Source organism: Pistacia vera, unplaced genomic scaffold, assembly GCF_008641045.1.
Source record: "Pistacia vera cultivar Batoury unplaced genomic scaffold, PisVer_v2 Contig566, whole genome shotgun sequence".
In the NCBI taxonomy this organism is placed as follows: Eukaryota; Viridiplantae; Streptophyta; class Magnoliopsida; order Sapindales; family Anacardiaceae; genus Pistacia; species Pistacia vera.
In genome coordinates, this window is record NW_022196408.1 from 1,043,181 (window position 1) to 1,104,658 (window position 61,478).

Consider the following 61,478-nt stretch of genomic DNA (forward strand, 5'->3'; position numbering starts at 1 on the left):
GTTGTGTCAAAGCGAAATTGAGCTCTCTTACAAGAGTAAAGAATGTATTTCTAAGAAGAGATTCATGACAAGTTTTTGAAATGTTAAATACACTTATACTTTGGTATTCCATCAAATATAAACCTAATTCATTCAGGCATGGGTTAAGTTAAATCCACCCAATTTTTAAAAAAAAAAAAAATATTTTTATGTTATATGAATTTACAATTTTAATCACACTTAAGTTCATATTGATCCTACAAATTTTTTTTATAATTTTATCAATTTAAATGTTTTAACACACACAAAAAATCCTGATTACATCCTTGAATCCATTGATTAATATATAAGATTTAAGTCAAACACGTGTTAGGATAACCCAATTCAACCTGTCTAAACACAAGATCACTCATCTTTGTTATCTATTACGACAAAGTCATTGGTAAACAAATTTCCACATACTAATAGAAACGTAATTACAGTTTGTTAAGCAAAACATAATAATCTGCTTTTGGATAGGCCAAAATTAACTCCCCCTCCCTCAGGCACTATCAAATTCATAACCTTATCTCTTCAATTTCTTTTATTTAATTTTTCTGTTCAAATCTCCCCAGCATCCAATCAAAGTTTGGATTTAGAGTTAAGTATTCCAGTTGACTCTTATAAAAAGGAAATTTTATGTATTAAAGAAATTGTTAATAAAAATATCAAAGGCGAGAGTTACGGAACGATGCTTGACAGCAATTATATCTTTGTACGCAACTGCAATATTTTTAACGGCCGGACGATTTCCACCAACCCAAAGTTTGACATAAAGACATATGATATCCAAAAGGTTTAAAAATAACAAATAGATACTTTTATCAATTTTGTTAGAGATTTCTCTTTGTTAAAAGACAATATAAGTAATTTCTTCTCACCCAACCCTATTTGCACAACCCCTTGCATCATCGCGATTTTTTGACTAAAATTAGCATTTTGCTGTGAAGTTCGATGATAAACAGTGGCACTAGCCCTTGCTGATGCGCGTTGGGAAGGAGATCGGGGGGTATTCAGTCTTTTCACTATTTTTGTCTTTAGTCGATGGAAATTCCTAACAGAACTGACAGAAAGTGAGTGTTTGTTATTTCCAAACCTTTTGAGTATACTTTGTCTTTAGCAAATTTGGGTATGTGAAGTAGGGATGGGCGTGGGCTGACCGTCCTCGCGGGCAGGGATTTTTCTCATGACCATCCCCAGCCCGTGGGGACAAAATCCCTCCCATCCCTGTCCCAGGCCGGCCCGATGAACGGGGCTTCACGGGGAATTTCTCCCCACAGGGATTTATCCGCTAAACGGGGATTTTTGCACCGTGTAAATCAAAACTTTCCATAACAATAAATTTTAATTATTTTAATTGTGAAAAATAGCACATGATAGATATTATATTTGACAATTTGACTGTTTAATTTCAGTATTTAATTCATTAAAAATGCATAATTAAGGTAGAAAATATAAAGTCTAACAATTTCTTGTAAATTTAAATTAAGATTAAAAAGCATACATAACTACTACCATAACTAAATTAATTGTTACTAAGTAGAAACACGTTTCTATGTAGTATAATAGAGAAATTCAGATTCTACATTCTGATGCTATGTTGCTGAGGCATGACGCATTGTAATGTTTCACTAAAATAGTCTCATCTCCTAAAATTCATAAAATAAATACTTGAAAGAAAATTTTGCTGAAAATTGATATGAATAATTGAATATAGTGAATAAACAATAATTTCTTGGAAAAATTGTAACATGTCATGGATTTCAAAGCAATAAAATATAAACATCCTTCAGGCTGCATTGTAATATATAAACATCATTCAGGTTGCATTTAAAATATTTTGGGTCATGTCCCAGTATCATTATTTTGTGAAATTCAAAAAGTAATAATACATATATTTAATTATTAGGCTCCCTCGTTTAAATATTTTTCTATAAATTTAATACAGACATTAGAAAATATATAAAAAATAATATCATAATTTAGATACATTACTTAAAACATGATTTAAACTTTAACTTTATATACAGTCTCGTAAAGGAAACAAAAAAATTCTAAAAAAGCGGGGCGAGTGGGGCTCCACAGGTCCCGGCCCGTCCCCAGATGCAGGGATCTTACCAGACCATCCTTGGCCCCCCCCCTTTTTTCAGGGATTCCCAAGCCCATTTAGGCCGAGTCGGGACGATCCCTGCAGGGCCAGGACAGACGCCCATCTCTATGTGTAAGTTCCCCCTATTTTAATCTTTCACCATATTATTGTCCAACCATCTTAAAAATAAATAAATAAACCTTAAATTTAATTACAACTAGTCCCGCGCATATAATAGGCGGTATAGGATTGGACAAAATTAATGGGATTGCACTGTTTTCTGTAATCCAATGTTTGGTGAATTTGCAGCGTAAAGAATAGGAGTTAATACATTCTTGATGGTCCATTGTTTAAACATAGCATCAAAATAAAATTCAATAATAATGAAAAATAAAAAATACTTAATAATTACAATTTAAAAGTAATTTTATCACTGTTACATGGGTTTCCAACCCAGGGTTGGACAATCAATCCAGTCCTTATAGTTTGTTTGCTTCTATTATATTTAATTTATGATCAATTTGGAACCAACACCTCTTGTTATTATTTTTGCGTTGAAAATTATAAGTCTTGGTAATTAGGAGTTCGGTAAACTCACGTTATATATGCCTGACCCAGGTTTGTTAATTAGATCAATGCCATAGTATGCTAAGTTTGTTATATCAATATTAAATTTTTTTAAGTGCCAATTTAGCAGTTATGAAAATAATCAAAATATGATTGTAAATAATACTTTATTATAAATTTTTATACAAACTGTCCACACATTAATATATCAACTTATAAGAAATAATACTTGAATAATTTGTAATTATAAATTATTAATATAATGATTTTTTCAATCCCCTCGCATTTAAATTTATTGGCAATAGTAAAAGAAAAGCATGTAACGGAAAAACAAAAATATTTGTATTATTACAATTCAGATCACTCAGGTTAATGTTGATGGTAAAGCTTATTTGAGAGATTCAATGTAGTATATTTGTATGGTGAACAAACAAGACTAAAGGGTGTAGTTGGTTCGGGAACGTTGGATTACTGATAATGTTAATTATGGAAAGTTAGATTACCTTGAAGATTACTGGAAATCTTTAGGAAAATATGTTTGATTAATTGGAACAATTAGTCGGTATGTATTATATAATAGTTTGTTGGGGGAAATAAATTGGTAAATATGGTATTTAATTACTAAATTGTCCTATTTTAAATATTAATAATATTTTTTTTAATATTTCTTTAACCCTCACAAATTTCAGATTTATCTAAAACACCATAACTTATATAAAACTTTAGTTTATAACAAAATCACCCACCAACCCCAAGCCACCGTCGACCACCGCCATTCGCCGTCAGAAGTCGTCGAAAGTGGCTAAAATGGTCGAGAGTCCTCGGAGACTCCGATATGGTCGTTTTTGGCCATATTGATGGTCAAAAATGACCATATCGAAGTAGATCTAACCGAAATGGCTAGATCTATATATGGTAAAAAATAGTCAGATCTAGATATGGTCGAAAATAGTCAGAATAAATCTGGCCATTTTCTGACCATATCTACTCCGATATGGCCATTTTCGACCATTAATATGGCCAGAAAAGACCATATCGGAGCCTCCCAATGACTCCCAATGACTTTCCGTGATGGTGGCTGGGGTGACGGGGGTCTGCAATTTGTTTTAAATATAAGGGCATTGTTGTCCAAAAACTTAATTAAACAAGGGTAAAATTGTAATAGTAGATTAATGTAAATTGATTTACAACAAGGGCATTATAGTTTTAGAAATGCCAACACTTGCTAGTTTGGAAAATGCCACCTAACCTTCGTATGTTTGTATTTTTTATAGAGAGTAACTACTAGTTTTAGAAATGCAATCCTAACTCCTATTTTTTACAAACCATTAGATTATCTGTTTAAGTTTAAAAGAAATGACGTTTTTTATAAAAAATTATCAACAATGTTGAGAGGTTAATCAAGGGTGATCACTAAAAAAGGGTCAAACATTTAGAGCCAGGGTTGCAATTCCAAAACCTATGAGAGCTAGGGGGTGTTTGTCTAAGCTTATGAAAATTAGCTTATAAGCTAAAATTAACTTATAAGCATTTGAAATTTTAAGCAATTACGTGTTTGGTGAAAGTACTTTAAGTGACTGATAAGTAATTGACGTGTTTGGTAAAATGTGGCTTATAAGTACATTTATTATAAAATTACTAAAAAAGGTACTACATTAAACAATGGCATACTATGTAATTTTAAATTAAATAAGGTAATATGGTAATATACTTGGTCAAACTAGCTTATAAGCAAAGTGCTTATAAGCCAACAAAAAAGTACCTCCCCCCAACTTATTTTTTTTAGCTTATAAGCTCAACTTAAAGCTCAAAAAAATTATAAACAAACAGGTCAGCTTAATTTTAGAGCTTATAAGCAAGTTTGACAGTTTATAAGCTTAGACCAACACCCCTCTAGAGTCTCATTTCTAAAGCCAACTTATGCTCACCATAAAAAGGATAGAGCAATACTAGTTTTACAAAGACACATACAAATGGGCATAAAAAGAAAATCCACTCTTGATTTTCATGATTCTCTTCTCTCTCTTTCTCTTTTTCCGTTTTTTTTGTTTTTTTCTTCTGGATGATGTCACTTTGTAACCTTCTTATATGGGTCTTTGTAAGAATATCATTTTTTAAAGGATAAACGGTTGGTTTACTAAAAAAAAAAAAAAACCAATTAAAAATTGTTTAGAATCTACTAAAATATAGGGAAAATTATGGGAAACCAAGCAAAAAGTAAAAACCGATGAAGATGATTCCATTCTTGAGAGAGAGGTGACGGCGTACGATAGGATCTAAAACGACATTTGATATATTTAATGAAGTTATTGTTAAGAAAAACAAATTAAATTTTCTGAACGGGGTTTGATTCCACTCGTTAATTAAACTTTAATTAAGATTAATAATAACATGATGATGAGAGTGATGACAGTACACCTACGCAATAGTGAAAATGAATGCAACCCCACACCACAGCCACACACACCACCAGCAAATAGCTAAAATTATGGCCGAACGACATGCACCTACCCATAGTTTTTCATAACGATATTGATACCCAAAAGGTTTAAAAATGACAATTACCCACTTTCTGTCTATCTTTGTTAATAAAATCTGTTTAAGTAAGGGCAATTAGTAATTTATACCCATAACTCTTAAATTAATCAAAAATCCCTAGTTTTTTATTTCATTTTTCTCTTCTTTCTATCTTCTTTTTCATCTCTCCCTTCTCTTTCTTTCTTTTCCTCCGTCTTTCTCCTCCCCTCTCTTTTTTTTACTTTTCTTCTCCGTCTTTTCCCTTCTCTTTCTTCCCTTTCTTCTCCAGTCTCCCTCTTTTCCCTCCCTTCTCTTTTTTCCTTTTTCTTCTCCTCTTTTCCCTTCTCTTTTCTCCTTTCTTCTCCATCTTTCCCTCCTCTCGTTCTTTTTTTCCTTGTCTTCTTGTCTTTCCCTCTTCCCTTCTCTGTTTAACTTTTCTTCTCCTCTTTTCCTTTGGTCGCTAGGCAAGAACCCGTCTTTTCCTCAGTTTTAAAATTTTATAATTTTTTATAGTTGGGTTGGAAGTGTCTGAAACTTGTGGTGGTTTGTGGCGGTGGGTGATGGTTGTATTTGGTGGTCTTTTCCTCTTCAGTTTTTAATTTTTAATTTTTTTTCAAATTTTTATAACTTTTTACGGTTTGGGCTGGAAGTGTTGAAATTTGTGGTGGTTTGTGGTGGTGGTGATGGTTTTATTTGGTGGTCTGGTGGCGAGTTTGGAGCTGGTGGAGGTCCTGACCGAGAGAAAGGAAGAAAATAGAAGGGAGGAGGGAAAAGACGGAGAAGAAAGGAAAGAAAGAGAAGGGAAAAGAGGGAGAGAAAAGGAACAAAGAGAAGGGGGGAGGAAAAGACGAAGAACTGGAGAAGGAAGGAAGAGAGAAGGGAAAAGAGGGATAAGAAAAAGTAAAAGAGAAGGGAGGAGGAAAAGAGTCAAAAGCAGAGAAAAAGAAAGAAAGAGAAGGGGAGATGAAGAAGAGATAAGAGAGAGAAGAGAAAAATGAAAAAAAAATATGATAAAAAAAGTTCAGGGATTATTGATGAATTTAAAATTAATAGATATAAAATCACTATATTACCTTCTTTAAACAGATTTTATTAACAGAGTTGAACAGAAGGTGATAATTGTCATTTTTAAACCTTTGGGTATCAACTTATCGTTATCGCAAACTATGGGTAGCTACATGTCGTTCGGCCAAAATTATATGATAGGCATCATAATGTTTTTTCTTTCAAGAATTATACAAGTACTCATTGTATTATGTCTTATTTCCATCACACACATCCCACTACCTATTTCATTAATGTGTTATTAAAACGTTCTATGTACAATTTGGTGAAAATGACTGGATCAGAGGTTTTGGGATTATAATGGATTATTTTAATTTAAGTGAAATCATATTAGCCATACATCAAGTTTTCTTCATCTTTGTGTTTGCTTGTGTTACAATAAAGGTACAGAGAAATTGAAGATATATTTTTAATATAATTTAATAACTTTGGCCGATTACATAACCACAAGAAACTAATGTAAGTTTTTACTTTGGTCACTAAGATTTGAAGTATATTTATTTACTCTCCAATATTATGGGATATAAATATTATAGTCAATAATGTGAGATTTTTTAATAAAAAATCATAATACCATAATGTCTTATTTTCATGCATTAGCAAAATAAAATATACGTATATATGATACCAAAATTCATCAAAGCAAAAACTTGAGTGAACAACACAAAACTTTAAAACATCCAAATTTTTAATTTTTTTTATTATAATTTTATCGTGTATAACATGTGACTAGACAACAAGATTTCATTGAAAAAATCTTACCTAAGTGGATAAAAGTTATTTCCTATGATATTGAAGATAAATACAAAAATAGATCATAGCCGGATATTTATATATTTTTCAATGTCAATAAACAATGACACATATTTCTCCAAACTTAGAGATAAGAGTTAATTTCTCCGCAATACTAGACTAGTCAAACGAAAACTTCGGTCACTCTCAAACTCCAAACTTAGAGATAGAGTTAAAGTACATTGTTTGAACTGTACTATAAATAATACGGAGAGAATTAGGTAAATTATACAAGGTTTTCAAGGGAAGAGAACTGTTATGAAATTAAAGATGAATATTAAATATTTGAAACCTTATAATCCCAATATACAAGGAGATATAAGATGATATGATAAATAATGTATTAATAATAAGATATTTTAGAATATGATTAATTAGGAAAAATACTTCGTATTATACCATATTATAAAATTATGAGAAATATATCACGTCTCCTCTGAAACTATATTTATATTTAATGTAATAAAAGATGACGTAAAAAGAAGAAAAAAAAACACACTCAAAGTCAACTTGTTGATAGTATATGAATAGCAAGTTGGAAATAAAGAAATTACAACAGATATTGAGATAAGGGTTTTGAAATTAAATAAGACTTGGTCGTCTCTCTTTCAGTGCTTTTCTCGCACAGCTTCTGTTCTCTCTGTTGCCTTGTTTAGTATATTTATATATGAAACACTCTCTTCCCTAGCCAAGCACTAAACAGAAGAAGAAACTAATGGTGGAGGAGGATTTTCAGATGCGGGCACCCTTAAGAGGCTCATCTTTATGAGTACAAGACCACTCCTTATTTCGTAGTTGCTTGCATTGTTGCAGCCTCTGGAGGGTCTCCTTGGGTATGATCTTGGTGTTTCTGGTGAGTTTCCCGATCTGTCATTTCCTATATAATTATGTTCAAGATCTTTGGCAAATTAAATTTAGTGGGTGTGTTTTTGAAGGACCGATGATTATAAACCTGTATTATGTGTTTCTGATGTTGAGTTGTGAATATTTTTTTATAATATTGTTCACAATAATGAACTTTTTATATTGTTATCGTCTTCATCGTCAAATTGCCATTAGAGTTTTGTGGATAATTTCAATTCAATTATGCTTCTGAAAGTTGAAAGTCCAAAATGGACGGCGTGCAGTCTCAACCATTGACCATTCATTTAATTATTAAATTAATAAAATTTGTTTTGGTTTGAAAAGGGGGAGTGACTTCCATGGATGATTTCTTGAAGGTGTTCTTCCCAAAGTGTACCGACGAAAGCAAGAACATTTACAAGAGACAGATTATTGTAATACGATGACCAGATTCTGACACTGTTTACATCTTCATTATAACTTTGCGGGTCTATCTCAACGTTGGAGCGTCGCATGTGACCAGAAACAAAGGTAGGAAAGTAGCATTCTGGTTGGAGCAGTGAACTTCTTTTTAGGAGAATATTGAATGCATTGCAGTCAACATCTGGATGCTCATCGTGGACGAATTTACTCGGTGTAGGCATTGGATTTGGCAATCAAGTAAGACCATCAACCAATCATTAAACAAATTTTAAATTTCATCTTCTGAATTTAATTTAATGACCTCCTAACTCTTTAATTAATGTTAATGGTACAGGGAGTTCCGTTGTATCTTTCAGAAATTTCACCAGCAAAAATCCGAGGAACAGTTAACCAACTGTTTCAATTAACAACATGTTTAGGGATCTAGTAGCAAACTTAATAAATTATGGTACTAATAAAATTCATCCATGGGGTTGGAGATTATCCTTGGTTTAGCCACAGTACCAGCAGCGATAATTTTTTTGGCGGTCTTTGCCTCCCGAGACTCCTAACAGCCTCGTAGACAAGGCAAACTAGAAGAAGGGAAGAAGGTGTTGGAGAAAATCAGAGGTACCCCCAAATTGATGCTGAATTCGCTGATCTTATTGACGCCAGCAATGCAGCACAAGCAGTAAAGCACCCTCAGGAATCTCCTTCAACGTAAGAATCGCCCCAATTGAATAGGGGCCTTGGCAATTCAGCTTTCAACAGTTAACAGGCATGAATTCAATACTCTTCTATGCTCCGGTCATATTTCAGAGTCTGGGTTTTGGTTCAGGGGCATCTCTCTATTATCCATCATAACAGGTGTAGCTCTTGTTGTTGCTGCGCTTATTTCATGTTTTTGTGGATAAATTTGGCAGAGAGCTTTCTTATAGAAGCTGGAATTGAAATGATTTGCTACATGGTAATCCTCCTCAACAATATATATTAATATATCATGTTTGTTTACTATTGGTAACCCATATACTTACTTGAATGTGGATGTGTGAGCCAGATAATTGTGGCCATAGTTTTGGCTCTGGAGTTTGGAGAAGGAAAGGCCTCCCTAAAGCAGTAGGCGCATCCTGTAGTGGTCATCTGCTTATTTGTGTGGCCTATGGTAGGTCTTGGGTCCTCTGGGTTGGTTAGTTCCAAGTGAGATCTTTCCTTTGGAGACAAGATCAGCTGGTCAAAGTATGGTGGTCTGTGTAAATCTCTCTTCACAGCTAAATAGCACAATGTTTCCTCGCGTCACTCTGTCATCTCAGATATGGAATTTTCTTGCTGTTGGTGGCCTGGTTTCATCATGACCTGCTTCATTTACTTCCTATTGCCCTGAAACTAAGCAAGTTCAATAGAGGAAATTATCTTCTATGGCAAAGCCACTGGTACTGGAAGAACATAGTAGTAGAGATGGAATGGGCCCGACAGTTCCGGGTATCCGGTCGGCCCGGCCCAAAAGGGGTAGGCTTTACCGATGTTGGCGGGTTCGGGCTTGGGCCTGGGTATCTTAGTTTATATATAGGGGGCGTTTGGTTCAGGAATGTTAGATTACTGGGAATATTGGTTACTGGAAAGATAGATTACTTGGAAGATTACTGGAATCTTTAAGAAAATATGTTTGGTTAGTTGGTGGGTATATTATATTAATACGTTTGGTTATGTGAATAATTGGGGGGTATGTTATTTAAATTACTAAATTGCCCTCTTTATATAATATAAATATTGTTATTATTAATTTGAATAATTCTTTAACCCCCAATATTCAGATTTAGCTAAAATCCCCCGTTATAAAAAAACTTTAATTTATGACGAAATCACCCCCACCTCCTGCCGCCACGCGAACCACGCCGGAAAATCGCCGGAGCCCCTAAAAAAAGAATAAAATTGTGGAGGCTCTGGAAGGCTTCGTTAGGCCGTTTCTTTTTTTAAAGTAGGGGTATTATTGTCCAAAATTTTTATTAATAAGGGATAAAATTGTAACAAAAAAAGATAACCCTAGTAATCTCAGAATACCTAAGAAAATGGAGATAATCAGATTACCTCCAATATTACCAATAGTAATCACTATTGATATTTAAAGATTACCGGTATCTTATATTACTTGATAACCAAACATGGTAATCAAGTAATATAAGATGACATAACTCTAGTAATCCCACATAACCCCCAACCAAACACCCCTTAAGGGCTTGGTCTGACGGTAAGGAGGTTTATTCTTTTCTTAAAATTTTAGGTTCATTTATTATAATAATATTGTAATTTATTTGATCTTTTAAGTTTATAGGGTGTTTAATGGACTTTTAAGATTTGTTGAGGCACACCTAAACTGAACTATCCTGTTCAGTTACCCAAAAAAAAAAAAAAAAAAAAGATAGAAAAACGAGTTTTCTTAAGATTTGAATAAGTACGTTGAGAGTTTATCATGGGTTCTGAAATTCGTCAAAATTTTACAACAATTAAAATTTGTTGACAGTGAATCTTGTTCAGTCAATTTTAACCTTTTTCTTTACAGTTGGGAATACTAAAATAAACTCCAGGACACTTGGTAGGACCCATTTCTAAGAGAAACTCTTTTTCCCAATTTATAACCATTAAAGGAGACTCAATTACATGGCACGACGCTGATACTCTGATAGTGCCCATGGGTAAATGTTAACTAAATTATATTTTAATGTTTTTATAGATTTATTAGTTAATTAATATTGAGTTTATCTCAATAGTTTAAATATATTAGATTAGGATATTGATAAGTTTTATTTTAGTTTTATAAGTCATCCACGTATTTAGAATTTTTTATCTGGTGTTGAACTTTTTTTTTGGTTTGTTTAAGTTGTTATGTGTTTTACTATTCAATAGTAAAGTATGGTTGTAAGTTGTTATATATTTCCTAGATTACTATTGGAATGGGATCATGATTATTTGCATAAAGGTTCTATTGAAACTTTGAGGTTTCTAGCTCCCTCAAATGAGCAAGAATTGTTTTCTTTTTTTATTTAACTAGTGCAAAGTCTCGCGCGTTGTGCACGTTGCTTATGATATTGGTTTTGACACCACATTTATTTAAATAATTGGATGTTTCAATTGGTTGATATCTACTATTGAAGTACATACATTGTATAGGTCTATCAAATTGAAGATGTATATAGTTTTACATTATGATTTTATTGTGTGGGTCGCTTTTTAGTGTCAAAATGTCTTAACATTTTAAAATGATGTCATTTCATACATTGTTTTAAATAACTTGTCATTTCTTTCAAGTGTGGTTCAACCACAATTGAAAAGGTCTACAGTTATCCAAATTTATCATGTAATATATCAAATTAAAGTCATGTCTCTCAAGTTTTCAACGATTCAAACCACTCATCAATTAAATTTCTATTGAGCAAGTTATGACTCATTTATTACTAACTGTTCAATGAAAATTGAGAAACAAGGGAAAACTAAATTGTTTGTGATGATAAAATGAATAGTTCGACTGCGGGTCTACAATTATCCAAATTCAACATATAATATATCAAATTAAAGCTCTGTCTGTCTAGTTTTCAACTATTTAAACCTCTTATCAATTGGATTTTTATTGAGTAAGTTATGACCTATTTACCACTAACTATTCAGCGAGACCCGAGAAACAAAGAAAACCAAAATGTGTGTGATGATAAAATGAATGGTTTGACAGGGGGTCTACAATTATCCAAATTCATTGTATAATATATCAAATTAAAGCCCTATCTATTTAGTATTCAATTATTCAAACCGTTCCCCAACTGGATTTTTACTAAGCAAGTTGTAGTAGATTTACTTCTAACTGTTTAGTGAAAACTGAGAAACTGAGGAAACAAAATTGTGTATGATGATAAAATGAATGATTTGGAAATAGGTCTATAATCATCCGAATTCAGCGTATAATATATCAAATTAAAGTCCTATTTGTCTAGTTTCCAAAGATTCAAACTATTTGTCAATTGGATTTTTATTGAGTAAGTTATAGTCAATTTACTACTGATTGTTAAGTGGAAATCAAAATGTCAATAGTGATAAAATAAATGGTTCGGAAATGGGTCTGCACTTATACAAATTCAATGTATAATATATCAAATTAAATCCCTTCTGTCTAGTTTCCAAAGATTCAAAATGTTCTCAATTAGATTTTTATTGAGCAAGTTATGGTCAATTTACTACTGATTGTTCAGTGAAAACTGAAATGTCAGTAATGATAAAATGAATGGTTCGGAAATGGGTCTGCAGTTATCCAAATTCAGCGTATAATATATCAAATTAAAGTCCTGTCTATCTAGTTTTCAAATATTTAAACAGTTCATCAATTGAATCTTTATTGAGAAAGTTATAGCAAATTTACTACTGATTGTTTAATAGAAACCGAGAAACGGGGGAAACCAAAATATGTGTGATGATAAAATAAATGGTTCGATAGTGGGTCTACAGTTATCCAAATTTAGTGTATAATATATCAAATTAAAACGCTATATGTCTAGTTTTCAAATATTGAAATCATTCATCAATTGGATTTTTATTGAGCAAGTTACAGCAGATTTACTACTAATTGTTCAGTGGAAATCGAGAAACGGGAGAAACAAAAATGTGTGTGATGATACATGAATGGTTTGATAGTAGGTCTACAGTTATCCAAATTTAGTGTATGATATATCAAATTAAATCTCTGTCTGTCTAGTTTTTAAAAATTCAAACCGTTCTTCAGTTGGATCTTTATTGAGTAAGTTATAGCAAATTTACTACTGATTGTTTAGTGGAAACTGAGAAACGATCAAAGCAAAATGTGTGTGATGATAAAATGAATGGTTTGATAGTGGGTCTACAATTATCCAAATTCAGCGTATAATATATCAAATTAAAGCATTGTCTATCTAGTTTTAAAATATTCAAACCGTTTATCAATTGAATTTTTATTGAGCAAGTTATGGTCAATTTACTACTGACTGTTCAGTGGAAACTGAGAAACATGGGAAATCAAAATGTGTGTGATGATAAAATAAATTGTTTGCCAATGGGTCTATAGTCATCTAAATTTAACACAAATATATCAAATTAAAGTCCTGTCTGTCTAGTTTTCAACTATTTAAATCATTCATAATTGGTTTTTTATTGAGAAAGTTATGGCCAATTTACTACTGACTGCTTAATGGAAACCGAAATATGTGTGATGATAAAATGAATGGTTCGGCAGGGAGTCTAAAGTTATCTCAATTCAACGTATAATATATCAAATTAAAACGTTATCTGTCTAGTTTTCAAATATTTAAACCGTTCATCAACTGGATCTTTATTGAGCAAGTTATAACAAATTTACTATTGACTGTTCAATGGAAACTGAGAAATAGGGAAAACCAAAATGCGTGTGATGATAAAATAAATGGTTCAGGTGTGAGTCTATGGTTATCCAAATTCAGTGTAAAACATATCAAATTAAAGCTCTATCTATCTAATTTCTAAATATAGAAATCGTTCATCAATTGAATTTTTATTGAACAAGTTATGGTCAATTTACTACTGACTGTTCAGTAAAAATTGAGAAACAGAGAAAACTAAAATGTATGTGATGATAAAATTAATGGTTTGCCAATGGGTCTACAGTTATCTAAATTCACCGTATAATATAACAAAATAAAGCCTTGTCTGTCTAGTTTTCAAAGATTCAAACCGTTCATCAATTAGATTTTTATTGAGAAAGTTATGACCAATTTACTATTGACTGCTTAATAGAAACCGAGAAACAGGGGAAACCCACATGTGTGTGATGATAAAATGAATGGTTCGACAGGGATCCAAATTCAGCGTATAATATATCAAATTTAAACGTTGTCTGTCTAGTTTCCAAATATTCAAACCGTTCATTAATTGGATCTTTGTTGAGCAAGTTATAGCAAATTTACAACTAACTATTTAGTCAAAACAGAGAAACAGGGAAAACCGTAATATGTATGATGATAAAATGAATGGTTTAGCCATGGGTCTACAGTTATCCAAAATCAGCATATAATATATATCAAATTAAAGTTCTGGCTGTCTAGTTTCCAAATATTCAAACCGTTCATCAAGTGAATTTTTATTGAGCAAGCTATGGTCAATTTACTTCTAATTGTTCAGTAGAAACCGAGAAATAGGGGAAACCAAAATGTGTGTGATAATAAAATGAACGGTTTAGTAATGGGTCTACAGTTTCCAAAATTCAACGTTTACAGATTAAATTAAATCCTTATCTATCTAGTTTCCAAATATTCAAACCGTTTGTCAATTGGAGTTTTATTGAGAAAGTTATTACCAATTTACTACTGACTGTTCAGTAAAAACCGAAAAATGGAGGAAACTGAAATGTGTGTGATGATAAAATGAATGGTTCAACAATGTATCTACAATTATCAAAATTCAGTGTATAATATATCAAATTAAATTCTTGTCTATCTAGTTTTCAAATATTCAAACCGTTCGTCAGTTGAAGTTTTATTGAGCAAGTTATTATCATTTTACTATTGGCTATTCAGTAGAAACCGAGAAACGGGGGAAACCCAAATATGTGTAATAATAAAATGAATGGTTCGGCAGTGGGTCTACAATTATCCAAATTCAGCATATAATATATCAAATAAATCCTTGGCTATCTAGTTTTCAAATATTTATACCATTCATCAATGGATATTTATTAAGCAAGTTATAGAAGATTTACTATTGACTATTCAGTGGAAATCGAGAAACAGGGAAAACCGAAATGTGTGTGATGATAAAATGAATGGTTCGGCAATGGGTCTACAGTTATCCAAATTCAGCGTATAATATATCAAATTAAATTCCTATCTGTCTAGTTTCCAAATATTCAAACCATTTGTCAAATGGATTTTTATTAAGCAAGTTATCTCCAATTTACTATTGACTGTTACAATTCTATAGTTCAATGAATAATGGTTCAACATCTGGTCTCTTGTAATTCTATAGTAAAATCTTCCTTTGATATGTTTATTGATCATATTTTGTTCAGCAACTTGCTTGCAGCAATTAAGATGAACATCATGAAATAAACTTTTAATGTAGTATTAAGTAAAATGGACATTACAGTATTACAATTGTTAATGGATAATGTTCAACAAATGGTCTATTGTAATTGTATTGTACAATCTAAATAGCTTTGCATCTCGACTCTTACAATTAAACAGAATAGTTCGGCAAGTGACTACAATTATAGAGTACAATCATCAATAACATTATGATAAAAATGGTTTGGCACAGACATCAGCAAATAGCAACAAAACCACTGATCATAATTATTCGCCAACAAAACCATTGATCATAATTGCTCGGCACATAGATTTTTTCAGTACAACAGTTGACAAATAAATTGTTCAGAATGGTCCGCCTATGTCTTCTTATAACTTTTTATAATCGAAGAACAAAATTACTGGTTCGACAAATTGATCTGACGATTCTGTAGGAGGATGTACAATTCACCATTTGGACTAAAACAATGAAATAGTCAAAACCATACAATAACTTACATACCCTTTATTTAAAAAAAAAAAAAAACTATATGACAAACATGATAAGCAATTGAACTAGAATATAACAATACAGAATAAACTCCAAGCAATTAAAGAAGCGTAGTCAAATGAATACATTACCTTCAACAGCATGTAATTTTCAACTATGACAACAAATATTATATTCCAACCAAAAGTATATAACTACATGAAATCAAAATAAAAAATTTAACAATAAACTGGAAAAACCAAAAGAAAACAATCACAAATAAAAATTAAAAATTGATTACCTCTCTTTCTTCAAATAAATCATGTAACAAAATGTTAATATATATATAATTCAAAATAATGAATACAGTATACAAGGTATCTTTTCATATTCACGAAAATCAATAATATACTTTATCAATCCATTAATATTCACATTTATTCATGCATTTATATCATTTCACAAATAATATTAAAGCCCCCTTCACATTTCACATCTATTCATGCATTTATACCCTTTCACAAATAATATAGATGTGCTCCTTCACATTCAATTAGACAAAATCAATGAATCAAACTAAATTCATCAAAAACAATGAAACATAAAACAATAAATATGAATGTAAAGTGTTTATATTTATCCAATTAAACATTAAACAAACATATAACCATCAAAACATTTAATGTAAATGTGAAGTGTTTCTACAAAGCATTGAATGCTTGTAGTTATACCAAATAGCCTAGACTAATAACATGTTCACACGTACAGTAATTATAGTCTAAACCAATAACATGTTGACACTTATAGCAAAATCCTAAGTGATGTTCAAATAACAAGTGCTTCATAATTATGTAGATATATGGATTTCAAAATAGATGAGGAAAGAAAATTTCTTCAAGCATGTGTGTACCAGAAGCCCAATCTAAAGAATAATGTCATTGTGTATACAACATTGGACAAATCAATAACCACATCAGGACTCAGGAGAATTTGCATTTAGAAAGCGTGTGATTACCTATATTTCATATCCTTATGAATATGAGCTCAGTTTTAAATTATTTCAGATAATAAAATTACTACATTTTTATAATTTTTTTAAATGTGCCTTATTAAGATTGATTGTGGAATTGTTATAAATTTTTTTATTTCCTGCAATTGCTCATGATAATAATCCAAATTCGAGACCTCGACTCTGTAAATAAAGCATTACTCTATTATTGACATCCAATCCAATCCATGGCATGGCAGCTTGACTTGAAGGAAATAAAGAATTTTTGATGTACAGTATTCAAATAAATGACGTAAATGAAACTTAATTAATAAAGTAAAAAAACTTCCACAACACTATTTTGTAGCATGGTTACTCAATATTCCCATAATCTGCCACAAGATGAAATTGGCCTGCGTGATTCAAGTTTCACTCATTTATACCATAACAGAAATTGTGACATTTTCCCTTATTCTATGTGATGTTTCATGTAACACAGTTTCCTTTCAAAAATGCAACTGCTGTAGAACTGAAATGCTTGACATTACTATTACACAAAGAAATAGTGATAAAGATTATTACATAAACCCGCGGTATTGGCTCTTCTGGTTTGGATAAGTGATAAGACCCATAAACAGGCGTAGCAAGAAAAGGAAGGAAGAATCTCATTAGTTACAAAGCTATAGCCAATATTCTTTGTTCACATGTTAATTAATAGAGAAATGCTAGTCTTACAAAGATGCATACAAAAAGGGGCATACAAAGACAAATCCTACCCTTAATCTTCATGATTGTCTCTCTCTGGCGCTTTTTCCCTTCTTTCAAGAGTATGATTTATCTTTGTATGCCCCTCTTTGTATGCATCTTTGTAAGGCTAGTATTCCTCTAATTAATATCAGTCTCAACAAAGTACATTTCAGCTCTGAGCGGAGGCAGCAGGATTTGAACTTGAAAATGTCAACAATCCAGAACCACCCTCTGGATTACTATTCTCGTCATTGGCATGCCGAACAAACTCCTCAGGGGACATGTGGCAACCATGACAAGCACAAACAATCCTGATTTGGTTTGCACTGTACCTATAAGTAACACCAGAAATTGTCCTACCATTTGGGCCAGAACCCTTGGTTGATACCCATGGTAAATTTGGGTAAGAACCACATCCCCCAAATTTCAGCTCTGCTTCAATACCTGGCTTTATAGCTGATAAATCAAGAGTGAAACCATCTAATGTTGAACGGTCGGATGCATCTTTTGCCCTATTGTTCACGCCACTTACTTTACCATCTTCTTCTGCCTGAGTAGATGAACCTTCTTCTGTGCCATGCTGTTTCCCTTCACCTTTGGCCCATTCTATAGTCCTCCCATCAAATTGCATGGCAGCTACATCAACATAGCAGGATAAAGAACAGAAATTCTTTCAATAATAAATCTTGTAATTAAAATAGCAAGAGAAAACGCCATTCTTTCCAGGAGAAAAAAAACAACAAAAGCAGCACCAGCAAACAGTGGTAGAATTTTCAAATTTGTAATGACAAAAGGTGGGCATAGCCTCAAAAGAAAAATAGTTAAAACAATATTTTGCCCAGGTCCTTTGGAGTATTCTATTATCCTTTCACCAGTTAAAACATGACGAACATTAAAAGTAAATAATTAAGTACAATTCGGCTTCAAATGGTTTTGACAACATATTTGAATTCAGATAATCAATTTTCTTCCTAGGTAGGGCAACAATGTGTCAATAGGCAAAGAGTATATCAGCTAAGATCAATGTTCTGTCCAAATGCACTTTGATGTCAAGAATGGTAAGAGCCCTTTGAATAGTGTCACTGGAATGGAAAAGGGATGTTAGAGCATATTTTACCAGCATACCTCCTAGAGAATATCCTAACCATTTCTTCTCCATTCTTTAATAAAGAAGCATAAAGAAGTGAACTACCAGACCTTGAGATATCTTTAATCCATCGTTCTGCTTATCTGAGTTAGGCGGACCTCTGCCAGCATAGGAAGGGTGAAGCTGCTGAGATTGAGAAACCGACCCCCAGGAGTTATCTTTATCAAACATTGGCAGTTGGACAGGTGAGTACCCAAACATAACTGGGAAGTTTCCAGGATTCACAGACTGGGCTCCTTGACGATCATTATTTGTAGTAGGCATCTTCTGTATCATGCCAGGTAGTGGATGGCCAGATGAGCCAGGTACACCAGAAGAGTTAGAATCTTTCATAGATATTGTGTATGGAATATTCATGATGTTTAGTGATTGGACTGAGAATGGAGCGCCGTAGGTCATGTTTCCAAGCTTAAATTCATTTTCTGATGAACTGTTAAACCTCTTTTGTCCTTGTAGATTCACAATGTTTGAATTAGAAAACCCACGGACGTCCTTCGAAACCTCAGAAGCACCGGCAACTCCACTGTATTGTTTGGAACCATCATCATGGTGAGAAACCAGCCTTGATGTTGAGCCCTCAACTTCAGACTCGGCCACATCTTCATTTTCAGCAGTCGAGCCTTCCTCAGTTGTTATGGAAATATAGGATGTTTTTGTTTTGTCATGTAAATCAGCAGGGTGAGCTTCTCTCTCATGCTTTTTTTGATTGTTCATGTCATCAAACAACATTTTCCGTTTGTTACTTGCCTCTGGTCGTTTTGCTTCCTCAATTTCAGGTCTGCTGTTTGTAACCCAGAGCCCTCTGCCGTTCAAGTTCATAGAAGGATCGGCATCAGCACTGGCCTTGCAAAGATCATTAAAGAAATTTTCTTGAGGTTTCACAGAATCACTTCTCTGAGATCCAGTACCAGAGTCCAGTTTCTGGTTGCCGCCATTCAGGAAATTTTTAAAATCATCTATTTTGTTGCCTCTATCATCTTCTTCTGTTTTAGCATCCAAAGAGCCACCACTTTTACCTTTGGATTTAACAGCTGATCCACCAAAGGATAAACCCAAACTCAGCTCAAGACCATTATCATCTTCCATACTGTGGATAGATGTATATCAACGTGGGTTTAGCATAACCTTTTTCAATCCTGCATACTATACCTCATACCATTGATCCCATCATGATGAGATGATCATCATAAAAAGCCTGCATAAAAGTAATTTTATTAAGGGAAACAATAAAGAAAGTAAAATTTGATTCCACCAGCATTGCCATATGAAAAAAAAAAAAAAGAAGAAGATTGAAATAAAATTCACTGACATACAGATAAAGAGCTCCAATGACCAATCCAATTCAGTCTATTGATGTCTAAATAAATGCATTTCATCAAGAATACTAGATTACACATTTAACATTATCGCGAATTAATTTGCATCAAAGCAAGAATACTAGATGTCCAATTTAAAGTTTATCACTGAGTTATATAAAAGAATCTAATTGGTAGTATATGTAATTAATTTCCAAATCATACAAGATTTAGGAAATCCAAATAACCATATTAACATCACTAAGAAACTTTCTTAGACTTCAACCACAATTTACATAAAAGAGGATAAAAGATCAAAAAACCAAGCACAAAACGCTAGGAATATACACAGTATCCTGCGCATATATAGGAGCAGTTTCATTTAACCATCTGCATAAGATCAGAGATCCATCCAACGACTCTCTTTGTTTGCAAAGACACTAATCAAAACTGAAATTAAAGTACCACGCCTCAAATTTTCCATCATCCAAGACCACAGGATGTAAACCTCTCCATTCAAGCGAACCTAATACAACTACATAGCTCAGCTGAGATAAAATGTAAACCATTTTAACAAAGTCAAAGCAAAAAGAGGCCTTAATCCATCAGTTTTCCCTTTCTCATTTCTCAACAATCAAACTATAAACCCCAGATCTGCAAATCACCCAATCATGCATGCAAGCTAAAAAATCACAGAAATTAAGCAAACCCAAAACTTTAACGTCAAAAACGAGCAAACCCAGAAAAGCTTGTACACAGAAACAGTGAATATTAATAGAACTAGTAAAAATTAATAAATAAACGGGATCCAAAGAAGATCAAAACCTCCACATAAACAAGGTTTGTGAAAATTATACAAAGTTGAAGAAACAAAAACCACCAAATCCCAAGAAACAATTGTTGTAGAATAACAATTCAAAAGTGAAACAAAATGATAGAAAAAGAAAACCTGAATCGAGCGACAGAAGATGTAAAGGAAACCCTAGGGTCAAGGTTGTGTTTGCAAATAGAAGAGTGACAGAAAGATAGAGAGAGGGAGAGAGAGGACGAGGATTTTGGCCTTTAGGTACAACTTAGTGGGAGAAGCTTTTAAACACCACCTGTACTCTTTTTTTTTTTTTTTTAAATAAATAAGCATGTGTTTATCATGTCGATTCATCTGCCGTTTTACACATTTCATTTTTTAAATAAATGTAACTAGTTTTATTTATTTATTTAATAAATAAATTATTTAGTTGGCCTGCCGTTTACAGGCCATGTGCTATTTGACGAAGGCATGTAAAATTAAAAATTAGTTAACTATTTTTTCTCACCAAAATGCCATTTTTTCATTCACAACTTTTAAAAATATTATTTTATTATTAAATTTATATTTTGATAATAAATAAAGAGCAAATTCGGTATAGATTGTTAGGGTTTTTAAAAAAATAAAACTGATAAATCATTTGGTGGTAGAATATTAGATTTTGGTAGTTATGATTAATCAAAACTTAACTTGGGAGGGACAACTATACAAACCCTAACGCTTAATTGACGACAATTGGCAAGGTCGACAGAAATAGAGTTTGAGGATTTTTTGTGAGTGATGATCGAGGAAGAGAATGGTAATGGTGTAAGAACGCAATGATGTCAAAATTGAAAACGAAATATAAATTTTAGTAATAAAATTGTATTTTAAAAGTCTATAAACGAAAAAAAAATCATAAAACCATTATTTAGGTGAGAAAAAGTTTCAATTACTCTTACCATTACTATTCAAGTAAATTGTAGACGAGCTTTTATTCCCATCAAACTAAATTAATTATTAACTTTGGCAAACTCATTAGTGTAGATTCATGCTATGAAGAAGAAAACGTTTCGGCTTTTGTAGACAGATCCATATGAAAATAAATAAAGTTGGTTTCATTTAACGTGCTTATTTTGTTGCTAGGAGAAGTGTTTTTATTCTTTCATATATATATACATAAAGAGGGCCGGAGTTTAATTGTGCACTATTTATCACGTGTTCTATTAATAAATGGGCTACCCATTAGGCCCAATTCAAGAAACTCTTCCTCTTTGACGTTGAAGGTTGGCGCAAAATTTTATAGAGGAAAACTCATCAAAATATAACTCATTTTATTAAAACATTATTGGTTGTGTCAAAGCGAAATTGAGCTTCTCTTACAAGAGTAAAGCAATGTATTTCTAAGAAGAGATTCATGACAAGTTTTGAAATGTTAAATACACTTATACTTTGGTATTCCATCAAAATATAAACGTAATTCATTCAGGCACGGGTTCAATTGAATCCGCCCAATTTTAAAAAAAAAATAAAAAAAGTCTTTATATTTTATAGAATTTACAATTTTAACCACACTTAAATTCATGTTCATCTTACAAAATTTTATTATAATTTTATTAATTTAAATGTTTTAAACACACTCACTCACTAAAAATCTTGACTACGTCCGTGAATCTATTGGTTAATGTATAAGATTTAAGTCAAACACGTGTTTAGGATAACCCAAATTCAACCTGTCTAAACACAAGTTGATCACTCATCTTTGTTATCTAATTACGACAAAGTCATTGGTAAACAAATTTCCACATACAATAAGAGAAACGTAATTACAAGTTTGTTAAGCAAAACAATAATAATCTGCTTTTGGATAGGCCAAAATTAACTCCCCCTCCCTCAGGCACTACTTAAATTCATAACCTTATCTCTTCAATTTCTTTTATTTAATTTTTCTGTTCAAATCCTCCCAGACATCCAATCAAAAGTTTGGAATTTAGAGTTAAGTATTCCAGTTGACTCTTATAAAAAGGAAAATTTTATGTATTAAAGAAATTGTTAATAAAAATATCAAAGGCGAGAGTTACGGAACGATGCTTGACAGCAATTATATCTTTGTACGCAACTGCAATATTTTTAACGGCCGGACGATTTCCACCAACCCAAAGTTTGACATAAAGACATATTGATATCCAAAAGGTTTAAAAATAACAAATAGATACTTTCTATCATATTTTGTTAGAGATTTCTCTTTGTTAAAAGACAATATAAGTAATTTCATTCTCACCCCAACCCTATTTGCACAACCCTCTTGCATCATCGATCGATTTTTTGACTAAAATTAGCATTTTGCTGTGAAGTTCGATGATAAACAGTGGCACTAGCCCTTGCTGATGCGCGTTGGGAATGGAGATCGGTGGGTATTCAAGTCTTTTCACTATTTTTGTCTTTTAGTCGATGGAAATTCCTAACAGAACATGACAGAAAGTGAGTGTTTGTTATTTCCAAACCTTTTGAGTATCACTTTGTCTTTACAGCAAATTTTGGGTATGTGTAAGTAGGGATGGGCGTGGGCTGACCGTCCTCGCGGGCAGGGATTTTTCTCATGACCATCCCCAGCCCGTGGGGACAAAATCCCTCCCATCCCTGTCCCAGGCCGGCCCGATGAACGGGGCTTCACGGGGAATTTCTCCCCACAGGGATTTATCCGCTAAACGGGGATTTTTGCACCGTGTAAATCAAAACTTTCCATAACAATAATATTTAATTATTTTAATTGTGAAAAATAGCACATTGATAGATATTATATTTGACAATTTGACTGTTTAATTTCAGTATTTAATTCATTAAAAATGCATAATTTAAGGTAAGAAAATATAAAGTCTAACAATTTCTTGTAAAATTTAAATTAAGATTTAAAAAGCAATACATAACTACTACCATAAACTAAATTAATTGTTACTAAGTTAGCAACACGTTTCTATGTAGTATTAAATAGAGAAATTCAGATTCTACATTCTGATGCTTTATGTTGCTGAGGCATTGACGCATTGTAATGTTTCACTAAAATAGTCTCATCTCCTAAAATTCATAAAATAAATACTTGAAAGAAAATTTTGCTGAAAATTGATATGAATAATTGAATATAGTGAATAACAATAATTTCTTGGGAAAAATTGTAACATGCTCATGGATTTCAAAGCAATAAAATATAAACATCCTTCAGGCTGCATTGTAATAATATAAACATCATTCAGGTTGCATTTTAAATTTATTTTTGGGTCATGTCCCATGTATCATTATTTTGTGAAATTCACAAAGTAATAATACATATATTTAATTATTAGACTCCCTCGTTTAAATTATTTTTCTATAAATTTAATACAGACATTAGAAAATATTATAAAAATAAATATCATAAATTTAGATACATTACTTAAAATCATGATTTAAACTTTAACTTTATATACAGTCTCGTAAAGGAAACAAAAAATTCTTAAAAAAGCGGGGCGAGTGGGGCTCCACAGGTCCCCGGCCCGTCCCCAGATGCAGGGATCTTACCAAGGACCATCCTTGGCCCCCTATCCCCCTTTTTTCAGGGATTCCCAAGCCCATTTAGGCCGAGTCGGGACAGATCCCTGCAGGGCCAGGACAGACGCCCATCTCTATGTGTAAGTCTTCCCCCTATTTTCAACTCTTTCACCATAATTATTGTCCACAATCTTAAAAATAAATAAATAAACCTTAAATTTAATTACAAACTAGTCCCGCGCATATAATAGGCGGTATAGGATTGGACAAAATTAATGGGATTGCACTGTTTTCTGTAATCCAATGTTTGGCTGAATTTGCAGCGTAAAGAATAGGAGTTTTAATACATTCTTGATGGTCCATTGTTTAAACATTAGCATCAAAATAAAATTTCAATAATTAATGAAAAATAAAAAAAATACTTTAATAATTACAATTTAAAAAGTAATTTTACTCATGTTTACATGGGTTTCCAACTCCAGGGTTGGACAATCAATCCAGTCATTATAGTTTGTTTGCTTCTATTATATTTATAATTTATGATCAATTTGGAACCAACACCTCTTTGTTATTTATTTTTTGCGTTGAAAATTATAAGTCTTGGTAATTTAGGAGTTCGGTAAACTCACGTTATATATGCTTGACCCAGGTTTGTTAATTAGATCAATGCCATAGTCATGCTAAGTTTTGTTATATCAATATTAAATTTTTTTTAAGTGCCAATTTAGCAGTTATGAAAATAATCAAAATATTGATTGTAAATAATACTTTATCTATAAATTTTTTATACAAACTGTCACACATTAATATATCAACTTATAAGAAATAATTAACTTGAATAATTTGTATATATAATATTATTAATATAATGATTTTTTCAATCCCCTCGCATTTAAATTTATTGGCAATAGTAAAAGAAAAGCATGTAACGGAAAAACAAAAATATTTGTATTATTACTAATTCAGATCACTCAGGCTTAATGTTGATGGTAAAGCTTATTTAGAGAGATTCAATGTAGTATATTTGTATGGTGAACAAACAAGACTTAAAGGGTGTAGTTGGTTCAGGGAACGTTGGATTACTGATAATGTTATATTAATGGAAAGTTAGATTACCTTGAAGATTACTGGAAATCTTTAGGAAAATATGTTTGATTAATTGGAACAAATTAGTCGGTATGTTATATTAATATGTTTGGTTGGGAGAAATAAATTGGTAAATATGTTATTTAAATTACTAAATTGTCCTATTTTTAAATATTAATATAATTTATTTTTTTTAATATTTCTTTCAACCCTCAACATTTCAGATTTATCTAAAACACCATAACTTATATAAAACTTTAGTTTATAACAAAATCACCCACACCACCCCAAGCCACCGTCGACCACCGCCATTCGCCGTCAGAAGTCGTCGAAAGTGGCTAAAATGGTCGAGAGTCCCTCGGAGACTCCGATATGGTCGTTTTTGGCCATATTGATGGTCAAAAATGACCATATCGAAGTAGATCTAACCGGAAATGGCTAGATCTATATATGGTAAAAAATAGTCAGATCTAGATATGGTCGAAAATAGTCAGAATAAATCTGGCCATTTCTGACCATATCTACTCCGATATGGCCATTTTCGACCATTAATATGGCCAGAAAAGACCATATCGGAGCCTCCCAATGACTCCCAATGACTTTCCAGTGATGGTGGCTGGGTGACGGGGTGGTCTGCAATTTGTTTTAAATATAAGGGCATTGTTGTCCAAAAACTTAATTAAACAAGGGTAAAATTGTAATAGTAGATTAATGTAAATTGATTTTACAACAAGGGCATTATTAGTTTTAGAAATGCCAACACTTGCTAGTTTGGAAAATGCCACCCTAACCTTCGTATGTTTGGTATTTTTTATAGAGAGTACCTACTAGTTTTAGAAATGCAATCCTAACTCCTATTTTTTACAAACCATTAGATTATTCTGTTTAAGTTTAAAAGAAATGACGTTTTTTATAAAAAATTATCAACAATGTTGAGAGGTTAATCAACGGGTGATCACTAAAAAAGGGTCAAACATATTAGAGCCAGGGTTGCAATTCCAAAACCTATGAGAGCTAGGGGGTGTTTGTCTAAGCTTATGAAAATTAGCTTATAAGCTAAAATTAACTTATAAGCATTTGAAATTTTAAGCAATTACGTGTTTGGTGAAAGTACTTATAAGTGACTGATAAGTAATTGACGTGTTTGGTAAAATGTGGCTTATAAGTACATTTTATTATAAAATTACTAAAAAAGGTACTACATTAAACAATGGCATACTATGTAATTTTAAAATTAAATAAGGATAATATGGTAATATACTTGGTCAAACTAGCTTATAAGCAAAGTGCTTATAAGCCAACAAAAAAAAGTACCTCCCCCCCAACTTATTTTTTTTAGCTTATAAGCTCAACTTATAAGCTCAAAAAAATTATAAACAAACAGGTCAGCTTAATTTTAGAGCTTATAAGCAAGTTTGACCAGTTTATAAGCTTAGACAAACACCCCTCTAGAGTCTCATTTCTAAAGCCAACTTATGCTCACCATAAAAAGGATAGAGCAATACTAGTTTTACAAAGACACATACAAATGGGGCATAAAAAGACAATCCCCACTCTTGATTTTCATGATTTCTCTTCTCTCTCTTTCTCTTTTTCCGTTTTTTCTTTGTTTTTTTCTTCTGGATGATGTCACTTTGTAACCTTCTTTATATGGGTCTTTGTAAGAATATCATTTTTTAAAAGGATAAACGGTTGGGTTTACTAAAAAAAAAAAAAAACCAATTAAAAATTGTTTAGAAATCTACTAAAAATATAGGGAAAATTATGGGAAACACAAGCAAAAAGTAAAAAACCGATGAAGATGATTCCATTCTTGAGAGAGAGGTGACGGCGTACGATAGGAATCTAAAACGACATTTGATATATTTAATGAAGTTATTGTTAAGAAAAACAAATTAAAATTTTCTGAACGGGGTTTGATTTCCACTCGTTAATTAAACTTTAATTAAGATTAATAATAACATGATGATGAGAGTGATGACAGTACACCTACGCAATAGTGAAAATGAAATGCAACCCCACACCACAGTACCACACCACACCACCAGCAAATAGCTAAAATTATAGGCCGAACGACATGCACCTACCCATAGTTTTTCATAACGATATTTGATACCCAAAAGGTTTAAAAATGACAATTACCCACTTTCTGTCTATCTTTGTTAATAAAATCTGTTTAAGTAAGGGCAATATAGTAATTTTATACCCATTAACTTTAAATTAATCAATAAATCCCTATAGTTTTTTATTTCATTTTTCTCTTCTCTTTCTCATCTTCTTCTTCATCTCTCCCTTCTCTTTCTTTCTTTTCCTCCGTCTTTTCCCTCCTCCCCTCTTCTCTTTTTTTTACTTTTCTTCTCCGTCTTTTCCCTTCTCTTTCTTCCCTTTCTTCTCCAGTTCTCCCTCTTTTCCCTCCTCCCCTTCTCTTTTTTTCCTTTTCTTCTCCCTCTTTTCCCTTCTCTTTCTTTCCTTTCTTCTCCATCTTTTCCCTCCTCTCGTTCTTTTTTTTCCTTGTCTTCTCTGTCTTTTCCCTCTTCCCCTTCTCTGTTTAACTTTTCTTCTCCCTCTTTTCCCTTTGGTCGCTAGGCAAGAACCCGTCTTTTCCTCCAGTTTTTAATTTTTTTCAAATTTTTATAATTTTTTATAGTTTGGGTTGGAAGTGTCTGAAACTTGTGGTGGTTTGTGGCGGTGGTGATGGTTGTATTTGGTGGTCTTTTCCTCTTCAGTTTTTTAATTTTTAATTTTTTTTCAAATTTTTATAACTTTTTACAGTTTGGGTTGGAAGTGTTTGAAATTTGTGGTGGTTTGTGGTGGTGGTGATGGTTGTATTTGGTGGTCTTTTCCTCTTCAGTTTTTTAATTTTTAATTTTTTTTCAAATTTTTATAACTTTTTACGGTTTGGGCTGGAAGTGTTTGAAATTTGTGGTGGTTTGTGGTGGTGGTGATGGTTGTATTTGGTGGTTCTGGTGGCGAGTTTGGAGCTGGTGGAGGTCCTGACCGAGAAGAAAGGAAGAAAATAGAAGGGAGGAGGGAAAAGACGGAGAAGAAAGGAAAGAAAGAGAAGGGAAAAGAGGGAGAAGAAAAGGAACAAAGAGAAGGGGGGAGGGAAAAGACGAAGAACTGGAGAAGGAAGGAAAGAGAGAAGGGAAAAGAGGGATAAGAAAAAGTAAAAAAGAGAAGGGGAGGAGGGAAAAGAGTCAAAAGACAGAGAAAAAGAAAGAAAGAGAAGGGAGAGATGAAGAAGAAGATAAGAGAGAGAAGAGAAAAATGAAATAAAAAAATATGATAAAAAAAGTTCAGGGATTTATTGATGAATTTAAAATTAATAGATATAAAATCACTATATTACCCTTCTTTAAACAGATTTTATTAACAGAGTTGAACAGAAAGTGGATAATTGTCATTTTTAAACCTTTTGGGTATCAACTTATCGTTATCGCAAACTATGGGTAGCTACATGTCGTTCGGCCAAAATTATATGATAGGCATCATTAATGTTTTTTCTTTCAAGAATTATACAAGTACAATCATTGTATTATGTCTTATTTCCATCACACACATCCCACTACCTATTATCATTAAATGTGTTATTAAAACGTTCTTATGTACAATTTGGTTGAAAATGACTGGATCAGATGTTTTGGGATTATAATTGGATTATTTTAATTTAAGTGAAATCATAATTAGCTCATACATCAAGTTTTCTTCATCATTTGTGTTTGCTTGTGTTACAATAAAGGTACAGAGAAATTGAAGATACTATTTTTTAATATAATTTAATAACTTTTGGCCGATTACATAACCACAAGAAACTAATGTAAGTTTTTACTTTGGTCACTAAGATTTGAAGTATATTTCATTTATCTCCAATATTATGGGATATAAATAGTTATAGTCAATAATGTGAGATTTTTTAATAAAAAATCTATAATACCTATAATGTCTTATTTTCATGCTATTAGCAAAAATAAAATATACGTATATATGATACCAAAATTCATCAAAGCAAAAACTTGAGTGAACAACACAAAAACTTTAAAACATCCAAATTTTTAATTTTTTTTTATTATAATTTTATCGTGTATAACATGTGACTAAGACAACAAGATTTCATTGAAAAAATCTTACCTAAGTGGATAAAACTGTTTATATCCTATGATATTGAAGATAAATACAAAAATAGATCATAGCCGGATATTTATATATTTTTCAATGTCAATAAACAATGACACATATTTCTCCAAACTTAGAGATAAGAGTTAATTTCTCCGCAATACTAGACTAGTCAAACGAAAACTTCGGTCACTCTCAAACTCCAAACTTAGAGATAAGAGTTAAAGTACATTGTTTGAACTGTACTATAAATAATACGGAGAGAATTAGGTAAAATTATACAAGGTTTTCATAGGGAAGAGAATCTGTTATGAAATTAAAGATGAATATTAAATATTTGATGACCTTATAATTTTAATATATACACAGAGATTATAAGATGATATAATAAATAATGTAATTAATAATAAGATATTTTAGAATATGATTAATTAGGAAAAATACTTCTTATTATACCTATATTTATAATAATTATGAGAAAATTATATCACGTCTCCCTCTGAAAACTATATCACGTCTCCCTCTGAAAACTATATATTATATTTAATGTAATAAAAGATGACGTAAAAAGAAGAAAAAAAACACACTCAAAGTCAACTTGTTTGAATAGTATTATGAATAGCAAGTTGGAAATAAAGAAATTACATACAGATATTGAGATAAGGGTTTTGAAATTTAATATAAGACTTGGTCGTCTCTCTTTTCAGTGCTTTTCTCTGCACAGACTTCTGTTCATCTCTGTTGCCTTGTTTAGTATATATATATATATGAAACACTCTCTTCCCTAGCCAAGCACATAAACAGAAGAAGAAACTAATGGCTGGAGGAGGATTTTCAGATGCGGGCACCCTTAAGAGGGCTCATCTTTATGAGTACAAGACCACTCCTTATTTCGTAGTTGCTTGCATTGTTGCAGCCTCTGGAGGGTCTCTATTTGGGTATGATCTTGGTGTTTCTGGTGAGTTTCCCGATCTGTTCATTTCCTTTATAATTATGTTCAAGATCTCTTGGCAAATTAAATTTAGTGGGTGTTTTTGAAGTACCTGACTGATAAACCTGTATTATGTGTTTCTGATGTTGAGTTGTGAATATTTTTTTATAATATTGTTCACAATAATGAACTTTTTTAATATTGTTATCGTCTTCATCGTCAAATTGCCATTAGAGTTTTTGAGGATAATTTCAATTCAATTATGCTTCTGAAAGTTGAAAGTCCAAAATGGACGGCGTGCAGTCTCAACCATTGACCATTCATTTTAATTATTAAATTAATAAAATTTTGTTTTGGTTTGAATAAGGGGGAGTGACTTCCATGGATGATTTCTTGAAGGTGTTCTTCCCAAAAGTGTACCGAAGAAAGCAAGAACATTTGCAAGAGACAGATTATTGTAAATACGATGACCAGATTCTGACACTGTTTACATCTTCATTATACTTTGCGGGTCTTATCTCAACGTTTGGAGCGTCGCATGTGACCAGAAACAAAGGTAGGAAAGCTAGCATTCTGGTTGGAGCAGTGAACTTCTTTTTAGGAGCAATATTGAATGCATTTGCAGTCAACATCTGGATGCTCATCGTAGGACGAATCTTACTCGGTGTAGGCATTGGATTTGGCAATCAAGTAAGACCATTCAAACAAATTTTAAATTTCATCTTCTGAATTTAATTTAATGACCTCCTAACTCTTTAATTAATGTTAATGGTACAGGCAGTTCCGTTGTATCTTTCAGAAATTTCACCAGCAAAAATCCGAGGAACAGTTAACCAACTGTTTCAATTAACAACATGTTTAGGGATCCTAGTAGCAAACTTAATAAATTATGGTACTAATAAAATTCATCCATGGGGTTGGAGATTATCCCTTGGTTTAGCCACAGTACCAGCAGCGATAATGTTTTTTGGCGGTCTTTGCCTCCCCGAGACTCCTAACAGCCTTGTAGAACAAGGCAAACTAGAAGAAGGGAAGAAGGTGTTGGAGAAAATCAGAGGTACCCCCAACATTGATGCTGAATTCGCTGATCTTATTGACGCCAGCAATGCAGCACAAGCAGTAAAGCACCCCTTCAGGAATCTCCTTCAACGTAAGAATCGTCCCCAATTGATAATAGGGGCCTTGGCAATTCCAGCTTTCCAACAGTTAACAGGCATGAATTCAATACTCTTCTATGCTCCGGTCATATTTCAGAGTTTGGGTTTTGGTTCAGGGGCATCTCTCTATTCATCCATCATAACAGGTGTAGCTCTTGTTGTTGCTGCGCTTATTTCCATGTTTTTTGTGGATAAATTTGGCAGAAGAGCTTTCTTTATAGAAGCTGGAATTGAAATGATTTGCTACATGGTAATCGTCCTCAACATATATAAATATATATATATTTTTTTTTTCATGTTTTGTTTACTATTGGTAGCCCGTATACTTACTTGAATGTTGGATGTGTGAGCCAGATAATTGTGGCCATAGTTTTGGCTCTGGAGTTTGGAGAAGGAAAGGCCCTCCCTAAAGCAGTAGGCGCCATCCTTGTAGTGGTCATCTGCTTATTTGTTGTGGCCTATGGTAGGTCTTGGGGTCCTCTGGGTTGGTTAGTTCCAAGTGAGATCTTTCCTTTGGAGACAAGATCAGCTGGTCAAAGTATGGTGGTCTGTGTAAATCTCCTCTTCACAGCTTTAATAGCACAATGTTTCCTCGCGTCACTTTGTCATCTCAGATATGGAATTTTCTTGCTGTTTGGTGGCCTGGTTTTCATCATGACCTGCTTCATTTACTTCCTATTGCCTGAAACTAAGCAAGTTCCAATAGAGGAAATTTATCTTCTATGGCAAAGCCATTGGTACTGGAAGAACATAGTAGGAGAAGCAGAGGACCCACTTGAGTTGAAGGAAAGGAAACTTGAAGCGTAGTTAGGGACGCAAGTCTTTAATTACCCAGGAATAATATAGTTCAGTTTTATATTACCTACTTATTACTTTGGCTGAGGGAAACTAGATTGAATATAAGGGCCGTAAGTTTAGAATATCTAGTGTTAAGATTTGTTACCTATAATCTGTATTTAAATGCAATATTTTAATAAAGGCTTTAAGAATTGTCATTTTAATTGGTAAGAAAGCTTCAAAATACCTGGCTTTGTGGATGGACCTTCACCTTTTTAACATCTAATCATCATGCCATGCCTTGGGATTGAGAATGCAAACCTACTACCATGCCTAGCCGAAGAGAACGCTAAAAGCAAAGCAATACATAAAATGGAGATTCTAGGTATAAAAACCAGAATCAGATAAAATTAACAAAAAAATCATCTTATTGCAATACATCTCAGAAAAGGACTAGTGCTTATTATGCTAATAGTTTAGCAAGGTCATCTATTCCCAGGCTTCCCTGTGGTGCTACATGTAGACAATGTTCATCTGTATTTTCTAGTCTATTACGAGTCTGCCTCGCATTTCTTCTTTTCTCAGCAAAAGATGCTACTTCTCTTTTCACTTCCAAATCCCCAGTTTCTTTCTTCTCATTCTTCTCGTTCTTTTGAGTTGCTTTCTTCCTTGACCTATGCATAAAAACAGGCCCAGGCGGAGCTGATTTGGCAAAGGCGACTGACTTTTCATATATACTGTCTGCATCCAATGTTCTATCATCTAAAACTAAAGCACTTCCACTCTCAACAGCTTCCTTCATTAGAAGTAAAACGCTCTCCATACTAGGGCTACAGAACCTTGCTGGCCCATTGTCATCTTGAGAGACGTCTGAAAGATTCTGTAATTCGTTACGATTTAAAGAACCAGCAAAGAAAGACTCAGAGTGGTTTCCAGTGCTCTCACCACCTCCTAGCACAGTCTCTGATCCCATTGATGTAGGTGCTGGCTCTTCATTAACAAAGCCTTTATTATTCAATATGGCCTCATTATCAAAACCAGAACTATCCAAATTGGTCACACTACCGTAGACATTCCTTGGGGCATTGATCTCATCATCCAAGAACCCTGTGTTAGTGTTATCAAATGTAGTTTCATTAGCTGCCATCACAGTTGAAACTGAGGCAGAAGCTGAGCGTGATTCACCATCATCTACAGGGGACATATCCTCATGTGGCTCAGCATGCACATCTTCGGAACCCACAGAGGACATGATTGTATCCGATGTTACAGGCCTGGCATCCTTAACTGAGAGCAAATGAGCATCTGATGTTGCTAATTCATTACCTTCTAAAGTTGATGCAACAGAAATTGCATCAACTTCTTCAAATGTCTTATTTTCTGGTTTTGGGAGAGAGGACTTCCAGTCCCTTCCTCTCCACATGAGTATGTGCTCACGTTCAAATGAGATTAGAACACATGGGACAAGATCCTGGGATTAAAAAATTAGAGGAATTATTATCTCTATTTAAAAAAAAAAAAAGATTTCAGAAAAAAGGAAAAAGAAGAAGTCATGTTACCTTAAGTTTGGCACCAATTTTCCGGTAGTCGCTCCCATTCATTCCTTGACAATTAATACGGACCAATTCACACTCTTCAAATGCCTCTTTAACATTTTTCACTAGGTCACAGTACACACCATTCTTCCCTGCAATACATGCAAACATGAATTAGTGAGTTTGCTAAGGTAAAACTGATTCTAGCTTCACTTTACACATAAACTTCAGCGATAGTCATCTACCTAGCTTGCATATTGGTATCAGAGTCCTTCCCTTTTTGCGCATTTCGGAAGCTTCTTCCAGTGTTAGACCCTCTGGAGCCCTCTCAATCAACCTCGGATATACAGGAGTGGCAGGCTTCCACAGCATAAGAGGAAAACGCGGACGAGCCCTGTAGTTATAGTTTCTGCCTCTAAAAAGGTATAACACCCCTCCTCGTCTATAAATTATCTTCCCTCCTGTTCTTTCCTGCCAAATCATGAAAGATGGACACAGCTTACTAATCAAACAACAATATCCAAGAACCCCAAAATTACCATATTCTTTAAGCAACAAGATGAACAAACCTCTAATTGCTGGCACACATTGTCCATGTCGACTGTACAGACTCCTTTGCACTTAATCTTGCACACTCTCCTCCGTTTCCAATGAGAATGAATATTATCCAACATGTTATGTGTCAAACCATCTCTACCTGCAAACATTATTGTAAGCTTTGTCTTCAACAACAGAATCTAAAACAAAATAACAATGAATTACCAATATTCAACTGCCGGTTTGACTTGATGCACGAGTGAACTAGCTCCTCAACTTCCTCCTTGGTTAAGGGCTCCCCCAAAATTTCCTCCCTCGATGACACGTACCTGGGTCCGCTTCCGGGCAAATAGGGACCCGGCTTCTGCACCGGTTTCACTCCCTTCTTATTAGGTGGCGGCAATTCAAACGAGTCAAACTCCTTCAACTTTTTCTTACTCGCGGGCAATGGGGCCCGCCCAGTCCACGGCCGTGACATCGTGGTGGGCCCAAACGGCGCGTACGGTTCGCGCAATTTTAGTGGCTTCACCTTTGGTGTCTCCGTGTAGCTGTATTTGAACTCAAATGGCGCTCCATCGATTACGTAAGAGATGCCGTCTTCGCCCACAGTTACGTTGGCTTTTGGATTGGCCGCTTTCTCTCGGGACAAGTCGGTGATTTTGGGCTTTGTCAAGATTTTGCGAAATGCGGGATGGTCGTCGGGATTGGCGGGTTTGGAGTACTTGGACTTTTTACCGGGAATAGAGGGCCGTGAAGGAGAGGAGGGCGTGCCTGTGGACTTGTAAACAATGACGTTTGCAACGTTAGAGTCATAGTCGTTAATTTGGGCAATTTTAGAGGCGGAGTCGAAGCGGCGGTGGCGCCGGATATCGTCTTCGATTTCTTGTTGAGCGCGTTGGCGTTGGTTGAATTTCTCTGCGTGGGCGTTGTTCCACCGCGAAAACCGGACCTCAGTGGGCGGGCGTTGATTTGACGGGTTAGGGTTCGGGGTCGGGCTTGGAGGTGGAGCGAAGATTGGGAACGGGATGGTCAGTTTGAGCGCCATAACTGACAAGTAAACATCAACCCAAAATAAAAAATAAAAAATCTATCGACCCAAGCATGTTCCTGTATGTGGAAAGTGGAAACACAAAATAAAGCTAAAACCGAGTGTTTGACTTGATGGATGAAGCGAGCAAACGACATCGTTTCAACGGTCAGTGGCTGGAACGTAAATATTGTAGAAGAAGAGAGGCAATTAATAACTTATTCTTCTTCAAGTTTTTTAAAGAGAATTGACCAAGTTGAGACTTTCACTGGAGACTGGAGACTGGAGAGTGAACTGAACTTCGTTGCCGACAAATAGTGACTCACAACTTATGATGCTTCTGAGGTCTGACCATGGATAGCATCCACAGGTAATTCATATGCTTATATACGTTATATACTCAGAAAAGACAAAAAAAATTCCTTTCAATGGCTTAGATTTTCTGTTGGTTCTAATAAAGAGAGAATGTTCCTCACTTTTTTCTAGTTTTGATCTTAAAGTAGCAGCTACTTATATCTTTCTGCTTTCTAGTAGCTTCACAGTAATCTTTCTGCTTTTCAGTAGTTTCATGATATTATTGATTCTTCTGGTCCTTTATTTTAATTAATATTTATTTCAGGACACAGTATTCCATATTGGGGTTGGAGAGATAGTGTGATTGGATGAATATTTCAGTTTATTTTTGCTATGGATATTTTTTTGCTATTTCAGAGGTTATGTCATGTTGGAATCAGGAGATTGCTGTTGATCATTGGTATATTAGTTCCTGTTGTAGTTGTTTATCAGTGTTTTGCAATTTCATATAGCAAAAATTTGCCCCTATTGCTAGCATCTGATAAGGGTTTAGTAGCAATGACGGTTGGCAATGCGACCATTATAGACGATTCTAAACCGACTACTATTTTTGTGGCTATGCCTAATGATAAAGAAAGTAAAGTAATGGCTACAGATTATAATTTGGGATTAGATGGTGGGAATTTCTTTGATAATTCTTTCCATAAGAATGAGGATGGAGATTCACAGGAGGGTGTAACTGATGTCAAAAGTTTGAATGTGGGATATGTAATGGACACAGCTACAAGTTCCACTGAAATGAAGTCTATAGAAAGCCAAATTGGACATATAGAGAAGGATGAAAAAATAGAACATGGTAATGTGATAGATCATGATCAGAAATCAACAACTGGTTTAACATTGGGAGAAGATCAGAAAAGACCTGGTATTACTTCAGTTGTATCAACACAACTTTCTTCAATGGAAGTAAAAAACTTGGCTAACTTTTCTTCAGTTGGCAATGTCAAACAAGTTATTGAAACTCTACCCATGAAGACTGAACTACCTCAAGTTGTATCAATCATCCCAAACAATAATCTTACCGCTGCTGATATTTCCATATTGAAGAGGTTGAATAAGCACTCAACATCAATATCCCAGATGAACTCATTATTGCTTCAGAGTCATGTTTCTTCTCACTCTGGGGTAAGATTTAACTTAGAGGTTTCATTTCGAGTAATGGAGAATAGGCTATGATTTCTGAGTAACAGGTACTTTGTTGGTAATAGAGGCCCCGGTGGTCTTCTGTGCATGATCGTGAACTTCTATTGGCGAAACGAGAGATCGAGAATGCTCCTGTTTTAAGGAATACTCCAGGACTTTATGCATCTGTTTTTCGAAATGCTTCCATATTTAAAAGGTACACCTGTTTAATTGTCCAGTATCATCACATGTTTTAATTGCACAGGTTTTAGATTACTTGCAAGCTCATTGAGATAAACTTTTTCTGCAATATGATCGCAATATAACTATTAGTCAAAGTAATGGCATCAGGATTCAATATTATGTAGTTCAGCTAAACCAGGGCAAAAAATTCATGATTCTCTTTAAACTCCCCAGAAATACTCACAACTTCTGGGCAGGGGAATAACATTTTATGCTTATCTGATTAATTTTAGTTTGAATGTCATTTCAGGTACTTAGAAGTTTTATTTGTTTCATATTGTTACATAGCATTCTGGATATGTCTTATAGACTTCATGTCTAGAATTTTGACAGTTGGCCCCCTTTTTTTCTGGATAGTCGTCTCTCACAATGACAAAGCTGAAGCTTCTGTGTTCATGTCATGTGCAGGAGTTATGAATTGATGGAACGCATTCTCAAAGTTTATATCTATAGAGAAGGAGAGAAACCCATATTCCATCAGCCACGGATGAGAGGAATATATGCATCAGAAGGATGGTTCATGAAACTAATAGAAGCAAACAACCATTTCGTTGTGAGGGATCCCAGGAAAGCTCACCTATTTTACTTACCCTTCAGTGCTCAGATGTTAAGGGCTGCACTGTTTGAACGAAATTTCAAGAGTCAGACTGACCTACAGAATCATCTGAAAAACTATGTGGAGTTAATCGCTGGGAAATATCGATTCTGGAACAGAACTGGAGGAGCAGATCATTTTCTTGTTGCTTGTCACGATTGGGTATGTTATCCATGCATTTTTATATATGAATCTCATGAATTATAATTATTCAAGTGTAAGCATCTAGGAATATTGTTGTTAGAATGCTTTTTTATTTTTGTAATTTATGAATTTTAAGACACTTACCAAGTTGTTGGAATAGACTGTTGCCCTAAGGTTCTGGTAATGACTAATGATGCCAGTGGTCTGAAGATCTGGAGTGCTAGTGAGATTAAGTGAACATCATCATATTAATCTTAGAGCTTTATGAATTAATTTGACACATGGCATTCCAGGCGGCCCGACTCACGAGGCAGCACATGAAGAATGTTGTCAGAGCTCTTTGCAATGCCAATGTTGCTCTAGGCTTCAAGATAGGGATGGATACTACGCTACCAGTTACATATATACGTTCCGTAGAGGCTCCTTTTAAAGAACTTGGAGGTAATCCTCCTTTAGAAAGCTCTATTCTAGCATTCTTCGCAGGAGGCATGCATGGCTATCTGCGACCTATCTTACTGAAGTTCTGGGAGAATAAAGAAGCTGACATGAAAGTCTTTGGTCCAATGCCTCGAGATGTTGAAGGCAAAAGAATTTACCGGGAACACATGAAAAACAGCAAGTATTGCATATGTGCCAGGGGCTATGAAGTCCATACACCTCGAGTGGTTGAAGCCATATTTTATGAGTGTGTCCCAGTGATCATATCTGATAACTATGTGCCTCCTTTCTTTGAGGTACTGGACTGGGAACTATTCTCTGTGTTTGTCCAAGAGAAAGATATCCCAAATTTGAGAAACATTCTGCTCTCAATCAGAGAAGAGAGGTATCTGGTAATGCAGGCAAGAGTAAAGGCAGTGCAAAAGCATTTCCTTTGGCACAAAAAGCCTGAGAAGTATGACTTATTTCATATGATCCTTCACTCAATTTGGTACAATAGAGTGTTCAATGTAAAGACCAAGTGATGGTGAACTTGGTCTCAATTGTTGCCTTTTGGAACTGGTGAAGCAGTAGCCGAACAATTCTCAGTGACTCGGAGGAAAATCATTTATAGTATGAAATAACCAAGAAGAAAGGAAAATGGAGAGAACTCAAACCATGCAGATACAACGTTGTCATGCCAGATTGTCCGGCTGATAAGAGTTTGTTGAAGTGCAGGAACCGGTGTGCCTCTGATGGTTGCTGTTGCTACTACTGTAGTTGCCAGATTTAAAATGTTAATTGTCCTTGATCCAAGAGGGACTGACTTGGGTAAACCTGGAAACAATACAGGGTTATTCAAGTTAAGTCTAAAAGATTTGGTCGAATAGCCAAGTAAGGAAGGAATGTTCAAATGGCAAGTTGGATGACCGTGGATCTAGCATTTGTAACTAATTTTTCAAAAAAATTTTCTCCATGGTCCATTGAGACTATAAAATATAAATGGAGGGCAATTAGTGTATTTTGTATCCAAATCTTATTCACATACAATAGTTTTCTCCGATTGTTCTAATTTCTCTAACCTCTATATGTGTTTTCTCTCGATCCGAATATTCATCTTCCACCGGTTAATACTCTAAAGAATACTCATTGAAGGTTTACGGGATCATCAATTTTTACATTCATTTTAATCTCTCTTTATTTACAGGTCAAGTGGACATAAAATGTGCAGTTGCAAGGGAATTCAATTTGCCAAGCTTTTCATTGTATATAAGTCGATCATATATGCTGTCGCAGTTCAACTGTTTCTTGTTGGAGCTTAAGCTTTTCTTGATACTGAAAATGTTTTGGCTGATGCAAAAGCTTTGTCAACATGGGTGGTCAGAACTTAAGAAGGTTGTACAAATGCTCAGATGCGGCCATGTCGCATGATGACGTGGGTGATATACTCCTGCTAGTGTAGTAGGTGTATGCCAGATTGGTGAACGGTTGGAAACGATCCACGTGTCCAATCCCTACACGAGTCGAGGAAATCACTCGGGCATGTGAGCAATGGGACGCAAAGATGGATTTGCACAGCATCTACTCCACTCGCAAATTTAGTAATGATTACCTTGGTTCATCCCACTATAAATAAAGTACTTCTCTCCCATTTGTGGGATTAGCTAATTTCACTACAGAAAAGCTTACTCTCTCTCTCTCTCTCTCTCTTGTATTCTCCAAACTATAACTCAGCTCGCTGAGCGCAACCTAACTTTACTCATTAATACAATATCAATGGACGTAAGATTTGTTTGTGAGTATCCGAACCACTTTAAACATTATTCTTCTTTCTTTATTCAACTAAATACTTCCATAATCACGTATAACTTCTGAGCCCGCTTAACATTTCTCACGTATGAATAATTGATGTCAAAATCAAGCATAACATTTTTAAATCAATCTTTCTTTCTATCTCAGTCATATGGTCTAACAAATAATTATGCGACGCTGTTATCATCAAGAAGAAAGATAAAACGCTTCGTTTTGGAAACAAAACTTGTGGCCGTCTAAAGCGAGATAGCCGTTAGCCTTTCCCCAGCCTCGAACTATAACAAGTAGTCACAGGCTCACAGCTTCCACCTTCAGTGAAACTGGAGAAGCGAAGTGTAATGATGACCCACCGAGCTTATTTTAAAATATTCAAAAATTGAATATTCTCTTTAAATCTTTGGCTTTTTCCAATCAATAATGACACTTGCAACTTGCAAGTTGCATTTAATAAATTAATAATCTTCACCACCAAATTAAAGAAACAAAACACACTGTTCTCCAATTGTTAATCACAGTAGGTAATCTTACTAAAGTACCGACTCTTTCATCCAATCAAGAGACCAAGAAAAAGAAAAAGAAAAAGAAAAATTCTAATTACTACAGTATTATGATTATTGTAAACTTTTGTATATGCATGCATATTGTTCACACTCACTCAACTTCCTATGCCGACAAGTTACTGAGGTTAGGGTTTCTCTGTCATGTCTCTGCTTTTCTTTTCTAATTTCTAGTAGGACTAAACACGATGATCCTTTTTAAAACATTATTTCTGGGTTCTGTTTGGTTGCTCAGTAGAGAATTTAGAGAATGGTTTGACATCAAATTTTTGTATTTCACTTCTTTCCGTGGTGCATAGTTTACTTATTTTTTGAATTTTGAATTTTTTTATATAAATGTATTAATGATTGAGATGGCTTGTTTAGTGACCAAGTTTAAGATAATTTGCTGATACTTCTCTCCCATCAATCTATTTTGAATGTTTCTGAATTGTCCATGATGCCTGTAGTCTTCTGGTGTTCGAATTAAAGATTTTTTAAGTTGATTATGATTTTCCTTTGTTCACTGAATATTAGTTTCTGGGTGGTAATGCAGGTTTGAGAAATGGGTGAGTTATCTTCCCATGCTGAATGAGTAAGATAAGGATTTGTTTTGTCAGTAGATCCATTTCTAGTTATGGAGTCACTATCTCAATTTGTGAAACTATTTCATGTTCAAACTCGAAGATGGCTTTTTGTGGTGGGGCTGTTAGCTGTTACTCATCTATTATTTCAGTCCCTGTTGCTTCCATATGGGAAAGCTCTTCAGTCTCTGTTGCCTGATGCTGAGCTTCCAATACATGATGAAAGTAGCCAGCCTACTTTGAAAACTTTGACAAAATCTGCAATGGTTCGCAACCCTCTTACAGTCAATGCTTCAGACGAGACTAATGATTCTGTGTTCAGAGAGTTTGTGGAAGATGGTGACAATTATAATCTTGATAGAGAAATTGGGCATGATAGTGGGCTAAAAGGAATAGTCAGAGACTTAAATGATGGTTTTGTATTTGAGGGGAATGGCCAGGATAGTTCTATTGAACTTGTTACTGATAGAGAAGTGGATGATGAGGATGTTGAAGATCTTATTGGTAGTTCTGCACTGGATAGTGCTAAGAATAGAGAAAATAGTTCAATACTGGAATTAGCCAGTGAAGCCAGACATGGTCTCCCACTAGAGCAGATTGTGAAGCTAAACAGGGAAGTTTCAACAGCAAATACTCAAGAGCAACATACAAGTCAGACGGCTAAAAATTTGGAAGGTCCTAAAACTGTCTCAACTACATTAACTCCATTTGAAAACATCACTTTTTTGATAACAAAGGTGTCAAATGCAAGTTCTTTTGTTAGTTCTGTTGTTCCGCCGAGTAATCCTGTGACTTCAAAAAATGTTTCTGCATTGACTGGTTCTCCTGGGAAGAAGAAGATGAGGTGTCTATTGCCACCAAAAACAGTAACATCAGTAAATGAGATGGACCATATACTGATGCAGCGTCGTCGGTCTTCGCGAGCAATGGTATAAATTTTATTGGAAATATTCGGGTCTATTACTTAATGCCTTGGTTAATAGACAACCTTAAATTTTTTTATGTTTGATTGTAGAGACCACGATGGTCCTCCATACGTGACCAGGAAGTTTTGGCTGCAAGGGCGGAGATTGAGAAGGCTCCTATTGCAGTGAATGATCGAGAACTTTATGCTCCCCTCTTTCGTAATGTTTCCAGGTTTAAAAGGTAAGCCTATAGGTTATGCTTTGCTCTTGAAATCTTAATTGACATTGTGGACGCTACGTAGACACTTTTTCTTAACATATAAATATATATATTTACTGGACAAAGATTTTCTTTGTCCTTACTTTTATCTGCTTGCCCTTGGTTTTGGAACCTGCTCTAACCCATGGGTGATACAAGATGAATTTAGTCCACCTTTAAGATGCATAAATAGAATTGAGGAAAACACAAAAGAGAAACAGAACACCCTTTACTAGCAGTAATCACCATGTGTGCCCCTATAGTTGTGCTCTTTTAATTTTCCTCGCTGTATTCAGTTAATGGAATTTTCCTATTTTAGTTATGGGAGGCAGAACATTCTGCATGAATGAATTGCAGCATTCTAGTGAAACTTCTAGCATTTTCTGTTGCAACTCCATTTAGTCCCAGTGTCACATTTAGATACTTGTTTACTTAATGTTCTTAATATGGTTTAAGTATAGGGGCTGTATAAAGCTACCATGTGATTGCTCTTTAAAGTATTGTCAATGAGGAATGCTTTCCAGGAGCAGAAGGTGTCTAACTATGTACTCTGTCAAAAGTTTGTGACCAACTCATTTGTCTTAAAAAAGTTTAAAGGGCATTATTGCATCTGAAAGTATGTTCTACAGTATGAGTTTGAATTTTTGGTATGGTATGGCTGTTTCTTCTCCATATTAATCATCTTAAATCTGGGTGGCAGCTTGATTGATTTAGCTCAACTCGATTTCTCCAGTGGGCTTGCTTGGCCCATAACTTGAATTAAAGCACAGTAAATCTGCTCTTGCCAGTAACTTATTATCTAGTATTGTGGTATGGACTATGGAGTCCTATCCTTTAGGGATAAACAAAATCATCAATGTTCATTTTTTGTTCAGTCTGATTGTGTACAAGCAAAAGAGGTTTAACTCATGTCAAGCTAAGATTAATAAGTTCCTCTCAATTGCTCGTTTAATTAGAAGAAAAATAAATTTTTCTAGATCTAAATTTCAGCACTCTTAATATTGAAAAAGTCTGCTGTGATTCCCTTCTCGAGGAAGAGTTCCAGTATCAAACTTCCACTCTGCATTTTCAGGAGCTATGAACTCATGGATCGCACACTCAAAGTCTATGTCTATAGGGATGGGAACAAACCCATCTTTCATCAACCTATACTCAAAGGATTATATGCTTCGGAGGGATGGTTTATGAAATTGATGGAGGGAAACAAACATTTTGTTGTGAAGGACCCACAAAAGGCTCACCTGTTTTATATGCCATTTAGTTCAAGGATGCTGGAGTACACCCTTTATGTTCGCAACTCTCACAACCGGACAAACCTACGCCAATACTTGAAGGATTACAGTGAAAAAATAGCAGCAAAATATCCTTACTGGAATAGAACTGGTGGAGCAGATCATTTACTTGTTGCCTGCCATGATTGGGTATGCTATACTTACGTCATTTTTGTCTTTCTATTAAATATTATGGGACATATCACTATGTCAAATTAACGGGAAGGGATTATACTATAGCATAAGTTTGATTACTTGACAATAACCTATTGAGTTCAAGTTTAACTGACTTCTTTCCCATTGGCCATGCCACATTGATTTGAGGTTCTCTGGTCATTTCAGTGAAAATGTGGGTGAGGAATAATAATCTGATATTTTGAATTTTGTTCTATCAGAAGACTTGAGTCACCACTTTTTATGTTGCATGACACCGTTGTATTGACAAAGTTTACTAACTTTTTTGTGTACACATTCACACCTCTATGTGTAATATTTGATGTATTGAGCTCGTATAGGCTCCATATGAAACGAGACACCACATGGAACATTGCATCAAAGCACTTTGCAATGCAGATGTCACAGCAGGCTTTAAGATAGGAAGGGATGTGTCTCTTCCAGAAACATATGTCCGCGCAGCAAGAAACCCTCTTAGAGATCTTGGGGGAAAACCACCTTCACGCCGGCGCAATCTTGCCTTCTATGCTGGTAATATGCATGGATATTTACGTCCAATATTACTGAAACACTGGAAAGACAAAGACCCAGACATGAAGATCTTTGGTCCAATGCCTCCTGGAGTTGCTAGCAAAATGAATTACATTCAACACATGAAGAGCAGCAAGTACTGTATATGCCCTAAGGGTTATGAGGTCAACAGCCCTCGCGTAGTTGAGGCCATCTTTTATGAGTGTGTACCTGTAATAGTATCAGACAATTTTGTGCCACCATTTTTTGAGGTCTTGGACTGGGGAGCGTTCTCAGTTATAATAGCAGAGAGTGAAATTCCCAACTTGAAAAATATTTTGCTTTCAATATCAAAAGAGAAGTATCTTCAGATGCAACTGGCGGTGAGGAAGGTTCAGCGACATTTCCTCTGGCATGCTAAGCCTGAGAAGTATGATCTCTTCCACATGACCCTTCATTCAATTTGGTACAATAGAGTCTATCAGATAAAACCTAGATAACAAGGTTAAATTCTCAAGAAAGTGGAAAAGATGAGATATAGAAAGCAATTCTGGTTGGAGCCTTATAATATTTCTTCCTACAAGCTACAGAAAGCTTCTGGTTGAATTTAGAATGAGCATGTACTCGTATATGTAGTTAAAACTTTTTCAAAGACTACCAATGTAAATGTATGCTGTTATGCCATTTTCCTTTTATAAATGTATTTGTTAAAAGAACAAAATTTTCTTCCATTGAGTAACACAACCAAAGGTAGTCATGTTCTTTCATTTCCTTTTCATTATAAAACTCATGGTTTTTCTCAGTAGGTCGCTGGCTTCTGAGTTATGATTCACCAGGAAACAACGTAAAGCGAACAGGTTTTGTATTGGCATTAATTGTTTGGCTTCTTGTGGTTCCGGAGGATCCAGCATCCAGGTACAGAAGAACCAGGAAACGAAGAGTTTTTCCCCCTTTTCTGGTCTGACTCTTTGGTTTCACGAATGCTGATTTTAAGAATGAGTGATTACTCTTTCTCCGATGGTTTTAAGAATGAATAATTGTCCTTCTCCAATCCTTAACTGTCCGATCTGAGAGTGGACAACTACCTATCATAATTCTTATGGTTACAAGCTTTGATATTTAAGTCGTCAATTGTTAGCTATAACTTCACGCTGTAACTCGAGTCTTCTTACACGTAACTACAAATTTGAAAATCTGATTGCTTTATTTCAATTTTCAGGGAGACTCTTCAACGACATTTGTCCATTCTAACCAACGCAACACATCCCAACACGACACACGTCGCCCATAAGCAGCAAAAACCTATCCACTTAAAACACTCCTTTTCCTTCTTCCTTCACGTGCCCCCTTCCATGCTTTTCTTGCCTCTTACGCTTACTCACACTCACTCATATCTTCATTTCTGTCACCTATCTACCACACACATTCACTTCTTTTATGGATCAATATTCAATTTTCCGCTTTCGTAGTTGTGATTTTTCATATTTAATTGGTGTTGAAAGTTGATCCGAATTTATTGACACCCCTTTTCAATAAAATCTTGAATTTATTTTATTTATATATAAAGAAATGGCTTGCTTCTATTTAAATTTCGGTGGAAGGGAATCATGGTCAAGGTAGGCCAGACAAAGATTTAGTGTAGATAGTGTATTCAAAAGCGATTGGGTAAAGATTATCTATTGCTCCATTCTTATTCCATGAGTCTCTCTTTATTCGGTTGTTACCATTCCCGAAAGAGAAAAAGAAAATTCTCTGTTTTTACTTTAACCTTAAAGCATTTTTTTTGTTGTCAATTTTGGGAAAAAATATTTGGCTTTTTGGGAAACTGGGTTGTGTAGATTATTTTATTTTATTCCCTATTCAGTTTTCCCTCTATAAATCTGTCTTACTTCTCATTCTGAAATCTGAAGAAATACTGCTCTGCTCGACTACTTATTTGTTTCTGGGTTTTGTAGATTTGAGTGTCTCTTTTGTTGGTGAGCCATTTATTTTTGTTTTCTTACATCTGCTTTTTGGTGTTATGCTCAAATTTGGATCCTCCGCCCGTTTATAATGGGTGTGATGTCTGGGTTTTTCGGCTGCGTGTGGAAATGGAAGTGGTTATGATTGAACATTTGGCCTTTCTTCTGCTGGTGATTTTTTGCTTTCAGGATAGTTATTGCTGATTTCAACATTGTTACAAGCTCATTGTCTTGATAGAACACAGAAGAATTTATTAAAAAAGAGCGTTTTTTTCAGTCCCTTGATGCTCACTTTTGCTACATCTATTTTTCTTATCACGTCTTTACTTAAAGATACAAGCTTTCCTCTTTGGCATTTTAAACTGGTTAATGTTCTTCTTTCAAACTTTCTACGAATTAGATTTCCTGCCACGGATGTGTGTTTTCTTGAGAGATCCCTGTTCTATCTTAGTAATAAATTAAGTTTGCGCGAGAGTCCTCTAAATCAGGTTGATAATATTTTCTATTATTTCAGGATTGGACGAACCAATGGGAGATTTACATGTTGATGGAGATATTTTTGAATCCCCTTCAACTGTGAGTGATTACTTCCCTATGATTGATTTATCAAAAAATCACCATAATGTTTGTTTCAACTATGCCTGGATTTTGCTGTCTAGAAGTTTTGTCTCAATGTTCTATCCCAGAGTCTCTACCGATTATATATTTCCTTCTCTATGATTCAATTCTTATAAGACAATCGATGATTTTCATATGAGCAGGTTTCAAAACACTCCCTGTAGTGGAGGTTAGATTGTGGATTCATCTACGCTTTGTTTGAGAAAAGGAAATAAAAGGTTTTCTCATAAGAACCTCTCCCAACTCAGCCAACAACAACAGGAACAGCAAGCCATAAAACAATAGAAATCCGGAAAAGCAAGATAACCAACACTTCTACTGATATTCCAGTACAAAATACACAGCAAATAGAAACTAGCAAAGCTACCCAACACAAGAAAATCAAACAAAGAACTCAAACAAGAGAATCTAAGACAGTACTGGACGTCGAGGGCCAGCTCCTCCCTAAATGCTAGACTTCGAGGGCTAGCTCCTCTCAATTTTCCCTTCTATTATCTTTTTTTCTCACATCTGCTCTCTTCTCCCTTTTTTATTCTCCAGCTCTCTCTCTATAACAGAATCCCTCACTTACCCATTCCTCTATTGCCATCTGTCGCTGTCTAAACCCAAGGAAACTTCCTGCCAACTTCCCTTCAATCCACTACCTTATTGCCTTGTTCTCCTGCCATATACCAGCACTATTGAGGTCTCATCATTTTCCAATAATCTGGAACTTAATGAAGTAGCTCGTGTATGTGGATGATTCATCTTGTGAAATACTATTCAACTGATTTTTTTATTTTACCTTGGTGACCCGATGTTATTATAATCCAAGTCATAGTCATTCTAGTTTGGTTTGAAAGCTCGGTTTCCCTGTGTAACATAGATTCTCTTATCAGGCCTGCTATGACGTTGTGAAGAACACAAGTCTTTTCTATTATCTTGGGTTCTGCTCGTCGGTGGATGATCTTTTTTCCCATCTCTTGACGTTCACTGCTTATATAAGTCGTCGATTCATTCATTTCATTGGTGAGTTTTTCACTTTGGTTTCATGTATCTGGGCTGTTGTGTTTTGAGTCTCTGTTGTAACATCATCATTACCTTTAACATGTATGATGTTATATCTGTCTAACCAACTGTTTTGGTTTGGTGATGTTCCTTCGTTACTCATATCATAAATTGTAAAGGATGTGTTTCATTGCTATGTTGTACTACAGAGGATCTTGCACTCCGAGATATCTATAGATACTCAGAAGATTTGGTTGTCATTTCATCTGGACAACATCCAAGAGCTTCAAGACAAAGCATTTGTAAATCTGCTCTGGAAGAATGTTCTTCGTCATCTAATTCTTACATTGCTGATACAGTGCGTGGAAGAAGAGCCTTGGACCTCAAGAAAGGATTGTTTGTAAATAAAAGATTCGAAGTTATAGAAACCAATTACAGATATCAGGGCATCCCTTTCATTTTTCACTGGTAAACAGTTCGTTTTCTTCCATTAATTCACCAAAAGTTTGAATATGAATTATTTGTGACATGTGCATGTGCATGTTTGTGTATATTCTTTGTTTTTGCAAGTGTTGAATATGATGTGTGATGCATGATCTGGTGGTTAAATAAGGGAATTGCATGTCTTCTACCTTGAGTTATTTCCTCACTCATGCCTCTATCTTTGAAATTTTTCATTCTCTGTTGCGGGTCATGCAATTGTTTCTTCTGCTTGTAGGTTGATGCTTCCATTGTTTGGTTTACAACTTGCCTGGAGATTGACACTGGGTTGCTGGAGATGTTCTTTCTATTACGTCAAATGTGCTCAAGTTCAAGTTCGTAGGTAAAAGTAGTTTTAACTTTCCCTGAATGGTGACTTGCAATTCTCTTCTCACATTTGAAGTGTTAAACCTGTTTTTATGCAGTGAAAATCATAATTACATGGCTTTTACATAACTCTATTGCTTGATATTCGTTCTCACATAGTATGAATAATCACTTTGCCATCTTTAGCATTATTTCTCGGGTGCGTACTACTTTGCGTGGTTCTTCTGATGATATTGGATGGTTGCAAAACACTCCGGGACTACCTCCTGTGGAAGATGGAACAGCGAGATTTTTGGAACTCCTCGACTCCATAAGGTATGAACTAATTTAACTTTGATTTTATTTTCCTTAATTGAGCAGGATTTTTTTTTAATTGTTTTGTTAATACCATCTTAAAAAAATTCATAATGTTAAGAGAAATCTCGAATTTCTCTCTGAAAAATTTTGTCCCAAATTTGCAATACTAGGCATGGGTACCACTGAAAATTATTTCTTCATGCATCTGACTAGGAAACTTGTAAGGGAGAGTTACAAATTTGCAATACTATGCATGTATGTGGTTCCTTTACATGTATTTATGGTTTGTTTTTCCCCTTTGGGAAACAAAAAATATTTATATTAAGAGAAACTCAATATTTAAACTTTTCTGAGAAGCTTGTATCTTAGCTATTAAAAAATAAAATCAAATACTTAAAATCTTCTAAAAGATGTCTATATTGTTTAAAATCCAAAAGTTTTTGCTAACAACTTTATTTATAAAAGCTATACTATAAATGCTCAACTAGGAAGCGTTGTATCAAACAGAGTCTAAACTTAAATCACATTTTTCTGAAGATCTGATCGCTTGTGCGTCATGTTGTGCTTTTAGGAATGGAGAGCACACACTACCAAACTCATTTGTTTATCTACTAATTCCAGGTATGATAATGTTTCTATAACCCGATTTTTGAGATTACTTTGATTTACCCATTTGACATTTGAGATTGTCTATACCCTGTATGATCTGAAATAGTTAATATTTGTCAGGCCTTTTTAGCAACCATGGTCCTTTATATTTTGTGGCCACTAAGCGATTCTTTTCAAAGAAAGGTCTAGCTTGCCATATTGCTAAAATCCACAGTGAGGTAATTAATCTGATAATTTCTAGAACTAGATTTAGCAGTGCAAAGTGAAACTTCCATTTGCTTGATAGTAACAGTTTGCAGTTTGCCCATGTGATTAATTCTTTCCTGTTTATTTTTAATTTTATGCTTAATTACCTTTTTTGGTTTCTTGTCACCTTCAAGTATAATGATACGTTTTCTAGCTTTTCATGTATAAAGGCATCAGTTGAGCACAATGCTTGGGAACTGAAGCAATACATCGAGGAACTTTACTGGGGATCTGGCAAGCGTGTGATGCTGCTTGGGCACAGTAAGGGTGGGGTTGATGCTGCTGCTGCTTTGTCAATTTACTGGTCTGACCTCAGAAATAAAGTTGCAGGACTGGCACTTGTACAGAGCCCGTATGGTGGCACCCCTGTAGCTTCCGATATACTGCGTGAAGGCCAAATTGCCGATAAAGAAACCCGGAGGATCATGGAGCTTATAATATGCACGATAATTAAGGTTGTCCACTTTCTTGACTAAAACTTACTGCCTTGAAGATTCTGTGCCAGTGTGCATGGTGTGTTGTGTGTGGATTCATCCTGTATGTTGTAATTATGTCATCTTATATACATCTTGTAAACCATAGTTTGTGCACTTGAAAAACATTTCAAGTTGTCTCAAGCCGGATTTTCTTATGATGTGTAACTTTCCTGAATGTGATAATCATTTTGTGGATAATATTCTTGTAGGGAGATATACGAGCTTTAGAAGATCTCACATATGAAAAACGGAAGGAGTTCATCATGAATCACAAACTCCCAGACGAAATCCCTCTGATCTCCTTCCACTCGGAAGCAAGCATAGGTCCTGGTGTCCTTGCCACGATGACCCACATAGCTCATGCAGAACTTCCATGGCTTCCCCTGCCAAACTTTGGGTCTGAGGAATCAGATAATTTAGTGCAAGCAGGACGGCAGGTGCCTGTTGTAATTCCTATTTCTGCCGCCATGGCTATGTGTGCACTCCATCTGCAGCTGAGATATGGGGAGCAGAGTGATGGATTAGTAACGTGCCGTGATGCAGAAGTTCCAGGTTCTGTGGTAGTGAGACCAAACCGAAAGCTCGACCATGCTCTGATGGTTTACTCTTCATGGAACAAGAATCCTAGTGAGCCTGATGCCTGTGAAATGTGTGAGGCACTTCTGACTATGCTGGTGGAGCTTGGAAAGATGAAGCAAGGACAAATTTAGTTTGGATTCTTATATGCTTTGCTTCTCTAATTTTATATCTTTTAAACCTTTAAATCCATTTAATTGCAGAAATGATGCTAAACTAAATGCTTGCTCAATATTCCTTTCAACTTATATATAAATATAATTGATCCCCACAGGACATCATATGCAGTTTCCTGAACGGCTGCACTGCATGGGCTTTAAAGGCTTGTCTTTTAATAGTGTTAATGGCCTTAACTTTCAATATAAAACCCATTTTCCAGCTTTTAATAACATATGTGAAGTTTATTGGTGGTGTCAAGCATGTTTTGCACTCTGCTTATTTTGACTTGTTGGATATAATAGAGTAGAAAATTGTAAATTAGTTTTTAGAGTAGAAGTTATATTTGGTGATGTGGATGTGGGTCCGTTTGCACATTAATTTGGGTGTCCTAGCCTCCTAGGTGGTTTGATGGTAAAAAAGTAAAATGAGGTTTTTTGATTTTATAAATTCGAGTCTTCTAGGTATTAAAAAAAAAAAAAATTTGGGTGTCCTGAAAAAACAATAGAATATGTAATGTGGGACGTGGAGTTATATTACTTTATGGAGCCCAATAAAATATTTCCAATTCCAGTCCGTTAAAATAAATAAAAGTAGACCGTATGTGTCATCAGCCCATTAACTGTTAAAATAGCCAAAACTACCAAAAATAAAAGCCATCAAACTCAAAATCACCATTTGAAACAGTTTGAAGCTTAGAAAAGGAATATAACAATTATAGCCAACTACTAATATGTTTCTGAACACAGTCACAGTGGTCCTTGTTTCGTTTATAAATAAATTTTATATAAAGTGACAGATTCTGGTTTAGGTGATATCTATAAACAGCTTAGTTATTATCATTAAGTTTACGGGAATTCTAGGTCTACGATGTTAATTTCAAATTAGAAGGATTCTGTGTTTGTTTTATGTACGTCATAATCAATTTCAAATATTCCTAATTACTGGATATAGTATAGAAAAATGATATCCTTATAAAGACTTATACAAAGAGGGTTATAAAGTGACATCATTAAGAAGAAAAAACAAAGAAAAAACGGAAAAAGAGAAAGAGAGAGAGAGAACAATTATGAAAATCAAGGGTGAAGATTGTTTTTGTATGTCCCATTTGTATGTGTCTTTGTAAAACTAGCATTGCTCTATAATATAAAGGCTTCAATAAATGCGATGAGATGAGTTTTAAATAGGGATGGGCACAGGCCGGGGCAGGGTGGGGTGGGGCGGGGGCCGGGGCGAGGACCCTTGTCTCTGACCCTGGCCCGAAAGCCCTAAGGGATTCTTTGATCCCAACTTGTACCCATTCGAGGAATTCGGGGAATCCCCGAATAAAGCCCATTCCCTGTTTGGGGGTTTTGTGTCCTTATTACCATTTTCTCCAAATTATAATATACCATCAAAAAAGAAATTAAATCTATAATAATTTATTGATTTATTATAATCAATCAAAACACCAAATAATATATTACACATATATTATGTATTAACATATGATTACAGATAATAGCATATATATATATATATTTAATCTAGTTTTATTTATTACTTATTTGTATATGGTTTTATAAAATACTTACACAATTATAATTTGTTATTGTATAATATATGATTGACTTTTAATTATTAAAATTAATATAGGTATATATAATATATATAATTGACTTTTTGATATATATATATCGGCCGGGGATTTCGGGGTGGGCCGGGGTAAGACCTATCCCGACCCCATCACCCCAACTCATCCCCAAATTTTGGGATTAATTTTGGGCCCGTTCCCGACCCAAATCCCGAATAATTCGAGAAAACTCTGCCATGTTCGGGCGATCGAGTCCCTACGGGACCGGGTTTTATACCCATCCCTAGTTTTAAAATTAAATATGTCAATCCCCATAACAAAGAACTAAGAAATAACATATAGAAATCAGATCCATCCCATTAATTTTTTCCCCCAGTACGTACCCATGATTCAAATTAATAATTAGGGTGTTGATGGACCCAGATTGCTGCATACAATATTTTAAGTTTTAACAATCTTTTTATAAGAGAAAGGGGGTTTTATAATTATTATTCTTGCTTGAATGGGTATAATTCTTTTTGACAGTTAAATGAGAATGTAGATTTTAAATTAAGGTGGTTGTTGTAATTCATTAAGGAATGTCCAATAATGGTTGAGTTCTTAATTTTGAGAGATGATAACTCTTTGGTTAAGTGAACCAAGACCAAACCTACTACTCTTTCAATTATGTAGTGCCCATTCACAGGGGAGGGGAGGACCGGCGGTGACCCCAACTATTATTTATAGGGAGAACGACATTTTTGCACGCAAGGTTTGATGAAATGACACTTTTCCACCCATCAAGTTTCAAAATATTACTTTCCCATCCTTCGTCAGGTTCTGTTAGTGTTTTCTGTTAATATTTGACTGAAAATGCGAAAATACCCTTAAATAGTTTATTTCTTAATTAGTTTATTATAAATTAAAATTTAATTAAGTCAAAGTCTTTACTCGATTATTTATTAGTTCAAGTGTAAAGATATTTTTATTTATTTATTTAATTAAGAATATTGATTTTCTATTTTAATTAGGAAAAATGAAAAATATTATAAATTTAGTAGATTATTGAATTATAGTGATGAGATATTGATGACATTATAAATAAATAAATAAATATTAAAATTATTTAACTTTAAATAATTTCATAGCATTACTCCTAACTTTTTAGGTAAGGCTAACTACTTTTTCTTTTTTAACTTTTTATCTAATTAAAAATAATAAAAAATAAAATCAAAATTTTAAGGATACTTTTGCCTTTTCAGTAAAATATTAACGAAAAATATAATATAACCTAAAGAAGGGAGGAGGGAAAGTGTCATTTTGTCAAACCTTAGGTGGGAAAATGTGGTTCTCCCTCATTTATATATTCTTTCAAAAAATATATATAAATAATGTTATCCGGTGATTGGACATATGATCGAAATCGTATTTGGGTGTATTTGTAGATGGGTCCAAATGAATCAAGGCGTTACCCCATCTCAAGTATGGCGTATCCCATTTTTAACAGCAGTTCTAACAACCTTTTTTATATTTAAATTACAAACACAAATATTTTTGGTTAAACTATACTCTAGTTTGAATGTGATCTTATTAGAACATTTGTTATATCAATCAAACTTTGTTAATATTATATTTTGGTTAAACTAAACTCTAATTTGAATGTGATCTTAATGGAACATTTATTTATATTAAATTATAGTTAATTAAAATATACATTCGCCATTAAAAGAGACAAAATTGAAAAAAATAATGGCAAGTGGCAAGGAATGCAGTAGAGTAAATAAGTGAATTCAGTTAGGGTTGGTGAGAGGAAGCAGAGAAGAGTACTGTTATGTAAAAGATGGAAGCAGTAGCCGAGAAGATATGGTTGAAATAAATAGAAACTATATTTAACAATAAGCGAAGTGAAAGCCCCTAAGGCTATTCTACTGTAGTTGATGAACTTGAGCAAGACGGCTGTGCCAGCTCTGTCCTCCACTCTCTTATCCTAGGGCTACTGCTTCAGTTAATGTTAATTACACTGTATTTCTACTCATAAAATACGAAACCGGGTGTTAAACGAGTTAAAAACGACAGGTCGGCAGTGTTCTTTGCTTTGAATTAAACAACCACGTTTCGTTTTTTCCTCTCATTCTCTCTAATAAAAACCCTCCCTCCCTCTTTCATTGCTTCTTATTCTCTGCAAAAAAACTCACTCCCTTCTTCTCTCAGTCTCATACTCCTCTACTGTTGTATGCTCTGCTTATATTTCTTTTAACTCATTACATTTTACTTACTTCACTTCCCAATCCACAATATTATCAACTCATTCGGACTTCTCTTTACAAAATGACTGACTGGCCAAACTTGGAGCACGACTCGTGCATCACTAACTCTTCTTCTTCTTCATCTTCATCATCATCGTCCTCCTCGTCTTCTGGATTCTCTCAACCAAACCCACATACTAAGAAACCCGACCCGATATCAGGCCCGAAAACTACTACCAAACAGAACAAACGACCGAGGGACACTAATAGTAAGCATCCAGTGTTCAGAGGGGTCCGAATGCGGACATGGGGCAAATGGGTATCCGAGATCCGAGAACCCAGAAAGAAGAACCGGATCTGGCTTGGTACTTTCTCCACTCCTGAAATGGCGGCACGTGCGCATGACGTGGCAGCATTGAGCATCAAAGGCACCTCCGCCATTCTCAACTTCCCCGAACTTGCCGGGTCCCTGCCCCGACCCGCCTCCAACTCTCCCCGCGACGTCCAAGCCGCTGCCGCCAAGGCAGCTTCAATGGAAGTGTTCAATACTCAGCAACAACAGTCGTCAATGTCACCGTCAACAACAACAACGTCAACGTCAACGTCAACGTCATCATCGTCAGTACTGGAAGCAAGTGACGTGTCCACCCCGGAAGAGCTGAGTGAGATAGTGGAGTTACCGAGTCTAGGAACGAGTTACGAGTCGAGTGAATGTGGGAACGAGTTGGTTTTTGTTGACTCGTGGTACGATTACCATTATTATTACGAAGAAGGTTATTGTGGAGGAGAGTATTTTAATGATCAGATGTTATCAATGCAAGATAGTGTGATTACAACTGGGTTTGAAGCTTTATTGTGGGAACATTAAATATTAATGTGCAGATTTCGGTGTGTTCACTTTACCTCACTGTTAATTTTGGATCAGGAGTTTTCTTTTTTCCTTTTTTTTTTTTTTTTTTTTGGTGTTTGGTTTCCGTTTGATGTAAGCCCTTTTACAATCTTTTTTTTTTCTTAAAAGATTTCAAAGGGCAAAAGGTTATCTTTTCTTAAGTTACTAGTTACTGGGTCTGCAGTTGCGGATTAGTGTGGTTTCTTTGGTTAGTGTATACGTAACAGCTATTAATTGAAATAAGATAAATGCAATATGCGACTGTCTTCTTCCACTTTGGCGTTACTTGATTCCCCTTGAAGATCAATGTTCAATAGTCAAATTCTGAATGCGTTAAAGACATTGGATTACCAGAATATATAAGAGCCTGGAGATGAGATGATAGTGTTGTTATACAGGGGTGAGATATTAATTGAGGTTAGATTTTAGGTGGAAGTTTATTGTTTGGGTATTTGGGTATTTATTTCCTGTCAAATGAAAGTGTAATACAGTAGTTGTTGCTTTTCAACTACTGTATGAAATACGCATGCAATAGCCCTCCCCTCGTGTCCTACATGCGTATTTGTTTATGTATATTTTCTACATTTTATATAATTACTACCAATCTTCCAAGGGTTGTTGGGTTTTCTTCCATTTCTCTGACTTCCCATCTCAAACTTGAGTTGGCAAAGGATCGAGATTCAGACCACCAAAATAATATCCATTTATACGCAGCTCAACTACCTTAATTTTTGGCATTTTCATCGCCCTAAATTATTTGATCCATCTTGAACCAAACCCAAAAAAAAAAAAGGTAAGCAGAAATTCATAAACCCCACTTATTTGATCGTCCCATGTATCACCCACAGCCACAAAAATCGGTAGTTTGCTACCCTACTTGCTCAAAATCAACCATACAAAGTTTGAAGCTTTTGTGCTTTAATAACTTGGAAGTCGTAAAACTCCAAAATTAGTGACAAAAATAGAGGGTTTGGTGGAGTTTGATTACAAATATTAACTTTACACAGAAACCTAAAATCATATTTCATTATTCATGCCTTGGCTTCTACATCTTTCTGGAGAATTTAATAATAATATACGAACAAAAAATTCAAGTCAAAGGCTTGATAACACGCATCTCATAGCTGTAAGATGTGGAAGCAATGCAAAAGCAAATAAATAAGAGGGACCCCAGTTCTTGGGTTGCCATTTTTTGTCTTCTTATTAACCATGTTTCGTTGCATTTTTCCATCATTCTTTTTTTCGCTTAAATTAATATTTTAACTGGTTGGAACTTGGAAACCGGGAGACCTTAGTCCTTAGATCTAGCAGTTTAAGATTAATTATTGTTAATTATATTTGTTAATTGCAGGAATATTGAAATTGAAGCATTTAAACTCAGGTGAAATTACAAATTATATATAAAAAAATTTCTCGTAATCAGTCACACGTGCACTTTAATTCGACAGTTGACCCTTTGGCTGTAAATGGAATTAATCGGGGGTCACACTTTAAACATCTCATCTCTCATGATCATCACTCACGGATTTCCAATATGTATTGATTTTAGTAAATATTTAAATTATTTATTTGGTAAATTAAAATGTATTATCTTCCATAAATCTATATATAGAAGTCATACGAAATAGGTGTTTGGTGGATTTGCCTGAATGGTGGAGGCATATTAAGGTTTAGTTAGCGAGGTGTCATGCTGGTATTAGAGTAGTAGGTTTTATTTGCTATCTCACACTCAAAATAACATTAACATGTCACTATCACTATCCAATTGCATTTAATGATGAAAACTCCCTTGGGGGAATCCATTTTTCTCCCCCTTCTTAATTTTTTTTTTTTATGTCAAAGATGTCCCATCTAATTTACGACACTTAAACTAATCATTTAAAATTTTAAAATTATCGATCCAATAAGAACTCTAATAACCACCTATATTAGCAATTGAAAAAAAATTAAAATTAAAAAACTTTTGAATAATACATTTAAAAGTTTTTATCGAACAATTTGATTATCTAAAAGTTGGCTAATAATTTCATTTTTGTATTCATGGTTTAATATTGCACTACAATCTCTTCACAGTCATTAATGTTAATCAAATATTTATTAGTATTTGCAAATGAATCTAGTTAAAGTTAACTAACTTTTAGTCAATTAAATGTCATTAACCAATTCAATCTTATTTCAGTCAAGAATATTTTATTAAATTCATATTATGATCCTCCCTGCCTAATTTCTCTCTCTAAAAAAATCAGCAATTAACCACTAAACAACAGGAGCATATTGACATCAAGGTAAAGTGCGCTTTCCACACATAATTAATTAATTAGACTTAGGCCTTAATCCTGGCGCTCAAACTAATTTATTCCTAATATAATAGGGGGGAATATCTAAGCTAGATTTGTGGCAGAGTCAAATCAATCAACTAATCATTCTTTCTTAAATAATTTATTAATTTATAGTCTAATCATCGTACCTTAGTTTAATTAACTAGATGCATTTTTTTTTTTTTTTTTTTTTTTTTTTTGGGTATCCGTGGCCTGCCAATCAATTAAGTAATGGGATTCTTTGTATATATTATGTTTGGTCCCTTGCAAGTGGTAAACAGACAAATCCTGTAGCTTGCTTCATAATATGATTATGACAGATTGTATTATATATAAATACAAGCATATATTAAGAAGGTAATGCCACATTTATACCACTCTTTACATCATTTTTATTATATTATCATCATTTTACTAATAATTATTTTATTATAATATTAAAATTTTAAAATAATTAAAAATTTGTGTGGATGTAACATATGCCACATCATAGTGTAATGAAAATGATGTAATAGGTGGTGTAAATATAACATTACTCTATTAAGAATAGGAATTCAAAATTCTGGTTCTTAACCAATGCTCACTTTTTGATTCACAGACTTGTCTAAAATGTTAAAAGTGTAATTAACTTTTAGGGCAATATATGCTACAACAACTATGCGGGTACTCAGTCCTCGGACTAATCCAACCAAGGGCTGAAACTTTTCTCTTTAAATAAAAAAGAAGAAAAGAAAAATCCCAAGCATTGAATTGGAGTTGTAGCAGGACTTTCAGTTTCAGGACCTCCTCAACAGTTTTTCATTAAGTCCCCAGCAATTTTTCAGTCTTTCATTACTAAACTTTACCATAGTGCTATAATAAATCAATTTCAACGTGGTCCTAAACCCACATTAACTCAAACCCCCGCGAAGTCAACATCACAAATGTAACTCTCTCTCTCTCTCTCTCTCTCTCTCTCTCTCTCTCTCTCTCTCTATATATATATATAAGACCACAAAGACACAATCTTTACCATGGTTTACTTATTCAAGATTGAACAAGCTACGTCTACGTTAAGCTCTAGAACACTGAGGCCTGCTGCACTATAGTTATCAAAAGTCTTTACAGAGTACAATAACAGCTCATCAAGAACTACTGAACTCACTAGCTACTTAATTACTCAACCCTTACAGTAACCTACGATCCTAGAGAAAGACTAACCTACTACCCTTGAAGGAAACACAGCCTTCAATCAACAATCTAACCGATTGTACAAAGATTACACAAATTTGAGTACACGCAAAATCCTAGCAGAGTGAGATTTCAGAGACGAAGAGAAGAGATATTCCGTTGTTCTTGAACAAGAGCTTTAGGACACATTTATAGCGTTGACCCTCAAGAGGAGTTACAACTGTTGGATGATTCTCGGATTAACGATCAGGATTGAAAGAGTGAAGTCTAAAACGGCAGCGTATGACTTATCCCTTAAACGACACCGTTGTGGGCTTCAATAACTAACAATCTCCATCTTAAAGCTTGCAACTCCCCTTACATCAGCTTCTCTCTAGAACAACAAGTTTCTTAAGTGTTCCTTCTCAACTCTAATACATCACCTTATGTGCAACAAGTCCAAGCAATGCTTGAACTTTGTAGAGGTCACCACCTTGGTCCTTATGTCTGCTAGATTCTCTTCAGTTGGTATCTTCATCATGTTCAGTTGTCCATTTGGGATGAGATCTCTTATGAAGTGGAACCTCACATCCACGTGCTTAGTCTTCTCATGGTATACTGGGTTTTTACTCAGATGGATGACACTTTGACTGTCAGAGTATACAAACACAAGCCCATCCAGTAGGTTGGCTTCTTTCAAGATCCCTTGAAGCCATATAGCTTCCTTAAATGCATCAGTTATAGCCACGTATTCAGCCTCTATTGTGGACAGTGCCACCAAGGGTTGTAATTGTGACTTTTAGCTCACACAATTACCTCTAAGGGTAAAATAGTAGGCTGTTGCAGACTTCCTTGTGTCTCTATTACCTACAAAATCAGAGTCTACATATCCAACCAGATCAAGTGAAGTCTTTCTTTTACAGAAATCTAAACCAGTATGCACAGTGTTGTTAATGTACCTCAATATCCATTTTAAAGCAACCCAATATTCAATTCCAGGATTGGACATAAATCTATTTAGTAATGATATTGCAAATGACAAATCAGGTATCATGACATACATCACTGAGCCTATGACATTAGAATAAGGGATGTTTTCCATTTTTAACACTTCAGTTTCAATTTTAGGACATTGCAGCTTGCTAAGAACAAAATGACTTGCTAAGGGCATTGTAACTAATTTAGAACCAGCCATTCCAAATTTAGAGGTCAGTTTCTATAAGTAAGGCAATTGGTGAAGCTTTAATCTATAAAGTCTTCTATTTCTATCAATCATCATCCCTAATATTTTCTTTGCACAGCTAAGTCCTTCATGTCAAATTCAGTACTCAATTTTGCTTTCAAGTCATCAATATGAGGCTTAGATTTACTTATTAATAACATGTCATCAACATACAAAAGTAGATATATAGGCATGCTATTAATACAAGCAAAGTAAAAACAATTGTCATACTTACTCCTAGTAAAACCAACTCCTACTATGAATGAGTCAAATCTTTTATACTATTGTATATAGGGGACTGTTTAAGACCATAAAGGGACTTATGCAAAAAGCACAAATGTTCAGGCAAACTTTTATCCTTAAAACTAGAAGGTTGACTCATAAAAATCTTTTCTTCTAATTCACCATGCAAAAAGGCAATATACATCTAATTGTTCTAATTCTAAATCATGGTGTGCTACAATCGACAACATTATCCTAATAGTTTTGAATTTAACTACAAGTGAAAAGATTTCATTAAAGTCAATATCTAACCTCTGTGTGAAGCCCTTAGCCACTAGCCTAGCTTTGTATCTTGGAGGATCTGACATGCTGATGCTTTCCTTCAACTTACAGAGCCATTTGCACTCCACCAGCTTCTGGTCTTTTGGCTTTGAGACCAGAGACCAAGTCTTATTCAGCTTTAGGGACTCCATTTCTTCCTTCATGGTAGCAAGCCACTTCTTGTTGTCCTTGGAGCTTATTGCTTCTTCATAAGAGTCAAGCTCAGACCTCTAAATTTCTACACCAGCAACCAATGTTATCAGGTCTTCGAAGCTGAATCTGGTAGGAGGTCTGATATCTCTCCTGACTCTATCCCTTGCTAGCTGGTATTGATCTAGGTCTCCATGTTGGGCCTCTTCCAGATTCTCTATCATATCACCTTCATCATTTTGGTTTGGTTAAATGGTAGTGGTTCATCT

General features: G+C 34.5%; 7 protein-coding genes and 1 pseudogene across 7 annotated transcripts; 6 read left to right on the forward strand and 2 right to left on the reverse strand.

Annotated features, from left to right (window-relative positions):
• Positions 1-6,357: 6,357 nt before the first annotated feature.
• On the forward strand, positions 6,358-9,645 carry LOC116108516 (annotated as a pseudogene).
• Positions 9,646-17,344: 7,699 nt separating this feature from the next.
• LOC116108569 (ninja-family protein mc410-like) lies at positions 17,345-21,098 on the reverse strand. The gene is made up of 3 exons (XM_031394809.1): positions 20,959-21,098; positions 18,765-19,909; positions 17,345-18,203 (listed from the first exon to the last, which is right to left on the reverse strand). The coding sequence occupies exons 2-3, from the start codon at positions 19,798-19,800 to the stop codon at positions 17,737-17,739; spliced, it is 1,503 nt and encodes a 500-aa protein (XP_031250669.1). The 5' UTR covers positions 19,801-19,909; positions 20,959-21,098; the 3' UTR covers positions 17,345-17,736.
• Positions 21,099-30,189: 9,091 nt separating this feature from the next.
• Positions 30,190-32,606, forward strand: LOC116108568 (sugar transport protein 14). The gene is made up of 4 exons (XM_031394808.1): positions 30,190-30,475; positions 30,816-31,138; positions 31,226-31,855; positions 31,960-32,606. Exons 1-4 carry the CDS (start codon positions 30,334-30,336, stop codon positions 32,410-32,412), a joined length of 1,548 nt encoding a protein of 515 aa, XP_031250668.1. The 5' UTR covers positions 30,190-30,333; the 3' UTR covers positions 32,413-32,606.
• A 186-nt stretch (positions 32,607-32,792) lies between these two features.
• LOC116108560 (CRS2-associated factor 1, chloroplastic) lies at positions 32,793-35,560 on the reverse strand. The gene is made up of 5 exons (XM_031394799.1): positions 34,680-35,560; positions 34,487-34,614; positions 34,163-34,388; positions 33,942-34,069; positions 32,793-33,853 (listed from the first exon to the last, which is right to left on the reverse strand). The coding sequence occupies exons 1-5, from the start codon at positions 35,497-35,499 to the stop codon at positions 32,846-32,848; spliced, it is 2,310 nt and encodes a 769-aa protein (XP_031250659.1). The 5' UTR covers positions 35,500-35,560; the 3' UTR covers positions 32,793-32,845.
• A 196-nt stretch (positions 35,561-35,756) lies between these two features.
• Positions 35,757-39,139, forward strand: LOC116108581 (probable glycosyltransferase At5g03795). The gene is made up of 5 exons (XM_031394824.1): positions 35,757-35,851; positions 36,101-36,960; positions 37,044-37,174; positions 37,609-37,957; positions 38,233-39,139. Exons 2-5 carry the CDS (start codon positions 36,169-36,171, stop codon positions 38,899-38,901), a joined length of 1,941 nt encoding a protein of 646 aa, XP_031250684.1. The 5' UTR covers positions 35,757-35,851; positions 36,101-36,168; the 3' UTR covers positions 38,902-39,139.
• A 1,519-nt stretch (positions 39,140-40,658) lies between these two features.
• Positions 40,659-45,155, forward strand: LOC116108545 (probable glycosyltransferase At5g03795). Its single transcript, XM_031394783.1, has 5 exons — positions 40,659-40,852; positions 41,261-42,217; positions 42,304-42,434; positions 43,525-43,873; positions 44,239-45,155. The coding sequence occupies exons 2-5, from the start codon at positions 41,342-41,344 to the stop codon at positions 44,905-44,907; spliced, it is 2,025 nt and encodes a 674-aa protein (XP_031250643.1). The 5' UTR covers positions 40,659-40,852; positions 41,261-41,341; the 3' UTR covers positions 44,908-45,155.
• Positions 45,156-46,259: 1,104 nt separating this feature from the next.
• Positions 46,260-51,350, forward strand: LOC116108529. Its single transcript, XM_031394767.1, has 10 exons — positions 46,260-46,383; positions 46,883-46,944; positions 47,865-47,994; positions 48,183-48,441; positions 48,692-48,796; positions 48,967-49,095; positions 49,649-49,698; positions 49,807-49,904; positions 50,103-50,387; positions 50,618-51,350. The coding sequence occupies exons 2-10, from the start codon at positions 46,897-46,899 to the stop codon at positions 51,116-51,118; spliced, it is 1,605 nt and encodes a 534-aa protein (XP_031250627.1). The 5' UTR covers positions 46,260-46,383; positions 46,883-46,896; the 3' UTR covers positions 51,119-51,350.
• A 3,495-nt stretch (positions 51,351-54,845) lies between these two features.
• LOC116108531 (ethylene-responsive transcription factor TINY-like) lies at positions 54,846-56,218 on the forward strand. Its single transcript, XM_031394768.1, has one exon. The coding sequence runs from the start codon at positions 55,021-55,023 to the stop codon at positions 55,804-55,806; it is 786 nt and encodes a 261-aa protein (XP_031250628.1). The 5' UTR covers positions 54,846-55,020; the 3' UTR covers positions 55,807-56,218.
• The last annotated feature ends 5,260 nt before the right edge of the window (positions 56,219-61,478 follow it).

Excerpts from the sequence above, each read along its gene's own strand:
- LOC116108531 (XM_031394768.1), top strand. The coding sequence starts at position 55,021 with ATGACTGACTGGCCAAACTTGGAGCACGACTCGTGCATCACTAACTCT.
- LOC116108568 (XM_031394808.1), top strand. The coding sequence starts at position 30,334 with ATGGCTGGAGGAGGATTTTCAGATGCGGGCACCCTTAAGAGGGCTCAT. Across the intron at positions 31,139-31,225 it reads GCATTGGATTTGGCAATCAA|GCAGTTCCGTTGTATCTTTC; the intron begins GTAAGACCATTC and ends TTAATGGTACAG. Across the intron at positions 31,856-31,959 it reads TTGAAATGATTTGCTACATG|ATAATTGTGGCCATAGTTTT; the intron begins GTAATCGTCCTC and ends TGTGTGAGCCAG.
- LOC116108569 (XM_031394809.1), bottom strand. The coding sequence starts at position 19,800 with ATGGAAGATGATAATGGTCTTGAGCTGAGTTTGGGTTTATCCTTTGGT. Across the intron at positions 18,204-18,764 it reads TGGATTAAAGATATCTCAAG|CTGCCATGCAATTTGATGGG; the intron begins GTCTGGTAGTTC and ends ATGTTGATGTAG.
- LOC116108529 (XM_031394767.1), top strand. The coding sequence starts at position 46,897 with ATGGGAGATTTACATGTTGATGGAGATATTTTTGAATCCCCTTCAACT. Across the intron at positions 47,995-48,182 it reads TCGATTCATTCATTTCATTG|AGGATCTTGCACTCCGAGAT; the intron begins GTGAGTTTTTCA and ends GTTGTACTACAG. Across the intron at positions 48,797-48,966 it reads GCTCAAGTTCAAGTTCGTAG|CATTATTTCTCGGGTGCGTA; the intron begins GTAAAAGTAGTT and ends TGCCATCTTTAG.
- LOC116108581 (XM_031394824.1), top strand. The coding sequence starts at position 36,169 with ATGGATATTTTTTTGCTATTTCAGAGGTTATGTCATGTTGGAATCAGG. Across the intron at positions 37,175-37,608 it reads AATGCTTCCATATTTAAAAG|GAGTTATGAATTGATGGAAC; the intron begins GTACACCTGTTT and ends TGTCATGTGCAG. Across the intron at positions 37,958-38,232 it reads TTGTTGCTTGTCACGATTGG|GCGGCCCGACTCACGAGGCA; the intron begins GTATGTTATCCA and ends ATGGCATTCCAG.
- LOC116108545 (XM_031394783.1), top strand. The coding sequence starts at position 41,342 with ATGGAGTCACTATCTCAATTTGTGAAACTATTTCATGTTCAAACTCGA. Across the intron at positions 42,218-42,303 it reads GTCGGTCTTCGCGAGCAATG|AGACCACGATGGTCCTCCAT; the intron begins GTATAAATTTTA and ends GTTTGATTGTAG. Across the intron at positions 43,874-44,238 it reads TTGTTGCCTGCCATGATTGG|GCTCCATATGAAACGAGACA; the intron begins GTATGCTATACT and ends GAGCTCGTATAG.
- LOC116108560 (XM_031394799.1), bottom strand. The coding sequence starts at position 35,499 with ATGGCGCTCAAACTGACCATCCCGTTCCCAATCTTCGCTCCACCTCCA. Across the intron at positions 34,389-34,486 it reads ATGTGTGCCAGCAATTAGAG|GAAAGAACAGGAGGGAAGAT; the intron begins GTTTGTTCATCT and ends ATGATTTGGCAG. Across the intron at positions 33,854-33,941 it reads AAATTGGTGCCAAACTTAAG|GATCTTGTCCCATGTGTTCT; the intron begins GTAACATGACTT and ends TTTTAATCCCAG.